The sequence below is a fragment of the Homalodisca vitripennis genome, chromosome X (assembly GCF_021130785.1).
Source record: "Homalodisca vitripennis isolate AUS2020 chromosome X, UT_GWSS_2.1, whole genome shotgun sequence".
NCBI lineage: Eukaryota > Metazoa > Arthropoda > Insecta > Hemiptera > Cicadellidae > Homalodisca > Homalodisca vitripennis.
The window spans coordinates 144,736,672-144,808,760 of NC_060215.1; the positions used below are offsets into that span (position 1 = coordinate 144,736,672).

Consider the following 72,089-nt stretch of genomic DNA (forward strand, 5'->3'; position numbering starts at 1 on the left):
ATGAAATTCAGTAATTAAAAAGAATAGTTTATTAGCCTACGTGGAAGATTTTGTATGTAGAATAATACTATAAGCGATTAGTTTGTTAATCCTCACAATTGCTAGTAATGTTACCATTATTACACGGATTATGTATTTATCTATTAATTTACACCACTGCAAAATCGTGCTAAACAAAGATCCATGCTACCAAGACGGCACGTGCAATAACAAATGTCTTACAATACAAATGATTTAGTGAATGTTGGATAATCTAGATTTGTTTAACAACGTTAAAACTGAGTAAAGATGAAGCAGTAAACTCTAGTGCCCTGATTACAATCAATACCGGAAAAAGTGGCTTAGAATTCAACTTATTGAACTCAGAAGTATCTAAGAAACATATTAGATGTTTATGCATCATTTGCGATTCACCTAATAATTACGTTATTATCGATCTATATATATATATTACATTACAATGTTTAATTATTACATCATTACTAAAAATAAATAACTCTAAAATTTTAGAGTGGCATTTGTTATAGATGAGTCTATTAAGAGTAACTGATTTGTAGTAATCAGTAAGGATTATATGTTTGACATTCACTTTGTACTGTAATCGTTGGTAACCAATTACAGTTTGAGTTTCAGTGTTTACAAACCTCTCAAGCGATCTCAAGCCGTGACGTACCGCCGCCTTGCAGATGTAACAGGTAAGTATTACATCAGACTAAGTGACAAGTATAATATAAACGAATATCTAATCAGTTTTAGCGTTCTGTTTACCATTCAGCCTCTGAAAAAGCAGAAAAGCGAACTATTCTTTTGTTTCCATTTTAATTAATATTCAGATTCCTCGGCTTTCAGAAGTGAAACTAAAACAACTGTAATTTGAGTTCTAAAAAGTATACAATTTCATTCTTTGTTTGTAGTTTATTTTTGACGATGGAAGGATTGTGAAGGAAACAAGATTTTTCCAGATATTTGCCATCGTTCAGTGAAACAAAAAATCAGTAACACTACGTTTCGAGATCTGCAATTTGATCTCTTCTTCATGTAAATAAATAACCTAACACGTGTGTTAGTTGGATTTGCAATAAAATAAAAATTTAAAAAATCCGGATATACTAAAGTCTGTCTCCCAAAAGTTAGCCACCAAGGGAGCTTTGTAATTTGCTTCCAAAGGTCTTTCGTGTTGCAAGGGTGGTCCAACCATGGGCAAACCAACAGATGAGTAGTGTCCTGGACAGCACCACACTCACACAGAGCGCTCTCATACGCCGAAAGGAGACCCAATCTCAAGTTTGTCTCGGAATTAGGTATTTATACCTTCATTCTATTTAGTGTCTTCCACACTATATAAGGTAGTACCCCGTCTGGTGCCAGCTGTCGCTATGCACAGTGTGACCTTTCGGCCTTTAGATGAATTATAAAATTAATGAAGCGGGATGTAAAAGTAAAGTAATGTAAAGATGTCTCATTTTAACAGGCAAAGTTAGGGCTAAGAAGCCTTAACCTGGGGACCAACTACTTAAAAGTGACCCGGCATCAATGGCCGGGCAGGCGGGTTGCTTACAAGGACAGTTTCGCTCAGCGGTCAGCCATCCAAGCAGCAGCCACGCTCGACGTTGCTTGATACGGTTATCTTGCGATAACCGATGTACCCGCTAAACTGCGCCATTGGCGTACAAAGATAAGTTACTCAACAACACATGTTTGAATAACAAGCAAGCATTTTACGTTTTTTGACTTATTTTTACCACGAGGCGGCTCGACTACAGGTGTGTGAAATACTAAAATACGTCAGAAGCTGTGTAATGATGATTTATAACATTATACTAGTCTGTACACGTCTCCTGCTTTTTCAAAGAGATAACAGATTTTGTTTTAGGACGTATTAATTTAAAAGTGAAAGTAATGGTTCTCAAAACACTAAGTAAAAAACCACACACAAAAAGAAATCTAAAATAAATGGAGGGATCATACTGTTTGAGGATAAAACCCTCGCTATAAAATAATACATAGAATTCAGAGTATAAAAGCAACCTTTTTGTAAATATTTTCCTCCAGGAAGACTATGAAGAAGTCTACTCTGCAGACCAGGAAATATGGGAAGGTACACTACGTCTTTCTACCGTACTCCTTCGTGTAGTTAATATCCTGCGACCAACTCCATCCTACGTTATAACAAAGATGAGTTTCACTGTATGTGCTTACTGCAAAATACAAAGAAAACATCTATATTGCATTTGAATCTTTTAAAAGGGGTTTTACTTTCCATTGGAAATCAGCAGTTGGAAATACTGTATTACTGATTTTTCGTTATTGTGCAAGTTACCTATTAAACTTTGAAAATGGAGTAAGATAGAAAGGTCTTTCCATTTCTGGAAGTCATTTTTAAATAATAGAGAGTAAAAAGAAATTTGTTTATACAAGATATAAAATATTATAAAGTGAAGTTGTCTATGCAGTTAGTAAATGCAAAATTGTGTAATGGAAGTATAAGTTTAGTTCCCAAATTCAACAATTCAATCTGTAGTAAACCCAAAGCATTCTATGAAATCTGTGAATACAATCTACATGGAACGGTTCAAATTATTTTACAATTGATTAAAGCAATTAAAGAGAAAGTAAAGCTCTTATTGTTCATATCTCTAATGGGGCATGAACCTTTAAAATCTATACAGTCTTTTGTTGCCTGGTAAACCTTTTGATAAACTTTTAACGAGGTTGTAAAAGTTTCAAAAGACTCTTTTGTTTTAAAGCATAAAAATAACCTATGAATTGTTTGTGTTTAACAAGCGTTTCCAAAGTGAAGGGCAATCAGTGTCATACATCGCAGTACAATCAACACAGTTATATTCCTCGTGTGCGTTTTCAAACTGTCGTAGACCATCTTTTACGAGACTAGATTTTGATACATAGTCGTGGTAAACAAAATACATAGAAGGTATTAGCTAAGGACGCTAACCCAACTTTAAAAAAGTAAGTAGCATATTTCAAACTTGTGAAAAATACCTAGTGAAGAGTCATAGTACTAAATAATACTTAATGTTAGGCATATTTTACGTTAGTAATATTAGCACAGTATTATTAGCATCTCAACTCTCTTACTCTAAGGATAAAAAATCCAGCTAAAAATTCTTTTCCAGTATGGTATGACATAGTTACATATAAAGGGAAATCATTGTATGAATATTGCACTATTGTACAAAAACGTCTATGAAAAAATGATGTACAGAAAAATAAACTTATGAGAAGATATCTGTTAATACAATTAACTAAAAATTATTTTTCAAGAGCCCATGTTTAAGTAAGACAAGTTTATTTTATTTTCAATAACAAAATCACTATATAAATTTCTTACACAGTTTTGAACTTTATCAATGTGCATTAATAATAATTATAGTAACAATTAATTAAATTACTACGATAGAAACATACACGATGTATTATTACTAAACAAAATACATAGGTGAGAAAAATAAACAGAGGTAGGTTGCTTAGATGTTAATGTTAAACATAAAAGTGTGAAATATAATGCCTTAAATAGTTCGTGGCTACTAAACAGAATAGATAGTTATAACAACTAAGATGGTACAGAAACAAAAATAACAATTGCCAAAAAATAATAACAGTTGAATAAGTAAAAATAAGATTACAAATTAATAATTAATAACATGCAAAAAGTGATAATAGGATTTCGGACATTTGCCATCGTTATATGTTAAAAATGTATAACACTAGGTTTCAATATAGGAGGGTTTAAATCTTTCAGTGACGCACTTTCGCGTGTGCGGGTGTGACACATTGTATGTGCTCTTGACTCCTGTGCAGTAACAATGTCTGAGTTAATTTTCTCCTGGATTTCAAGTTGATGTAAGGTATTACCAATGTTTTAGTGGTAGTCCATTACCACACGTTGTAAGCTTTAAACATGTTAATGTATTAAGCTTTTTACAACTGAGAAAGATGTTAGATGTCAATCATAGAAACGTAGTGCTGTATATTTTGTAATATATAACGATGGCAAATGTCCGAAATCATATTATACTTTCAAACCATCCGTCCTCAATAAGAAACTCTAAATAAATAATGCAAAAGAGCCATAACGTGAATTTTAAATCAGAAAATGTCTTCACAAATGTTTTCTAATTATAAAAAATTTAATGGAAAAAGTTATCTCTTAAATAACAGCGCTCTAGAACCTACCTAAAAGCCGTAGACTTGAAATAAGACTATGATATTCGTATGCCATTTACCGAACACATGGAAAAGTCTTATAAATAATATATGGAGAACATTTTGTGCAGAAGTTAAAACATCAACTACAAATGTCTTAATCGGGTACGTGAAGTAAAGTTTGTATCTCGTTGATGGGCAATTCTAGATATAAACGGCCTTGCCATACTCTAACAGTTCTCAGAAACTTCCGTGGCCGTCTTCCAATTTGCACAATTGGCTGGTCATATCTGGTGTCTAAGCCCTGGAGGGCTGGCGTATTCCAAAACCTGTCTGATCAGAGAGCAGGATAATGCTTTCATGGCATCCAGATTATCTGGATTATTTATAGTGGATCTGGAAACAAACCCCATTAGCTTATCGAATCAGTATGGGTGTGCAAATTGAGGCGGTTTTCAAATGTAACGCCTAGGTCCTTGAGAAAGAAAACTTGAAGGTTAGGCTGTCCATCCAAGTTTATGGGTATTTACAGAATATTTGCTGATGTTGGGATAATTGTTTTGGTCGCACCATTCGGCCATAGAATCTAGCTTGACGGAAGCTGAGTTCTGTTTTCGATCGGTTTATCACCAGTGAACATCTAGATGTCTGTTTATATGTCTTTCACGATTTCACTAACACAATTCTTAAATAAATACATGGCCAATCTTGCGGGACACCTGAGGTGTGGTCAAATTCCGTTTGGAGCAGGAGAAGAGTAGACTCACTTGATACAACGCCTAACAAGATAGCCAACCCAGCAGAGATCACTTCTGGCTGCTGTATACCTTCCTGTTGAGCCTACCACTGGGTACAGCAAAAAGCAATGTGTCACTTAAATCTGGGCAACCCTATGGATGTCCAGGAGCGGCGCACACCACTATCCGCAAATGTAGAGATTCTGGGGGACAAGGGCCAATTCGTTAGGTCTAGTCTACTGCGGGAGATGACTGTTGGAATTTGGTGGGGTTCGTTCCCTAAGTATCAGAGGTTGTTGCTAGCCTCAAAAAGGGTGTACCACCTCCTGCCTGCTAGGATTGACTTGGAGAGGCTGGTTCAAATCTGGCCTCCTCTTATTCCAGGGGAACATGACGGAAAATTACGTTTGTAAAATTACGGCGTCGCAGTACTCTAAAATTTACATTTGAATACCAGCTGGTTTAATAAAGATAACAACCGTAAATAGCTTTAAATACCACATTATTACAATTAAGATATCTCTATATGTGATTCTGACGGAAGTTTCATATGACATCATTCACTTAAGGATAAAAGAGACGTTTTAATATTGTAAGGGCAGAGTCTTAACTGACATCGTATACCAAGAGTGAGCAGCTTTATAATGTTGATTTTGTTTGCGCGAAGCAGAAGTAATATACAGTCTTTGCTCACTGCCTGTGTATATTTATGAAGTGACAAGGTATCGCAAACGTTTGACAAGTATACACTCTTGCTATTGTTTGCTTGTCACCGGTGATAATGGATTCTTTAAAATTGCGTTATTTATTGGTGAAATTATGAAATGTACGATATGAAATAAAATAAAAGATTGTAATTAAAAACATTTTGCAGGTTAATATAGGTTACAAATGTCGACTAATTGCTGTAAACAAATATTAAATAAAATTAGGAAAAAATCATCAAAAGTAGAAAATATTTAGCAGTTTTGCTATCTGTATATACTTTTATTTACGCGTTGGTGATTCATGTTTCGAAATTATACTGTGAGTTAATTTTCGTTAAGTTTTTCTTATACTCTAAGCTGATTGATGACCATTGCTGAAAGCAGTTACTACACACCAACTACAAATATAAATATATAAATTTTGAATAATTTTGAAAGGCAAATTATCTTTGGAGTCTTAGCTAACCAAGTTAATGTAGATGGCAGTAATTTAAGTTTATTATCAGCCATATTATTTCCACAGGAGGATTTACTTCTCATTAGTTTATTCCTTCCAGTTCAACCTACACTTGGTTACTTATACCTGGGATGTGTTACTTATATTTGGCCAACCCTATGGATGTCTATGAGCGGCACATCACTAACAGCAAATTTCGAGATATTTGTATAAAATGGTAAATTGATAGGTCGGTAACTGTGGACCTGCCTTAGTGTTCAAGGGCGTTGCTAGCCAGGGTATGAGAAAGGCTCTCCCCTGCTCGCTTTTACCGGAAGAGGCTGCAACAGAGTTGGCCTTCCTTTCTTCCAAGGTGACATTACTGAGATAAAGTACCTGCTATCCCTCCTCATTGAATCTCGACAGGAGACTACCCCTACGCCCAACCGTACCCATCCTGAATATCTTGTTACTCCGCAATCAAGCTCAAAAGTTTCTGACAGCATCTTGTCAAAAGTGAAAAATATATTATTTGTCCACAAAACGTAGCCATGGTGGGAAGGGTTGATTTAAAATGAATATAGAGTTTAGCTCTAGTTCACGTTCCTCATAATACAGTGTCTGAAATCTGATGCTGATACAGACTTGACTCCTGGAATCTGATGGCATGTACGTCTGAAGAGATTGGATAAAGTCGAGGTCGAAGAAGCTCAAAACGAACAATTTGGAGAACACTTAGATTACAAAATATAAAATATAGTGTAATCCAGTTGAATTGGCATTCACACTGTCTCATCAGGTGCACAAAAGACTGCACTACGGTGTCTCTGACACGGTTTCTAGCACCCAAGTTATCTAAATATAACATAGCCATGGAGGGAAGGGTTGAGTTCAGTTCCAGTTCACACTCCTCTTAAGAGTCCAGTCCTGCTGTCAGATTCCACACGGCATTAAGAGTAAAGTAAAGTAAAATAAAGATGTCTTATTGTACCAAGTGAAGTTAGGGCTAAGAATCCCTCTCTAACACTTAACCTGGGGACCAACGGCTTAAAGGTGACTTCCGAACCACCGTGAATGGCTGAGCAGGCGGGCTATTTTTAAAGACAGGATCACTCAGCGGTCAACCATCCCAAGCAGCAGCCACTCTTGACGTTGCTTGATCTGGTTATCTTGCAACAACCGTTGTGCCATTGGTATTATATTTATTTAACATTCATATTAAATCAACCCTTCCACAATGGCTGTAACAGTATATGAGAAGCAGCAGCAATATGAGCAGCAATATCAGTTTTTACCTTAATAGTACTATCGATCTCAGCAAGAAAGTGAATATTAGCAAGGAAGCGGACTTAAGCAGCAATTACAAATATAATCTTTGTTACACTATTGACTTCGGCAAATGAGTAATCCAAGCAAAGAAGTAAATATAGCCAGAACTTCAGCTTAATCTTAATAACAGTATAAATCTTAGCAGATTTATACGCAGAGGAGTGGTTGTAATTTTAACAATCAAGTAAACTTCGGAACTAACTTAAAAAAACAAGTAAATAAAAACAACCTAAACAGACAATATAAATTTTTCTTTAACATGCAAGAAAAATCAGCATGATTAAATAATACGTAAACTTAAAAATCGTCATTAAAATTACGTCGAGGCAGGCGGGCTGCTTGGATGGGTGACTGCTGAGGGATCCAAGCAGCCCGCCTGCCCGGCCATTGGTGGTGGTTCGGAAGTCAACTTAAGCCGTTGGTCGCCAGGTAAGTTTTAGAGAGGGCTTCTTAGCTCTAACTTCGCCTGTAAAGCAAGACATCTTTACTTTATTTTTACTTCACCTTTTTAATACGTAAACCAATTAATTAAATTCCCAATGTGTAAATCAATAATCACAGAAAATTAAAATCCAAATATAAATGATCCAACTGAATCAATAAACAAATTTCTGGTCGATCTTTGACCTGGCCGTTTTGATTACACAGTTGCTTTGTGTCCTTGTTGGTGTTTAACCGAAAATGACAAGTATTGGTAAAGTTCACTCTGCTACTTTAATACGCGATATCGGACCTCGGCGTATGAAAGTCAGTGCCTGTCCCGTGTCACTGTATTATAGCCCCGACACCAGCAGGTGCCGCACGCTCTCACAACTGCCATTGTTGCGGCTCGATTTCATTAACTACCTCTATTCATTCTGCTTGTCGGCTCATTTCATTTCAGTGAAAAGCCCTTTCTCTATTGCGGTCTAATACCGTGTTCACATTTCCCGAAACTTATGGTCAATTTTGTTTTTTATTGCACAACTTTATTGAAAGAGCCTCAAATATGTATGATACGAACATTGCCTTAACAGGAGCTTGGCACTATTAAGGCGTGTGTTGAGAAAAGGTGGAAATGTGAAATTTGCTTACTAATCCATAAAAAGTATCTAAATAAGAATCTCGACACCCGACCCCACCGAGTCTAACGCTTATTCCGCTCGCGCTTTGACTTATATCATACTCTTGAAAGTACAACTGTCAAAATTATTCCAAATATATCGTATCGTATTCTACAGAAACAGGATGGTGTGCATTATTTAAATTTTTCGATGAACTGTAGAGCAATTTTTGGGTTCATGAAAGTGGCTAGTCTCCTTACAAGAGTTATTTTATATCTTAGGACAAGAAACTTATAATTTGCACCTAGTAGTATAAGGACCTTTTAGGTGCTTCCGGAGTGACAGGATATTCAGGATGGGCAAGGTTGCGGGTAGGGGCTGCCTTCTATCGAAATCCATTAGGAAGAATTTAGGGCACTAATCTCAAGTCATGTTCTGCCGGAAGAAGGGGAGGCCAGCTCTGACCCAGCCTCTCCAGTCAAAGCAGGTAGAAGAACCTATGAGGTTAGGGAACGAACCACACCAACTCCAACAGTTATCTACCGCAGTAGTCTATACCTATCGAATTACCCTTGCACCCCAGAATCTCGACATTTGCGGTTAGTGATGTGCCGCTCCTGGACATCCATAAGGTTGCCCAGATTTAAGTGACACATCGGTTTGCTGTGCCAAGTGGTAGGTGCAACTGGAAGGTATAAACCAGCCAGAAGTGATCCCTGCTGGGTAACCCTACACGAGTTAGTGAATACGAAATATAAGGATACGGTAAAATATACTAATGCGGGACATAGTTACAAAACCAAACATGCAATGGAAATGAAAAAACACAAGTACTTTATATCGTACTATTATCCAAGGAAATATCAATAAATAAAACAATTGTAACATTGAAGACAGCATCAAATTGTCAATAAGCAGGCAGCCTGTGATAAAAAAGCTTACTATTGGTCATATTGGTCATTGGTTGATTGAGCTTTAGCTAATCACAATACATAATCGCACTTTTATCTAACCTGTACAGGCGGATGAATATCATTGGTAGTATTAGTTTAACATCTGTTGTCTGAAGAGAGCGAGCTCAAAATAGTTCAAGAATTTAATTGTGTGAGAAATGTTTCGGGTGTGAAATAGAAAATTACGCGTTACATGTTTAAAATGGATAGTGGTTATAAGCTGCCACAAATGTGCGAAAACTAATATTTTCGTCTGTTGATGTAGTTTTGAGTGATATCAATTATATATATATGATTACTGTATTATTTACAGGATAGTTCAATAATTACAATCTATACTAGCAGAACAGGAGAGTTGGCCACGATTTACTTAAAGCAATCCACACAACCATCTTTTCTGTTTCAGTTTGACTTTAAGTCAGCGATCCGGTTGACATAACCTAACATTATACATTATATTATATAGTTGATATTTCCTTTTTTATATAGATATCAATGGTCGTATGCCCCCCATTGGGATCTACTCTGGTGATGCAGTCCAGATGGCGATTACTGCCGACTGCCGTGAAAAGGTTCCTTCGATGGCTCCAAGTGAAGATGTATACAATGAAACATTGATAATCCGTTAACAAGACAGGATGGAGAGTCTTGCTGACGTTACAAAGGTTGGGCAGGAGTTTCCACCACACTGAGAAAAATTTTTACGTTTCTAAGAAAGTATCAGCCCACATCTCCTCTCAATTTACCTTGCCTGACCTTGGCTGTGCAAAGGATCTGCTCATTTAGACATATTGTCATACAATTTTATTCCAATGTAAGTGACCATGGTTGTTCACAATATTTTTACCTATAAAAATTCAAATACAGGCTGAAATGTGTCTTTCTTCCAATTTAGTTAGTTTAATTCAATTGCCTTATTAGTTTTATAAACGAAAACTTCCACAATTTTGTCAATGACAACTTGTGATAAATGAAAATATTTACATTTATCTGCTTATTATTATTTAGTATTTATGCTAAGTTTTATAAATGATTAAATAGTTAAAGTTGATCGTATTTTAGGGGAAGGCAATAATAAGTTTCTAATTTCATATTTCTGTACGTGTATACTAATAATTATGCTGATAGTATTTAGGTGCTTCAGAAATGAATAATCAATGATAAGAAGTTTAAAGAATTGCTCAAACCGTGATCATTCTTATCATTGGTAATCGCTGTGGGAACATGCCAGTGCAGCGAGGTATATTCTGTATGTGACGCTTGCAGGTGTAACCTGGTAATCGCTGTGGGAACATGCCAGTGCAGCGAGGTACATTCTGGATATGACGCCTGTAGGTGTGGCGTAGTAATCGCTGTGGGAACATGCCAGTGCAGCGAGGTACATTCTGTATATGACGCCTGTAGGTGTGGCCTGGTAATCGCTGTGGGAACATGCCAGTGCAGCGAGGTACATTCTGTATGTGAGGTTGTAGGTGTGGCCTAGTAATCGCTGTGGGAACATGCCAGTGCAGCGAGGTACATTCTGTATGTGACGGTTGCAGGTGTGACCTGGTAATCGCTGTGGGAACATGCCAGTGCAGCGAGGTACAGTCTGTATGTGACGGTTGCAGGTGTGACCTGGTAATCGCTGTGGGAACATGCCAGTGCAGCGAGGTACATTCTGTATGTGACAGTTGCAGGTGTGACCTGGTAATCGCTGTGGGAACATGCCAGTGCAGCGAGGTACATTCTGTATGTGACGGTTGCAGGTGTGACCTGGTAATCGCTGTGGGAACATGCCAGTGCAGCGAGGTACATTCTGTATGTGACGGTTGCAGGTGTGACCTGGTAATCGCTGTCGGAACATGCCAGTGCAGCGAGGTACATTCTGTATGTTACGGTTGCAGGTGTGACCTGGTAATCGCTGTGGGAACATGCCAGTGCAGCGAGGTACATTCTGTATGTGACGGTTGCAGGTGTGACCTGGTAATCGCTGTGGGAACATGCCAGTGCAGCGAGGTACATTCTGTATGTGACGGTTGCAGGTGTGACCTGGTAATCGCTGTGGGAACATGCCAGTGCAGCGAGGTACATTCTGTATGTGACGGTTGCAGGTGTGACCTGGTAATCGCTGTGAGAACATGCCAGTGCAGCGAGGTACATTCTGTATGTGACGGTTGCAGGTGTGACCTGGTAATCGCTGTGGGAACATGCCAGTGCAGCGAGGTACATTCTGTATGTGACGGTTGCAGGTGTGACCTGGTAATCGCTGTGGGAACATGCCAGTGCAGCGAGGTACATTCTGTATGTGACGGTTGCAGGTGTGACCTGGTAATCGCTGTGGGAACATGCCAGTGCAGCGAGGTACGGTCTGTATGTGACGGTTGCAGGTGTGACCTGGTAATCGCTGTGGGAACATGCCAGTGCAGCGAGGTACATTCTGTATGTGACGGTTGCAGGTGTGACCTGGTAATCGCTGTGGGAACATGCCAGTGCAGCGAGGTACAGTCTGTATGTGACGGTTGCAGGTGTGACCTGGTAATCGCTGTGGGAACATGCCAGTGCAGCGAGGTACATTCTGTATGTGACGGTTGCAGGTGTGACCTGGTAATCGCTGTGGGAACATGCCAGTGCAGCGAGGTACAGTCTGTATGTGACGGTTGCAGGTGTGACCTGGTAATCGCTGTGGGAACATGCCAGTGCAGCGAGGTACAGTCTGTATGTGACGGTTGCAGGTGTGACCTGGTAATCGCTGTGGGAACATGCCAGTGCAGCGAGGTACAGTCTGTATGTGACGGTTGCAGGTGTGACCTGGTAATCGCTGTGGGAACATGCCAGTGCAGCGAGGTACGGTCTGTATGTGACGGTTGCAGGTGTGACCTGGTAATCGCTGTGGGAACATGTCAGTGCAGCGAGGCACGGTTTGCATGTGACGCTTGCTGGTGTGGCTTTGTAATTATATGATTATAGACTTTAAGATTCGTAAAGTTCTGGAATACAAAATAAATCTAGAAACTTCCGTTAAACTAAGCAAACTAATATCTCACGATGAATAGTTATTTCTATATTTTCATGGTAATAATAGAGTAAAACTATGCTAAAAATTGAATAAATTGTAGATTAAAGGACGAAATTAAATTAGACTAGACTAAATAAATTACTAGTTCGCTGCCTGTGAATCTCACTGGCGGGTTTATAGTTTCTTTAAACACTAGACATTTTATCAAGAACCAGTGTTTAAAGAAAAGATTTGATTTTGTTCAACATCGACTGGGGGTGTGAGTCTGGGGCAGTAATATTTACTTAGGAAACTTCGCTAACAATGTAACAAGTCAACCTTTGTGGAAAATATGAGATTTACAAGAGTTGGGTGCTATTGAAGTGTCTTGCCATATTACTGCTCAGAACATGTTTGTATTCATATGAAAGGTATCAATTGGTTATTGGTAGTTAGCGGATATGACTGTGAGATCTTTTAATTGTAACAACCAATTAGTGTTTGTATAAAAAATATAAATTAACTTCGGATACACCTCCAAACCATGCTAACAAGGATACTCGGCCTTCGGCCTTGGAAATCTACGACTTTTAAATCCTCACTCATATTATGTGAAAAATGAACAGAGACTCTAAACTAAATTGTAAATAAAATCGCAGAGAAAAATTCCTCTGTAATCCATTAAATACTGAGAAAGTTGGAATATTTCTAGGTCGACAGCATAACCTTCCGTTTTCTGAAAGATATCTTACCAATCACATTGCCCGTATTCGTTACCATGTTTAATTTGTCTCTGCATTCTTCTTTTCCTTATATGTGGAAATATGATGTAGCCTGCACTCAAGGGTAAAGACATATTTCATCTCATTTCGTAATTTCAAGCGAGAATATTTCACATTTAAATGTAATAAATTTAAACCTATGATTTATAAAACATTTAAAGTGCAATATTAAAAGGAGGGATAGAAAATGTGATATATCGACGATTTTACCGGCAGCAAACGACATATTCTGAATGTGGAGTGGCTTTACTATTTTCATCATAAATGACTTTATGAAGAAATAAAGCAATAAGGAAAATCACTGGGAATAAAACCTTCACTATATGATTTATTAAAAATTTTAATAAATAGGGAAAAGTTCAAGGCTGAGTAAATGCTTAGTGTCATAGTAATATATCGATTTTGGGGTTGAAATAGTGTTATGGTATTATTATTAAAAATTATGAAATGTTTCCCCGCAAAACGTAAAAGTGCTCTTAAAGAATATTTCAAAATACCTGTAAAAATATTGGAATTTGTTTTATTTTACTCCGTAGCCTGTTTCCGCGTGTTTCCGACTGTTTGTTGGTATTTTTGCGTGCTCAATGTTTACTTGATGGTGCCGTTTGAACCTGTTTGGTTTGTTTAGTTGTTTTGCCCAGTGTTTAATCATTTATCATCTCATGTTGACGCCGCCGGCGAGATTTTACTGTTTCCCCCCTCACGGCTCTACGGCCGTACCGAGCTCAAGCTTGTAGTCAGACTAAATCTTGGGATTAAAAATTGTGATTCCTTACATAATTTTCTGTGTTAGTACGTAAAGATTAAAATTAACGATAACATAATTCACTACAAAGCATTGGACATCAATCGGAATGGAGTAAAATAAACGTATCCTGCTAATCCATACAATTTTACTCTTCGAAGATCCTATTAAGGTTCAAGGTTCCTATTACGTTGTTTGCTTCAGAAAGAACCTTACTCCTTAAGAGGAAAATGACCTTGAGTTTTCTCCCATAAGAGCAATGTTAATCCTCATGTAGTTTTACGCGCGTATTTTTGATCGTAGCTTTATGGGAGGTGCATCATTTTAAAAATATAATTCAAAAGCGTCCAAATGCTTTTTAGACTTTTGGATATTTTTTATTTCTATTTCAAAAAATTTCTAACTTTTTGCGAACTTTAAAAATTAATTACTCAAAAAGTATACACTTTAGAAGAAAAACTTAAAAGCGTTTGTACGCATATAAAATTCCATTTAAATATGATAAACCTCTCATAAAAACGCATAAACTCCATGAAGTTTAACATTGTTCTTATGGGGAGAAAACTCAAGGTCATTTTACTACGTCGCTTATTAAAATAAAAACTGAATTTTGAATTGAAAATTGAAACTAGTGAAAAATATAGTTCTTATTCGTGTTAAGAATTACGAGATGTAAAAATAAAATTTTCACTTATTCAACACCCAAGATAAAAAAGTTATTTCACGAGAACGGCATATATGTAAAAATTAACCCATGAATAATAATATAAATATTATATTAATATATGAGGTAGAAATAAAAATTTGATTTTACTGTTAAAAGTAGTTATTATTTTAAGAATCTTATTTTGCCCCATACTTCTCTATATGTTCCTCCCAATATATTGGATGAATACAAGATCTTTGCGGTATTTTATATTAAATCATTTAAATTCCTTCGTAGATTTTAGTATTATTTTCAACTTCCAAAACTGTTTAGATCGACTCAAAGTTACACATAATGTTATGATACACTATGGAATGAAAAATGTGAAGAAAGAAAAATCGTGCACACATTAAAAATTTAGTTGGCTAATTCTGACCAGCTCTACACTTTATAAGATGAGAAACGTTGTGTGGCAATCGGTTGAAGACGATTCTTAAATATATTGACGTCTGAAATCCAACTCTGTCACAGACTTGACTCCTGAAATCAGGAGTCTACTTCTGAAGAAATCGGAAAAAGGCCCTAACGAAGAAGTTCTAAAAAAACGCATTGTGTCGTTTTGACACGAGACTACAAAAGAGATCTGTCAGGTTTCCCAGCAGCCATCCAGTAATCCAGATAAAGCGGTTTTCTCGGTTATTTACCTGATATAACGTATGATATAATTTTTTTTTAAATCACGGCTGAGAATTATTCAGGTAAAGGACAGTCTACAGCCATCCCAGTACAACCTATTTCACAAACATGTAAAATTCAGTTTGAAAATCGTACTGTAAGATAATCTTGTCATGTACCTTGGTGTAATGTAACCTTTAGCTTGAAGAATAGGAAAGCAGTTGAGGTCATGAAAGAAGTTAAAATCCAACACTAAAACTTGAATTTAGTAAACTATTTTTAAAATATTCTTCAGTCTGACTGTTTCTTAAACAGGTGCACTAAAGAATTGCACTGGTAAACTCACCATAAGATAGTCTGTAGTCAAGCTTGCATGTATCTTGGCGCAAGGCAACATTTAACTTAGAGAATAGGAAAACAGTTGAGGTGATGCAAGGAGTTAAAATCCAACACTAACACTTGATTTAACAAAACATTTTAAAAAAATCTTCTCCAGTCTGACTGTTTCTTAAACAGGTGCACAAAGAATTGCACTGGTAAACTCACTGTAAGATAATCTGTGGTCGAGCTAGTATCTTGGTCCATGGCTTGGAGAATAAATATCCTATAACGTACTTGACTCCATTTAACGTCTTTCCCTCCGGGGGATATTTTGCCCTACTTATTTCCCTTCAGTATGGTAGCTCGTTTTATGGATGCGATACTATTTGTATATATACGACGTACTCGTAATTTAAATATCAACTTAAAATATTCAAATATATATAACTGACACTGCATATAAATAATCAATAAAATTTATTTTCCTAAGCTTAACCAATACTCACTTAAATCGGTTTAAAATTAATTACAATTTTTAAAATTTGCGTTAGTTAATTAATTAATAGTTTTGAAAAACTTAAAGATTGCAAAGTTATAAAAGGTTATTTCAAGAATGAGATTGTTTTTATATGTTGAAGTTAATTTCACAAGTAAAAAAAGCAGTTAAAATGAACTTTTAGTTCAAATTTTCACTACACAAAGAAATACATTGAGTAAATAACCCTTTTTTGCAATAACTTGGGTACTTCGGTTCATTCATATCCTGGACTCTTATCTGGAAACATTGTTGGGAAACATAGACATAACATACTTGTGATTGATGACTTAAATGCTCCGCGATATAACTGGTATGAGCGTTACTCTACCCTAGGGTACAGTTTTTGTACAAGGACAAGAATATCTCCTATTTTAAGGTTTATGTATTACGTAAATCTGTCAAGCTTTATGGAGGTCAAAATGTTTACGAACTACAATCGAGTCGGATTCTGTTCTTGCGTTGTTTAACTGGCCCGGAAATTTAGTTACCGTATATTCAAAGAATTTTAGTCTAGTTTATTAACAATATAATCTGTCAGAACATATACTAATTAATATTAAAAAACACTAATCTATCAGAATATATAACCAATATTAAAAATATTAAACCGGATGTACCTTATATATTTGTAAAGACGAGGTACGCTAAACCTCATGTCGTTAAAACATTGCTGAGGTTGCAAGCAAAATTTCAAATCTATGGATCATTTAATTCTAGGCATGTAGTGTAGACAGATAGACAGATACATAAAGAAAAAGTCTACAGCTCCCAGGCACACAGCAGGAAAACTTTGACATGCATATATTGACATGCGTCTTCATAGGTGAAATCATTCTTGTATATCTAGAAATAAAGTTGCTTCCAAAATCTAACGATAAAAATTTTCTCGAGATGTCTCACAGGCTGTATGAGTCACAAGTAAAAATGAAATATTTTCTAGTTGTCATCCTGGTTACGTATAAGACAAATGTAAAATGGTCGCCAACGCTAAGTTGGAGTGATATGCACCATCATCGAACTACATGTTGCTTGTATAGAAATGAATCGTCAGGAATAATTTCAATTATATAGGTCAGTTCGTGTTCGAGAAATCGTGCACATACAGACATACAGAATGCATTTTTCCAAGCCCTCGAGTGATTTTCCAAGCCCTCCGCTAACGCTGAGCCAATTGATGCAGTATTTGCAGCAGAGATTACAATCTTATCTCTGCAAATCAGCCAGAGAAAGAGGCCTCATAGGGCTTCCTGTGAAGTCTTAGTTCTTATACTTACATGGCTAGTGCTATAACCAAATTCAAGTTTTCTGGTGCACACGTTAATCAAATTTTCTGGTGAAAACGTTATTTACACGATTCAGTTTTTGGATTATTTCGGGTTTACTGACAGCCATCTTCAGTCAACTGAAACTACAGATACACATACAGATATCTGGATATCCAATTTTACTGCAATCCAGCTCAGAACTTCGGGTTTATCTGATATGTAGATTATGTTCAATGCATTAGTGAATCGTACAATATACATATCAGATGGCAAGATGGAACATTATTCAATAGATTACAGGAGAATATATACAATAACTCCCAGATTAATAAGGCTTTTACAGAGTAAATTACTGCAGTTAAAAACTAAAATTCTTCTTTTTGGGAGAATTTGTCTTAAAGAATATATCTTTATAATAAAACTAAATATCAACCAAAATGCATTTATACCACCTTAATCATCTATATATCTAAAGGGTTCTGAGTCATCACTTCTCTTCCTCCTTAAACGACTCCCATGTTTCACTTACAATCCTCAGGATTGTTATTTTATTGATTCTTCAATTGTTTCAACAGTATGCTTTATTGATACACGGGAATTACTTAGACATAATTTGATGACAAAATTATATTTTATAATGTGGTGGTTTCTTCATATAACATTTTAAATTGAACACAAAACCTTCCAATCGACTACTACAGAGTGTGTCTACAAAATATTGTCACATTTTAAAATAACTTTATTTACAAAAGTATATACAACACAAGGATGAGATTAACATAGGATTAAAGAGTACTTTAAAGAGTTTTACTTCAGTTTATCTGACCTCAACATGAGCACCATGAATCAACCTGCAGACGTCCAAGCGGACTTTAATCCTCTCCCATACTCTGGTCAGGAATTCTGGTGTAATTGATTCTATCGCAGCTCAGATTCGTTGCTTTAAGTGCACAATGTACGAATGCTATGATGACGCACATTTTCATGTAAGTGAAATGTAGCCTTATAAAAAAAAGTAAAGTAAAGAATCTCTTATTTTATTAGGCGAAGTTAGGCTAAGAAGTCCTCTATAACACTTAACCTGGGGACCAACGGCTTAAAGGTGACTTCCGAGCCACCACCAATGGCCGGGCAGGACGGCTGCTTGCAAGGACAGGATCGCTCAGCAGTCACCCATCAAAGCAGCAGCCACGCTCGACGTTGTTTGATCTGGTTATCTTGCGATAACCGCCGTACCCGCTACACTACGCCATTACCACTAAGCTTCTTGGTTGGACGCTTAGCCTTATCTCCAAGAAGAACGTGGTTTGCTAAATTTTAATCCAGTCCATTTTCACACAGAATAGCAACTGGAAGATCAACGTCTTTGTCATCAGGCCTCAAAGTATACAATAGCTGAAGTTTATAACCACTGAGAATAAGTATTTTCTTCAACACTATGTACCCTTTAGGCTTTCAACTGACGTCATTGTTTCCACACAGACCTTTATGGACTTCTTACAAAATTGTTTTAAATGTTTTCGACGGTGTCATCTCAAGTTTCCGGACCTATCTGTCCGCATCTTCTCCACTAACCTGCATGTTTCCTTAAACTTCTTAGCCTATCAATAAGTTTTCCGTCTGCCAGAAAGATTTTCATGAAACACTCGATGATACTCACATCGCACTGAAATCACAGAATTAAATTTTATAGCCACAAAACCCACTGACCTTTTCTGCAAAGTTGCACTGATTACTGTTTTCTTCAAAACGTTAGCCACATATTACTAAATGACAACAACGGATAATTCAAATAATGAAAACAAAACTATATAAACAGCTGTTCTAATTTACATACGTTTCATACACCTGCGACCAATAGTAGAGTAGCTATAACCAATAAAAGTGTGACATGATTTTGTGCACCCACCATATTAAGGTGTAAAAGTTACTTGTTTACTGTGTTATAAGTTTTGTGCGTAACAAATAAAGTTTCATCAAGAAATCACTTGCATGAACGAATAAAAGTACCAGCAGCTCGATTTGATAACGGGGATATAATTAATTTTCCTTCAGGCTATGTAAGCTTTTCAAATTGTACCAGCTAAGACCACACGTATCCTCTGACAGCGAGTGATGGATTGGAGTAAAATATTGAAAACTTAAAATCTCTACTCACAGTTTAAATTGCAGCTTCACGTACAATACTGTATAATCATAATATCGCTAGGAGATATTAGGATTTTATGTTGACAAGTTTATCAATTAATTGGCACAATTTGAAAACTACAATTAGAATGTAAGAAATTGTAAGTATTTATTTTTATTAACAGTCAAAGTAAAATACCTTACTTATCTTCGAAACAAGAGCACTAGTAAGAATTATGGCCTTGTAATAAGGTTTATATATGGCATGAAATTATTTGGTTTTTGCATTCCAAATTAACAGTTTTAGTACAGAAAGTTATAGGTGATTAATAAAATAAATTAACGGTAAACAAATGGTAACCACGATGATACATACATACAGTCATGTATAAATAAAGTACATACAAAAAGTTGAAATAAAGTACCAAAACCCACAGTAATATTTTTAATAATGAAAATGAAGAAAGGCCATTAGTATTTGAAGTTTGCTTTAATATTTTTATCCGTCCCTTTCCCCAAAGGTGGTGCGTAATTGCCATCTTAAATTATTCAAATGGCAATCCTCATCAATTAACAAAATGGAAATCCTACGTATTTACTGTTATTTTATGGATAAATTTGCCAGATTTGTGTATTTTGGAATTTTATATTCTGGTTTCTGTAATAAATTGCTTTCTTTGTAACCATAAACGTATAATTTGAAATAAAAGTTATAGAATTGACTATTAATAGTTATCTGATACGATAATAATATATTTGCACCCTTTTCAGAATTGGTAGTGTTTGTTTTTCTCGTAATACAGAATATAATAAACAAAATTAATGAAATATTTAATACCGGCTGTATTTACAAGGACCAGATATACCCTTTTTAAAGTGCATGTGGACTTGTGTAGTATTTTTCATGTACTAAGTTGCAAGATGAGGACTTATATTTAGAACATGTTGAGTGCATGTTGAGTATCAATATTAAAAATACTTCAAAATAAACTTTAAGTCGTGCATGAAACATCCTAAAAGAGTATTTTTTTTCCACTAAATCGTAGGTTGATACAAAAATGATTTGTTTCAAAATTATTTTTGATGATGGATGATTTAATAGGTTGACATTTATTATTGATGAGGGATGATTGGTTGATAGATGCCGGAATGAGATTGATTTTATTCGTTAGATTTGCAATACACAACAAACGTAGAAAACTGTGCTTCAAGAATTTGATCTATTATTTTCTGGTGAAAAACTATAAGCATACCGTTAAGCATGCACGTAAGTTTAAAGTTAAAGTTTAAAGTAATGAACGTATGACAAAACTGACATCAGAAGAGGTTGTGCGTCACCGAAATCAGGCATATACCTGAAGTTTTCAGAGGTTAGAATAAACACTAACCATGTCACAGCACAAACCTTGTAAAATTATTAATGTCGCTCTTCCTGTAGCGTCGCGACACGTCATCTGAAACAAAAGGACAGGATGGCGAGGGTTGGGTGCTTTTCAGACATATACTTTTCTCGTATTGCCCACATTATTTAAATCTCACATAGTGACTCTTAATGTTCATTTATTGGGGAGGCAAAAATACCACACAATGGGATCATGAAGTTAGCACAAAAAGGGATAATGGAAAAGTCTAGCATTATCAAAAAAATATTATTCTGAAAATTATGACAATAAATATGTTTTTGATATTGGTTTATCTATATATTTACACTAACACAAAATATATTCTTAAAGAAAAATATTGGTCCACGATCCAAAGTTTATCACCGATAAGCTTTACATCCTTCTTCAAGTCGAATCTATCCTTGGATAACAGATCATGTCTCGTGAACCCAAAAGTATCCATGGATAACATTTAAATCATTTTTAAAACTTATATATCCATGGATAATATAAAATGCCGCTTGATCCCAAATTATTCCGTTGATTATTTTATTAATTAATCTCTTTAAATTCAAAACGATCCAATCAACCTATAAAACCACCTTGGGGCTGAAGCTATCCTTAGATTACAAAACTACCTCTCAAGTTAAAAAATATCTACGAATTACTTATAAAAACTACCTAACCTTTATCAATGTAGCAGTTACAACGGTTATCGCAAGATAACCGAATCAAGCAACGTCGAGCGTGGCTACTGCTTGGATGGGTAAACCGCTGAGAGATCCTGTCCTTGCAAGCAGCCCGCCTGCCCGGTCGGTGGTGGTTCGTCGTGGGTTCTTTAAGCCGGTGGTCCTCAGGTTAAGTGTTAGAGAGGGCTTCTTATCCCTACCTTCGCCTGGTAAAACAAGACCAATTAACTATCTAGATGGCAAGGGGAATCGAAAACCAAGTTGAGAGATTGGATTATGAACAAAGAGAAACATAGTTTGAATTTGAGATACTTTACAAGCGATAACTTTGAGTGAATGATCTTCTCCTGGATTAATAACCTAAAGGTCTCATAGACAGTCACAGGTATAGCGCATAACTAATTCCAGATAATTGATCAACTCTTCCTTAGATAATGATATTTACCTTCTCCTTGGAGTAATATCAAGTGTACTATAGGGAGTTACAGGCAAGCTGCGACTAACCAAGTACTAACAATGCACCGCCTCTTCTTTAGATAACATTGTGTCTTTTCTCCTTGGAGTAATATCAAGGATACTACAGGAAGTTATAGGCATGCTGCGACTAGCTAAGTACTAACAATGCACCGCCTCTTCTAACCAAGTACAATGCACCGCCTCTTCTAACCAACTAACCAAGTACTAACAATGCACCGCCTCTTCTTTAGATAACATTGTGTCTTTTCTCCTTGGAGTAATATCAAGGATACTACAGGAAGTTATAGGCATGCTGCGACTAGCTAAGTACTAAAATGTACCGCCTCTTCTAACCAAGTACTAACAATGCACCGCCTCTTCTAACCAAGTACTAACAATGCACCGCCTCTTCTTGAGATAACATTGTGTCTTTTCTCCTTGGAGTAATATCAAGGATACTACAGGAAGTTATAGGCATGCTGCGACTAGCTAAGTACTAAAATGTACCGCCTCTTCTAACCAAGTACTAACAATGCACCGCCTCTTCTAACCAAGTACTAACAATGCACCGCCTCTTCTTGAGATAACATTGTGTCTTTTCTCCTTGGAGTAATATCAAGGATACTACAGGAAGTTATAGGCATGCTGCGACTAGCTAAGTACTAACAATGCACCGCCTCTTCTGTACCTAGCCTCTTCTAACCAAGTACTAACAATGCACCGCCTCTTCTAACCAAGTACTAACAATGCACCGCCTCTTCTTTAGATAACATTGTGTCTTTTCTCCTTGGAGTAATATCAAGGATACTACAGGAAGTTATAGGCATGCTGCGACTAACCAAGTACTAACAATGCACCGCCTCTTCTAACCAAGTACTAACAATGCACCGCCTCTTCTAACCAAGTACTAAAAATGCACCGCCTCTTCTAACCAAGTACTAACAATGCACCGCCTCTTCTAACCAAGTACTAACAATGCACCGCCTCTTCTTGAGATAACATTGTGTCTTTTCTCCTTGGAGTAATATCAAGGATACTACAGGAAGTTATAGGCATGCTGCGACTAGCTAAGTACTAACAATGTACCGCCTCTTCTAACCAAGTACTAACAATGCACCGCCTCTTCTAACCAAGTACTAACAATGCACCGCCTCTTCTTGAGATAACATTGTGTCTTTTCTCCTTGGAGTAATATCAAGGATACTACAGGAAGTTATAGGCATGCTGCGACTAGCTAAGTACTAAATGTACTGTACCGCCTCTTCTAACCAAGTACTAACAATGCACCGCCTCTTCTAACCAAGTACTAACAATGCACCGCCTCTTCTTGAGATAACATTGTGTCTTTTCTCCTTGGAGTAATATCAAGGATACTACAGGAAGTTATAGGCATGCTGCGACTAGCTAAGTACTAACAATGTACCGCCTCTTCTAACCAAGTACTAACAATGCACCGCCTCTTCTTGAGATAACATTGTGTCTTTTCTCCTTGGAGTAATATCAAGGATACTACAGGAAGTTATAGGCATGCTGCGACTAGCTAAGTACTAAAATGTACCGCCTCTTCTAACCAAGTACTAACAATGCACCGCCTCTTCTAACCAAGTACTAACAATGCACCGCCTCTTCTTGAGATAACATTGTGTCTTTTCTCCTTGGAGTAATATCAAGGATACTACAGGAAGTTATAGGCATGCTGCGACTAACCAAGTACTAACAATGCACCGCCTCTTCTAACCAAGTACTAACAATGCACCGCCTCTTCTAACCAAGTACTAACAATGCACCGCCTCTTCTAACCAAGTACTAACAATGCACCGCCTCTTCTTGAGATAACATTGTGTCTTTTCTCCTTGGAGTAATATCAAGGATACTACAGGAAGTTATAGGCATGCTGCGACTAGCTAAGTACTAACAATGCACCGCCTCTTCTAACCAAGTACTAACAATGCACCGCCTCTTCTAACCAAGTACTAACAATGCACCGCCTCTTCTTGAGATAACATTGTGTCTTTTCTCCTTGGAGTAATATCAAGGATACTACAGGAAGTTATAGGCATGCTGCGACTAGCTAAGTACTAACAATGCACCGCCTCTTCTAACCAAGTACTAACAATGCACCGCCTCTTCTAACCAAGTACTAACAATGCACCGCCTCTTCTTGAGATAACATTGTGTCTTTTCTCCTTGGAGTAATATCAAGGATACTACAGGAAGTTATAGGCATGCTGCGACTAGCTAAGTACTAACAATGCACCGCCTCTTCTAACCAAGTACTAACAATGCACCGCCTCTTCTAACCAAGTACTAACAATGCACCGCCTCTTCTAACCAAGTACTAACAATGCACCGCCTCTTCTAACCAAGTACTAACAATGCACCGCCTCTTCTAACCAAGTACTAACAATGCACCGCTCTCTTCTAACCAAGTACTAACAATGCACCGCCTCTTCTTGAGATAACATTGTGTCTTTTCTCCTTGGAGTAATATCAAGGATACTACAGGAAGTTATAGGCATGCTGCGACTAGCTAAGTACTAACAATGTACCGCCTCTTCTAACCAAGTACTAACAATGCACCGCCTCTTCTAACCAAGTACTAACAATGCACCGCCTCTTCTTGAGATAACATTGTGTCTTTTCTCCTTGGAGTAATATCAAGGATACTACAGGAAGTTATAGGCATGCTGCGACTAGCTAAGTACTAACAATGTACCGCCTCTTCTAACCAAGTACTAACAATGCACCGCCTCTTCTAACCAAGTACTAACAATGCACCGCCTCTTCTTGAGATAACATTGTGTCTTTTCTCCTTGGAGTAATATCAAGGATACTACAGGAAGTTATAGGCATGCTGCGACTAGCTAAGTACTAACAATGTACCGCCTCTTCTAACCAAGTACTAACAATGCACCGCCTCTTCTAACCAAGTACTAACAATGCACCGCCTCTTCTTGAGATAACATTGTGTCTTTTCTCCTTGGAGTAATATCAAGGATACTACAGGAAGTTATAGGCATGCTGCGACTAGCTAAGTACTAACAATGCACCGCCTCTTCTAACCAAGTACTAACAATGCACCGCCTCTTCTAACCAAGTACTAACAATGCACCGCCTCTTCTTGAGATAACATTGTGTCTTTTCTCCTTGGAGTAATATCAAGGATACTACAGGAAGTTATAGGCATGCTGCGACTAGCTAAGTACTAACAATGTACCGCCTCTTCTAACCAAGTACTAACAATGCACCGCCTCTTCTTGAGATAACATTGTGTCTTTTCTCCTTGGAGTAATATCAAGGATACTACAGGAAGTTATAGGCATGCTGCGACTAGCTAAGTACTAACAATGTACCGCCTCTTCTAACCAAGTACTAACAATGCACCGCCTCTTCTAACCAAGTACTAACAATGCACCGCCTCTTCTTGAGATAACATTGTGTCTTTTCTCCTTGGAGTAATATCAAGGATACTACAGGAAGTTATAGGCATGCTGCGACTAGCTAAGTACTAACAATGCACCGCCTCTTCTAACCAAGTACTAACAATGCACCGCCTCTTCTAACCAAGTACTAACAATGCACCGCCTCTTCTTGAGATAACATTGTGTCTTTTCTCCTTGGAGTAATATCAAGGATACTACAGGAAGTTATAGGCATGCTGCGACTAGCTAAGTACTAAAATGTACCGCCTCTTCTAACCAAGTACTAACAATGCACCGCCTCTTCTAACCAAGTACTAACAATGCACCGCCTCTTCTTGAGATAACATTGTGTCTTTTCTCCTTGGAGTAATATCAAGGATACTACAGGAAGTTATAGGCATGCTGCGACTAGCTAAGTACTAACAATGTACCGCCTCTTCTAACCAAGTACTAACAATGCACCGCCTCTTCTAACCAAGTACTAACAATGCACCGCCTCTTCTTGAGATAACATTGTGTCTTTTCTCCTTGGAGTAATATCAAGGATACTACAGGAAGTTATAGGCATGCTGCGACTAGCTAAGTACTAAACAATGCACCGCCTCTTCTAACCAAGTACTAACAATGCACCGCCTCTTCTAACCAAGTACTAACAATGCACCGCCTCTTCTAACCAAGTACTAACAATGCACCGCCTCTTCTAACCAAGTACTAACAATGCACCGCCTCTTCTTGAGATAACATTGTGTCTTTTCTCCTTGGAGTAATATCAAGGATACTACAGGAAGTTATAGGCATGCTGCGACTAGCTAAGTACTAACAATGTACCGCCTCTTCTAACCAAGTACTAACAATGCACCGCCTCTTCTTGAGATAACATTGTGTCTTTTCTCCTTGGAGTAATATCAAGGATACTACAGGAAGTTATAGGCATGCTGCGACTAACCAAGTACTAACAATGCACCGCCTCTTCTAACCAAGTACTAACAATGCACCGCCTCTTCTAACCAAGTACTAACAATGCACCGCCTCTTCTAACCAAGTACTAACAATGCACCGCCTCTTCTTGAGATAACATTGTGTCTTTTCTCCTTGGAGTAATATCAAGGATACTACAGGAAGTTATAGGCATGCTGCGACTAGCTAAGTACTAAAATGTACCGCCTCTTCTAACCAAGTACTAACAATGCACCGCCTCTTCTAACCAAGTACTAACAATGCACCGCCTCTTCTTGAGATAACATTGTGTCTTTTCTCCTTGGAGTAATATCAAGGATACTACAGGAAGTTATAGGCATGCTGCGACTAACCAAGTACTAACAATGCACCGCCTCTTCTAACCAAGTACTAACAATGCACCGCCTCTTCTAACCAAGTACTAACAATGCACCGCCTCTTCTTGAGATAACATTGTGTCTTTTCTCCTTGGAGTAATATCAAGGATACTACAGGAAGTTATAGGCATGCTGCGACTAACCAAGTACTAACAATGCACCGCCTCTTCTAACCAAGTACTAACAATGTACCGCCTCTTCTAACCAAGTACTAACAATGCACCGCCTCTTCTAACCAAGTACTAACAATGCACCGCCTCTTCTAACCAAGTACTAACAATGCACCGCCTCTTCTTGAGATAACATTGTGTCTTTTCTCCTTGGAGTAATATCAAGGATACTACAGGAAGTTATAGGCATGCTGCGACTAGCTAAGTACTAACAATGTACCGCCTCTTCTAACCAAGTACTAACAATGCACCGCCTCTTCTAACCAAGTACTAACAATGCACCGCCTCTTCTTGAGATAACATTGTGTCTTTTCTCCTTGGAGTAATATCAAGGATACTACAGGAAGTTATAGGCATGCTGCGACTAGCTAAGTACTAACAATGTACCGCCTCTTCTAACCAAGTACTAACAATGCACCGCCTCTTCTAACCAAGTACTAACAATGCACCGCCTCTTCTTGAGATAACATTGTGTCTTTTCTCCTTGGAGTAATATCAAGGATACTACAGGAAGTTATAGGCATGCTGCGACTAGCTAAGTACTAAAATGCACCGCCTCTTCTAACCAAGTACTAACAATGCACCGCCTCTTCTAACCAAGTACTAACAATGCACCGCCTCTTCTTGAGATAACATTGTGTCTTTTCTCCTTGGAGTAATATCAAGGATACTACAGGAAGTTATAGGCATGCTGCGACTAGCTAAGTACTAAAATGTACCGCCTCTTCTAACCAAGTACTAACAATGCACCGCCTCTTCTAACCAAGTACTAACAATGCACCGCCTCTTCTTGAGATAACATTGTGTCTTTTCTCCTTGGAGTAATATCAAGGATACTACAGGAAGTTATAGGCATGCTGCGACTAGCTAAGTACTAAAATGTACCGCCTCTTCTAACCAAGTACTAACAATGCACCGCCTCTTCTAACCAAGTACTAACAATGCACCGCCTCTTCTTGAGATAACATTGTGTCTTTTCTCCTTGGAGTAATATCAAGGATACTACAGGAAGTTATAGGCATGCTGCGACTAGCTAAGTACTAACAATGCACCGCCTCTTCTAACCAAGTACTAACAATGCACCGCCTCTTCTAACCAAGTACTAACAATGCACCGCCTCTTCTTGAGATAACATTGTGTCTTTTCTCCTTGGAGTAATATCAAGGATACTACAGGAAGTTATAGGCATGCTGCGACTAGCTAAGTACTAAAATGCACCGCCTCTTCTAACCAAGTACTAACAATGCACCGCCTCTTCTAACCAAGTACTAACAATGCACCGCCTCTTCTTGAGATAACATTGTGTCTTTTCTCCTTGGAGTAATATCAAGGATACTACAGGAAGTTATAGGCATGCTGCGACTAACCAAGTACTAACAATGCACCGCCTCTTCTAACCAAGTACTAACAATGCACCGCCTCTTCTAACCAAGTACTAACAATGCACCGCCTCTTCTTGAGATAACATTGTGTCTTTTCTCCTTGGAGTAATATCAAGGATACTACAGGAAGTTATAGGCATGCTGCGACTAGCTAAGTACTAAAATGTACCGCCTCTTCTAACCAAGTACTAACAATGCACCGCCTCTTCTAACCAAGTACTAACAATGCACCGCCTCTTCTTGAGATAACATTGTGTCTTTTCTCCTTGGAGTAATATCAAGGATACTACAGGAAGTTATAGGCATGCTGCGACTAGCTAAGTACTAACAATGCACCGCCTCTTCTAACCAAGTACTAACAATGCACCGCCTCTTCTAACCAAGTACTAACAATGCACCGCCTCTTCTAACCAAGTACTAACAATGCACCGCCTCTTCTTGAGATAACATTGTGTCTTTTCTCCTTGGAGTAATATCAAGGATACTACAGGAAGTTATAGGCATGCTGCGACTAGCTAAGTACTAACAATGTACCGCCTCTTCTAACCAAGTACTAACAATGCACCGCCTCTTCTAACCAAGTACTAACAATGCACCGCCTCTTCTTGAGATAACATTGTGTCTTTTCTCCTTGGAGTAATATCAAGGATACTACAGGAAGTTATAGGCATGCTGCGACTAGCTAAGTACTAACAATGTACCGCCTCTTCTAACCAAGTACTAACAATGCACCGCCTCTTCTAACCAAGTACTAACATTGCACCGCCTTCTTCTAACATTGTGTCTCCTTGGAGTAATATCAAGGATACTACAGGAAGTTATAGGCATGCTGCGACTAACCAAGTACTAACAATGCACCGCCTCTTCTAACCAAGTACTAACAATGCACCGCCTCTTCTAACCAAGTACTAACAATGCACCGCCTCTTCTTGAGATAACATTGTGTCTTTTCTCCTTGGAGTAATATCAAGGATACTACAGGAAGTTATAGGCATGCTGCGACTAGCTAAGTACTAACAATGTACCGCCTCTTCTAACCAAGTACTAACAATGCACCGCCTCTTCTAACCAAGTACTAACAATGCACCGCCTCTTCTAACCAAGTACTAACAATGCACCGCCTCTTCTTGAGATAACATTGTGTCTTTTCTCCTTGGAGTAATATCAAGGATACTACAGGAAGTTATAGGCATGCTGCGACTAGCTAAGTACTAAAATGTACCGCCTCTTCTAACCAAGTACTAACAATGCACCGCCTCTTCTAACCAAGTACTAACAATGCACCGCCTCTTCTTGAGATAACATTGTGTCTTTTCTCCTTGGAGTAATATCAAGGATACTACAGGAAGTTATAGGCATGCTGCGACTAGCTAAGTACTAACAATGTACCGCCTCTTCTAACCAAGTACTAACAATGCACCGCCTCTTCTTTGAGATAACATTGTGTCTTTTCTCCTTGGAGTAATATCAAGGATACTACAGGAAGTTATAGGCATGCTGCGACTAGCTAAGTACTAAAATGTACCGCCTCTTCTAACCAAGTACTAACAATGCACCGCCTCTTCTAACCAAGTACTAACAATGCACCGCCTCTTCTAACCAAGTACTAACAATGCACCGCCTCTTCTTTAGATAACATTGTGTCTTTTCTCCTTGGAGTAATATCAAGGGATACTACAGGGAGTTATAGGCATGCTGCGACTAACCAAGTACTAACAATGCACCGCCTCTTCTAACCAAGTACTAACAATGCACCGCCTCTTCTTCAGATAACATTGTGTCTCTTCTCCTTGGAGTAATATCAAGGGTATTGCAGGGAGTTAGAGACATGCTGCGACTCACTAAGTCAAAGTAATTTATCACCTGTACTTTAGATAACGATATGTCTCTTCTCATTAACCTGACGAACAAGCGAACTGCCATATATCTACATGTGCGAGAGCGTGTATATGAATAATAGATGCATTAGTGTCTGTCTAGAAATTGCTTTAGTTTATTGCCTGTAGTATGATAACTTTCACACTTCTGTGAGCGATGGGTTGGAAACTCTGCCGGTGTCTGTTATACGGTTGCAGAGAAGTTACTTCACGTCAGAACAGTACTTGCTGTCTAAACGGTGGTAGAACGTCAAGTTACACAATCGTTCTCTGAGAGTGCGCAGAAGACAACTGCGACTGTAATTCATTTATTCTATAAATGCTTCACTTTGATTGCTAAGTGAATTTCAACATGACACCGTTATTGCCATTTCAACAATGCACCTTTAAAACGCTAGGTTAATGACATTGAATAGATTTAATAATAATTTAATTTATTCTCAGTAGCATAATTAGGAATTTAAAATTTTATTTACTTTTTGGTCATAAACAACATAATCTAAGTTATCAATATATTAACTAAATCTTCATGAAACGTTCTTTTGTTTAACACACGATATTTTATTAAATTATAAATTAATTTTTAAAAGATGATATATTTAGCAGTTTTTGTTACAATTGGCAGTTAAAATATTCTTTGATAGGAAAAGAACACCTTCACACTAAAACAGTACACGTTCATTATATCTAACATTAACAGTATTACATCTAAATGTAATATTCATTTCTGGATCTTGTATTTTAACAGTATACACACATCACAAGTTATTTAAATATGAATCAATCATATATCTAACTCTTACAAAATTAAAAGACCATTATATAAACTTTATTTCCATCTATATTTGAATTTTTATAATATATATTATCAAAAAAATAGATTAAATTCAGCTATTTTATATATGAAAAGAAAATTCCGGAAGGAATTTCTATGTACGTTACGTTTGTGATTCATTCATCTATCGCTTGTAATTTTCTGTCAATACAACAAAACCCGGTGATTTCAATACTTAAAAAAAATCCGGCAATCCCAGCTCCTATAATATTTCGTGCCTAAATCTCAACATTTATTACGGGTGATTTGTAATTATTACAGGATTTCGGGCATTTTCCATTGATACGCGTAAAAATTTGAAATAATAAGTTTCGAATTCTCGTATCTGTCCTCTTCTTCAGGTCAGTAAAACACAAGGCATAAAGTTAAGCATATCAGTATAAATTAACAGATAAAAGATTTGTGACGAATGCGTCAAAGTCATAACTGGCAACAAAAATGTTCGTCCAAATACGAAACATGTGCCTGGCAATAAGCACAAAATAATAAAGGAGCACAAACTGATCTCTACTACAAAGCACAGATATACATGTGACAGCACATGACGAACCCAATAAAGTAGTGAATGAAAATGAATTTAAAAAATGTAAAAACTAAATAAAAATAAACATAAAAGTAGGTATTTTTAATATAAAACAAATCATAAATTTAATAGCCACCCTAAAGAAAAATAGCGTTCATCACTCTATATGGTAATAGGCTACTTTCAAATACAGCTGAGATCTGCGAAAGTCACAGTTTCTCTCGTAGCTAAGTAAGCTGATTTCCCTCCCCCAAACATTACTTTCCACATTTAAACAATTCTTTCCCTATATAAACATCTCTTTCATTGTATAAACAAATCAGTGTGATTCCGTTATTTGCATGACAGTCATATGTTAAGTTCATCATGATAAAAAGTACTGTTCATTACTAGTCTCAAAAGTTCTATCGCGGGGTTTGGTAACATTTAAGCAAATGCAAACCCGCCACGCAATAGGTTATTTTCGAAACTAGTAATGAAATGCACTAGTTGCAATTGGCCATTCTCATTGAAAAATCACAACAATAAATTGATTACTGTTAACAAAATATGTGCTAGTAATCTTATTAAATGACGGCTCTTTAATGTTCCAGCATATAAAACAGCAAACAGACGAATGACGTAATTATTTAAATTTGACGATGAGTTTGGTTTTATCAAAAAGTATTATCGCACTTATATTGTAATATTAATAAGACATCCATCGAAGCAAGATAAAATTACTATCAAGATTGAGATACTTACTTTTACTTCCAGTCCCTCCTCATTACTAATTTTTCTGAAAATACAGAGTTAATATTTTATTACCTTATTAATATTTTTGTATTTATTGATTGTAAGTAATTATTAATTACGGAGAATTAATACATAATTAATTATGTAATATTTGGAAGTTTCACCATTCAAAATCGATGTTGTTCCCTCTCAACTTAAACAGAGGACAGGGGGTGTCGGAAACCCCTCAAAAGTGGCACAAACGTTCTCTGTTTCCCACATACATTTTTCATCCCAGAAATTTAGAAAGATGGAAAAAAGGGATTATAGGGCACTTGTACTAGTCCGATTGAAATAAAAACGTTCACATATTTAACAAAGAACTAACAATGCCATTGTTCTTTATACATATGTTGTTTTCTAATGTAAATCCTTCCCGGGAAAAAATTACCAAACTTCTCGTAATCAGTTAGCACATATTAGGTAACAAGAATTGCATTTGTGTTCAGTAATTTCTATTATTGAAGGAGCATAAATGGTTTCACAATATTTTCAAGTTTTAGTACGTATACTGGACAAGTAATTCCATGGAAACAATTTTGACCTAATAGTAACCGAATCCCAAAGTTTCAAACTGTGCTAATTATTTCCATAGGGAGGAACAATCATAAAATGTCAACCAGTGATCAAATGATTATTTAAGGAATTGTTACTAAAGAACCGACTTGGAATGAGAAGCACGACGACGCCCACAACGCCCCCTCGTTACGCCAGGTGACTCCACGGGGCGTTACTAGCGTCGAGTTACTCTCACACTTGGAACCATCTATGGCTTGGCAAACTTACCTGTAAATATGACGATAATAGAACTGCTGGAGCCTGCCGGACTCGGTATAAAATATGAGTAAGGAGAATTACGACCGGTTTCTCGCTCTTACTCAATATCAATTTCGAGACCCCTAAAGAGCGGCTATTTGCAGTCTCCATTTGCAGTTTACTGCATGATTTATTGAGGTCCTGAGAATAATCTGGAAGTGTATCGGTGACCTAGCACCTGCGCCATTTCACTGCTACAATCGCCAACCGCGACACCGGTAATTCACGATCCGTCTTAAGTGTGATGTTGTTTACAACTGGATAGGTGTAAAATCCAAAATGGATTTTTATGGAGCAAAGAACAATATTTTACAGTTTATTAGAGAGGTCGTAATGTAAGTAACAAAAATATTCTTAGACACTACAAACCTGAACATTGTCATGCCCGTGTTTAATTAATGTTTTGGAGGGTTACTTATAATATATCGACCAATCAGAATTAAAGAGGTTATGGATAATTAGAAATAATAATTGGATTCCGGAATTTTCCATCGTTATATGTTACTAAAGATGTTTCTAGTACCAAAATCTGCCCTCTTCTTCAGGCAAACGTAATACATAGGATGAAAACTAATGCCGTTCATTACCATATTCTTTAATTAATCTTCTTGCATACTTAACCCTACATCTTTGAATCTTCCTGGGAAAAACAGAAGTTTAAAGCGAATACCAATATTCTTATATATACTTTCACAATGTACACGTAACTGTATTCATAAATTTTTAATACGAGGCCGAATTGTAGCTAAATAAAAATAGGTTATAACTAAAGAGTGCTACTAACATAATGGAATTAGTATTATGTTATATTTTCATTAATAAAATTTAAACAAATAAAAATTGAAACGCTTTCGTTAATTATTTTTTGAAAATAAATACCCCACGGGATTAAATTTTGTATAGATACACACGTTTTCAAATGTTATGTGTGTCACTAATAATGTGGCAGCTGAATGTATAAATGTTTCGTAACTGTATGTTTTAATTTGTTTCTTACTTCGGTTTTGTATTTGTTGTTAGTTTTATTTATACACTTTTATGATTCCTGAACTTTAAACACCCAAAATCTCAGGCGAAAAAATCTGTTTTCATAGTTTGTAATGTAGATTATTTCATAAAATTATTAAATTTTCAAAAAGATGTCAATTGAATTGTACAAAGTAAGGGCTATGTGGTGTAGTGGTATCATTCTCGCCCGGCAAGTGAGAGATCCGGGTTCGAGTCCTTCATGGAACTTCATGGAAAATACTGTCATGTGGTGGAATAACTTTTCGCAGTAATTTTCCGTCAAAAATAAAATTTGCAAAAATAAATGCTGGTACGTTTCTAGCCTGGTAAACAATGAATCTACTCCAATGCTTCCAGAATACAGGGAGTTTTATCGATGTTGTCAGTATTGTTTTTAATTCAAGGGCTTGGGAATTCAAGCAAATCCAATATTGAAATTAAATTATATATGATGAAATAAAAATATGGATACTCAATACTGACAAATAAACTCGGTACACCCTTATAGGGTGTAAAACTGCTTTTTGTTGTTAATATAACAATGTTGTTACAGCCCCAATACCCCCAAGAAATTTTGGGGTTTGAAGAAAGTCGTAATAGAGTGACGTCGTGGGTATTAACCATAGTTTGAGCAAGAAGGACGAATACTCGGCGTTGAATAACTTATTCATTCCTTATTCACCCTCTCATTAACCCCTATCCATATCCATCCTTATTTATTCATGATCTGGCGCCTAAATCGAGGCTCATTAAACTGCGGGTGAGGTAATTGCCCGCAGATGCTGGGATTAATTCGGTGTAAGCCGAAGATTACCCACAGACGCTAGGGATTAATCTGTTGTAAGCCGGGGTTTGGCCGCAGATGCTAGGGATTAATCCGGTGTAGGCCAGGGATTACCCGCAGACGATAGGGATTAATCCAGTGTAAGCCGGAGACTACCCGCAGACGATATGGATTGATCCGCTGTAACCCGAAGTTTGCTCGCAGACGCTATAGATTATGAAGGAACGATATTATGAAACATGACCAGGATAATAAACTGCAGTAATCTAATACATTAAAATTTTATCTACAATAAGGAAAACTAAACACATACAATGAGCTGGGATTATCCGGCAGCTAGATGAGGTGAGCCTGCAGCAAGATGATTAGTGGAGATTTGTACACATCATTACATAACATATTACTATTTAAAATTTAAAACCTAAATGGTAAGTTTTTTCTCGACCATGTTTTATTTATCTTAAGAATATTTAAAACATTCGAAGAAAGGTTATTAATTAAATTTTATAATAGTGCTCTTATCAATGATAATTAGTTCTCAAATATATTAATTGAAAATTTTTCGACAAGAAATAAGTCAAACATAAAGTTTCAATTTCCGTGACCTAATTTAGTGACAATAGTACTTTGAACAGAGTGAGCAGGCATGTGTGTGTGTGAGTGTATGTGACTTGAAGCCTGCGCATTTGTGTGTTTTAACACTCCCACCTCCCACTGCTTACTTGACGGCGGACGCATTTCACTTCGCGCTTTACCGAAGCTCAGGTAGGACTTCAAACCTTATCTAACTTAGCATACGTCTTCAATAGCACTAACATGTTTCTATGATTAAGCGAAAATTTCAGTAATAGTTTGATCACAATGATCTATAACTCTTTTTCATATTAAAAGATTTTCATGAATTTTCAAAAACGTATTTAAAGAAAAACACGAATTTTAAGATTTATGTGATTAAACTTTAGAAACATAGAAATTAATATCCATGAAATACATCATAAGAGTTAATTGATTATTTAGAGCTTTGCTATTCAAAATTATTTGTTCTCACACCCAGGGAAATTAATGATGTACCTAATTGAAGACATATTTTGAGTCAAAACTGTAGGCGTAATCTGTTTGCTTTAGAGTTCAAGACTTAATCAAGTATTATCTGAGTAGCGCATACAATATGCTTGAATTTGATGAGGGCGTCGTTCGAACTGAAGTTATCTTGTTATCGCTTCACAATTTAATGAAGGGCTTAACTCGGAGTTTTGATGAATTTGTGTTCGTATGCTTACATAAATTAATTGAACAGTCAAGTTTAGATGTCTTAGATTGAAAATTACAACATTTTAACTCGTAGAGACCAGCGATTCCAATTGTTTATTTTACTTATAAAAGTTTTGAAAATGTTATAAAATAGTAATAAATTTAATAAGTGGAATCCTGGGAATATGAATGAACAAATTATTAAAATTCAGATTAAAATTTGCGTAATAAATAAAGTAAGTGATATATTATGGATTAATAATTTTAAAATGTTTTGTGAATTCTCCCAGAAGAGTTCTTTCGGTTGTTAAAAAGGTATTAAGCCAAAAACACCGCCTATATGAATAGGGTCTAAAAAACTACTGCTTTATCATAAATTATTCATATACTTCTCAGTGCGATGGCTAATAAGAATCGGCAAAAAATTGTACGCACACGTTAAATTCTAACAAGAAATATATGAGAAAATCGAAATTTGAACGACTCTAACATTCCAAGAAAATGGGACACTTTTTAATCCTCGAGTCTTATTGTAGTACATAAACGTTAACAATTATATTGTAATAACTTAATCACTAAAATAAACTCTATACAAAGTTGCCAAAAACTGTACAAAACATATTTTATACGCTAAAAGTTCCGTTCAACTCGGGGAAAATTAATTACAATAAAAATCTCCAACGGCTAAAAGATTGTTTTAACTCTAACGAAAATGGATTTTTCAATGTTTATAAATGAATTCAGTACCAAAAGATTTCAAGAGTTCCATAAGCAATGTTTCATAGTGTTTTCTCGATTAAAACTTTGAATTTTATACAACTTGATCTTTTCTTTTTGATATTTGACACGAATTTTAGAGGGTGAACTTTCTGGGTGGGACAAAATTCATTATTAGTGTAAAATCTTAGTTTTTAATTTTCTCTGTTGAAGTATGATGCAAAAATTTTATTTATTAACCATGAGCCTGTGTATTTCATTGTTTTTCTAATATTTATTTAAATAAATGTTTAATAAATTTATTTGTAAATATGTTGTATATGTAACATTGTATTTGTATATATGTTTATAAATTTATTTTAATACATATTTATTTAAATAATATTTACATATTTATTAATATCGCCATGGGCATAGTCTACCGTGATCGTGCCTTGAATGAATAGCAGAATTTTTGGGAATTATTGAGGATATCATTCTACCTTATTTTCAACTATGTTACTTTAGGTTTTATGGGACGTAATTTAATTTATACATACGCTACTTCAGGATTAAAAAAGTGTTGCTAGTAATTTATTAAAAATTGAAAACTAGTGAAAAAATACTGCTTATAGCCATTTTTAGAGAGACATTAAATACCTTCAGAACTATCTGCTTGTGAATAAGGTGAATTGCTTTCATTTATTTTTGCAGCCAATATAAATTTCATCAAGCTTTATAAAACTATTTTGAACCATTATATAAACAATAATGTACTAATATAGGATCTTTATTTATCCTGAAGCAAGTGTCAATTATGTCACTGATAGGCACTACATAGGTACTGGGTGTGAGAATCAATCATACAGTCGTAGCAAGATTACGAGTCACAGCACGATTGGCATAATTACGTAGATTGATTACGTGTAGTTAGTAGTGTAGTGTTTTCTCATTGTAATTTGTCAGTTGTGAAGATATTGAATTTTATTCCAAGGAACGTATTAGAGGTCTATAACTGTATGTTATGGTCCATTAAACTTATTCATGGTCATGTTCTGTGCCTTAAAAACTCAATTTATTATTTTGTCCTATGCATTTATTACGTAATAATTTTGGACTTTATCATGCAAAAACTCTATACGCAGAGATACTAGTGTTTTTATATTATAATAATTTTTGAGTTCATCTGAAAATCATGCATTACTTGTTTTTTTGTGTTCCAATTGTTTTGATCAAAGGATAATTTCTTAGGTAAATGTTTTTCTCTTGTTGCACAACCAAATATACTCACTATATTGTGTTGAAATTTACATGCAACTTTTTACCAATATATTTTGTTATAAAAGGTGTATATACTGTATAACATATGTTTATGTATGTTTTATATATATATATATGTTTATATATGTTTTGTACATATAAACATTAATGTATTATATGGATTTAAAATATTCCATTTAATTTTCATAAAATAATTGTTTTGTGATTTGATATATAGTGTTTATTGTGTATGTTAGTAGTTTCCTGTGTGATGTGTGTTGTAACCTCCTGTACATGTTGCTTATTTAATGGTTTTTGCAACTAAGAGACATCAAGAAGCTGCTGGTATTTAAACTACTGAATAAGCATTTTATATAAAAAAAAATAATAATTTCTATTCATAATTATCCGCATGTGGGTATTTGGCTATTGCATATTGTGTATAATAATACTTAAAATGTGAAATTGTTATTAAGAGAAAAGATTTTTACATTTTTTCGACAACTCAGTCACATATAAATGTTATGTAAAACTCGTTACGGAGGGTAGATCAAGATATTGAAAGCAAATGTAGTTAGTGGAGAATATATACCGTTGCCTGGTAATCCTGTACCAATATTCATTTGAAATTGAATCCACGAATTGCGCTTTTGAATGTAATACGCATAGATACACCTATCCTGTCTATTCCCCATACCTTACGCTCTCTGACATATTTTTTGGACAGAGAACGAAGGAGGAAACATTAGTGTAGAGAAGAAAATAGTAATTGTAGATGTGGGATTGGGAGTGCTTCTGAAACAATAGTTCGTAATGTGTTAGCGTTACTCAATCTCTTGGAGAATCCATGCTTCGTAAGGAATTATTTATAGCGGTTGGGCTTTGGTGCGAGAATATGAGAGGTTGAAATTACCTTTGTGAGTTTTTCATGTTACTGTTTTGGGATAAGATTAGTGTCAGGAAACAATAGGTTTAAAATCTGTAGAGAATGGTGATTTCTTCAATGAATTATAGGACTTGTATAAAATATATGCTTGAACGTCTCAAACCTTATCTGTGCGTGTGACAGCAGGGGGTTTATATTTTGTTTGTCCATTTAGGATTTACAACCAATTTTTGAGCTGTTCAACTATAGTAAGGCTCCGTTGTACTTAGAAACATTTCTGAATTAAAGTACGTAAAATAGATATCCAAACGATTGGAAAAGCCTAATTTCAGTCAATCTCGAAAAAAATTCAAAAAATAAAATAGATTTAAAAGTTAGTAAATCGTTACAATTTTACATTAATTACACATATACACTGGTATCATGGATTTTTCTTCAAAATGATACGAATTAATACACGATAACGTTGTATGGGAATTTAATAAAATAACGTATTTATCAACCAATCAACACAAATTTAACAACATGTTTGGATTGCGAATATTAAAAGAAGGAATTTCAGAGGAAGGTATACTTACAAATAGAATTAACCAGAACAACTATGGTGAGAAACAAAAGTATGCTAACACACTTGCAACTGGTACTTTCATTGCCAATATTTCAATCTTGAATTCCGTAGTGTGTTGCGTTTGGATACTATTACACATAGAACACCTTACTTCGTTCGTCATTAATTAAATACAGCACTATTTCATATTACATGAAAATAAGAAAATAGAACACAAAACTTAGTTACAACACGTTTTCTTGTAAAACGAGAACACCTTTCTATCTTATATATTATGCATATGAACTGTTTTTTAGTTACGTCCTATTACCCCTAAGTCCCCAATGGGGGCGTATGTATATTTATAATGGGATGTTATATATTATAAGTTAATTAATATATAAATACAAATATATATATATATATATATATATATATATATATAATTTTATAAATGTAAAGCTGTTTGATGCACTGTATTTTTGACTTCTAAATTATGCTGTTGATACAATTCAGGACAACTTACCAGCATAAAATATAGTGAACAAAAAACACCAATAATTGTAAAATGAGTATTAAATACGAAGCTAAAAAACAATTTGCATGCTTATCATATAAAATAGAAAGGTGTTCTCGTTTTCTTGTAAAACGAGAACGACTGGTCATTTGGTATTATACGTAACTATATAAGGCTCTTATTATATTGTAATAATATATTTTATATATAATATACTCTAGTAACTGCGTTAAGTAGAGAAAAGCAAATAATATTTTTCACTTCTATATTTCGGGGGATTTACTTATATACATACTAATAACACAGTGAGTAAGTACACACGCGCGCACGCACACACACACACACACACACACACACACACACACACATAAAAAAAAGATCAGACGTTCATTTACATTGATTATGTCCAACCACGTTGTTGTCTATCGTACAAAAATACTGTTGCTGTCACCTATATTCGATATTTAATATATTTACAATATTACATGATTTTGGCATAGGGACCAGTATTTCTTAAGGAAATCAAGTTCGTTAAAAAATCTTATTTAAAACAACCTTACACCTAATATGAATAGTAACCAAACTGACTTTAATTAGGGATTTTATGAACGTATACGCAATAATATTCATATTTGTAAATGGTGTAGGGTAAACTAAATCTCGTTTAAAATTTAAATACAACAACTCAATTACTATCACTACTGCTGAGCGGACCTGTCCTTGCAAGCAGCCCGCCTGCCCGGCCATTGGTGGTGGTTCGGAAGTCTCCTTTAAGCCGTTGGTCCCCAAGTTAAGTGTTAGAGTGGGCGTCTTTGCTCTAACTTCTCCTGGTAAAATTAGACACTACTTTACTTTATTTTACTATCTACCTACTTAACCCCATGCAGGTGCATGAGTAAACCTGCAATGACGAATTAAACCTACATCTGTTTTGATTGAACAAAATATCTTGACACGAGTCTTACTATACAATATTATACTTATTTAAAGTTCAATTTAATGTCGATTTGGCTATATGAAAATATGCTAACAGGTTCTGTTGCTTACAAATTTAAAAATTAATAAGCCGTGGAGAAGACTCATGTACTAGGAAAATTTCGAGAATTCGTAGAAAATACGTATCTTAATCAGTTATATAGTCAATAAAAATGGTCACAATTAAAGTAATTCAAATTAAAGCTTTCATGATCATACACATAAGAATACTGTGACATTAGTTGCTCAAAGATGTAGTAAAAAGTAATAAAACCTATACAGACCATTTCAGGTGATAAAATTCGGAGTACTCGATTCTAAAGTAATGGGATGTAATATATATATAATTTCAATTTCAATAATTTAAAAAAAAAATATATATATATATATATATAATAAAGTTTAAAATTATATCCAAGTGAATATTATACAATATAATTATACAATTACATAATTAATCTTATCCAGTAAAAATAAAAATAAAAATTGTCTCCAACGACTAATTTGGATGTTTATTGATTCCCCATACAAATTTCTTAAGGATAAATAAAACAAATCTTATATTAACTAGTGAGCAATTTTTAAATCCGATGTTGGAAGTTTTTTGCTTGGTCTTATAGGGAGGGCCTAGAACAATTTTTGTTTTACAATTTCAATAATATATTGACTGGCATTGAATAATTTTGCAACATAAAGACTGAACAAAAGCTTCTGTTTACTAAAAATCATTCAGTATTAACAGTACAGCAATCAACAATCATAACAGACAAAAGGACAAATTAAAATCTGATCACTGATTGCCAACGCTCTTCTCTCACAAACTAATCAAAACACCAACACACTGAGGTGGGTATCGGGGTCGTGATTACATACGAACTCGAGTTCTCTACTTTATTAATTGAAGGTAAGATTCTAACCTATCACTGATTATACCGTGTTATATAAAAATCTTCCCACTCCTTTATTACTGACCTGACTTAGTGGTGGAATGGTTTTTGATTAAGTTAATTTATAAACATTTACAGTCATAAAAATAATAAAAATATTTTTCCAAGTGGAATGATAAAAAGTATTTAAGTATTTAAAGCAGGAAATTTTTCCACCAGATCCAAATAAAAACAGCTGTTTATCTACGGCTCTGTTTCCAGAAAAGGGTATAACTTTTTGCAGATATTACTTGAGCTTAAAGAGTGAAATAATTTTAACAATATATGACTCAAGAAAATTAAATTTCTGGATAAAATATATATTTTTTAAATGATATGTTTTAATACCAATTTCCTAAGTAATTTATTTTGTTATACTGTATATCAAACAAGTCAAACCCGCCAGTCATCTTTCATGTACATACTGCATAGTATAAGAATAAAAACATATAATTTATTTATATATCTGCAACCATATTTTTGGGCCCGAAGACTCTTAAAAAATTACTTATAACGAAGTATAACCAAATTTTTGAAAATAAGTTTAAATATTATCTTAACGAAAATAGTGTGCACCACTTTATATGGTGCAAGTCAAGATATAGGAGATGAGTGGAAACTAAAATATAAATGAGATTAGTAGGAAGTCTAAGAATCCAGAATTGATAAGCCAGGAATAGCAGTCTGTGGTAGATGTAAGATTTATTTACTTTACTGAATGGTAATAAAGCCCTTTAAAAATTTTAATAGAATTTATTAAATCATCTTTACTTCTGATAATAAAAACTAATTGAAGGGGTCAGAAGCCAAGGGGTACAAGTGACTCTTTTTGAGTTTTGAGAAAACAAGGTTTAAAGTTTTAAGTTATATAATCAAATCCAGGTACAAATATGTTCAGTAAATTTAGCACATTTATTTTTTACTGGTATTTCAAAATGCTAAAATACCTTTTTTTATATTGGTTTGAATTTTCCTCTTTATGATATGGGCTACTATCTGATAAGAGGTGCCACTTGTATCCTTGGCTTCCAAGTGGAGTTAGGAAAAAATTAAGAACACAGGCTTTTATGTCAAATAAAAACCACATTTTATTACAAAGAGTAAGCTCCTATCTTAAATATTTAGTCAGAATCACTGTCAAAAAAGTTTTCCAATTCAATGTTGACTTCTTCATGATGAGGGTGTTCATCACAAGGTTTGATCTTCTCTTGATTGGCCCTGTCTTGTTAAAGTATTCCCTTGATAGTCTAGAGATCTGTAAAATCTGTGGTGAAACCGGAGGTACAAATTGCAGCAGATTAAGAAGATTCTTTTACTTAGATGCCTTTATTTTCTTTTTGTTTGTTTTTGGAGGCAAAGGTGGCAGTTGGGTCAGAATCCTTCCTGGGTTCTTAGCGATCATGCTTATATTCTGAAAACGGTAAACGGTCTTTATTGAAAGTAGTTTTGTAGAAAACAAAGTCCAAGGATGTTTTTTCTAAACTGTAACCACTGCATCTTACTGATACCCTTCACAGATTTAACATAGAACCTTGTGAATGGCTTCCAGGGAAACAAAATCTTCATCTGACATCTTTTTTACCATGAAATTTTTACTTGCTCCGGCAATAAATCTCCATCCAATCGTCAGGAACATAAACGCCCCTCTTCGTGTTCCTCTTCATATTTTCAATCTTCTCAAAGTCCCTGTCACAGTGGTTGTAAGAGTACCCAGTAAGCAGAAACTTCAAATCAATGGTCTCAATGTTAGTTGTATTAACAACGTGAAAACCAGAACTTTACTGTGATATGACTCTTGTTCTGGCCCCCAAAATTGTCGCTAAAAGCTGTCAAGTGGGTTACAGTTGGAGGAAATGATTTTTATATACTGCAACAAACAAGAGACAATTTCTTCGCACCCTCTAGAAGCTTGTGCTTCATGCCACATGAACATGAACGCATTACCTGTACAGATATCATGGACGTTGAAATTATAGGTCCAAAGTTGACGAGATTATTAAATTCTAGTACAAGTTTAGTATTGGGGTTGGCAACATTTTTTTGGAGGTCAAAAACATATCGCAACATGGGGTTGGGTCATCTTTTATCTCCTTTTTCGCATGTTCCATTTTCAGTTTTAGCACTCTCAGCTTGACGGAGGTGAAATTCTTTACCTGTAGTAGCAGCTACCTTTGCTTCTTCATCTCCGTGTTCGATGGTGTTTTGCAACTTATCACACGTATTGCAAGTGTCTGTGTGTGGTCGATGGAAAGTAAGGTATGAAACAGGTGTTAAAAATATGTCTGTAATAAAATACAGTAGTAGGTTCCACGCCCCGATCTTCACAGAAAAGCTTGTAACATTCATACATCTTTTTTATGTTAAGGTTACTGTCAAGATATTTTCCTGTTTGGATTTTGATGTCGAGAATAGTGACTGGAGTATCTTGGAAACATTGCAATATGCTCCTTGACCAAGTCAAGTGTTTTCCTGCACAATTTTGTTGGTAGGAACTTTACGCCCTCTTTTGTCTCGAGGTGGAATACCTGTTTCAGATATGTGTTTCTTAGAAGCAACATTAGTAATTCGCTTGTTGAACAATGCAGTAAACAGAACACATTCCAGAACAAAATGTCTGTAGCTGTTAGAGGCCAAGGGATACAAGTGCTTGTACCCCTTGGCCTCTAACTAAAACAGCTGATGCTGAAAGTAGTTTTTTCATTTTGCCGCTAGATCTCAGCATTTAACAGAGTTTTACTTATACCTGTTGGGGCCACAAACATTTTTAATACACTCAGGATATGGCTTCTGCAGTTAACTCAGAAAAAACCATAAAGTCACTTGTACCCTTGGCTTCTGACCCCTTCAATTACAAAATTAAAATTCAGGACATATCTAAGGAAATAATGTTTTGCACTTATTTAAGTAACTTATTCAAAGAGAGATCAAATTATAGGGTTTATAAATAAAACTTTGGGGACAGTTTGTGGGAATGAAACCACCCCCACAGCACCCACCGGCAATTGATACTTAGTTTGGAAAATATATTTGACTTTGAATCCCGTTTGAGATAATTTTCCTGAATACAGGAAAAGTAGAAACCATTTTGTTGCTCCACGTAAAATTAGATTATATTAAAATACAAAATTTAGGACATTTTTATTCAAGCCCAAATAAAGATAGTTGAAGATAAAAATGTAATACTTGTATTGTATGCACATACGTTCTAGCTTCAGCGAGTTATATTTTTTTCTTATTTATACAAAAATTTATTCATAAAAAAATATTCACAACCAAGTAATTTTTTGAATTATAATCAAATAAAATGAAATTGTCTTACGTAATAAATGAATAAAAACATGTACTGTTTTGTGTTGTTGGATCATGCCAGCAATGATGACAGTGTGTGATTACCGGTTGTGAGAGAACCGATCGCCGAGAGGTCTAAGACTTCGGACTTTTTATCTGAGTTAGAGATAGCGCAAGTCAAATCCTGTCCGTTAACCAGTACTTTTTATCAGTACCATTGCCCTTGTACTGTATCGACTCTCCCCCTTATCTGTTTGATAACATCCTCTCAGGCCAGTGGCTGAAGAGGCCAGGACTTGCAGAATAAGGCGAGAATAAAGGAAATGAATTATACTCTGTGCTAGAACGGGTCTTGAGTGTATTTTATATGCACATAAGCTATTCATCGGTGATGTGTGTGTACACACGAACATATCTGATTATGTGTTACCGCGATGAGAGACATCATTTGTGTATGACTTGTCGGTTGACATGTGTCAAAGATTGTCACCCTGTGATACAGGGATGCCACAGAATAGTCGTGGTTACATCAAATGTGAAGCTGTATGTGACACTGTAGTTTCGAATTCTGAATTATTACAGTGGATTGTAATATAATTCAGGACAACTTATTAACATAATATATATTGAATAAAACAAACTAATAATTGTAAAATGTGAGTATCAAGTACTAACTTATACAATATAAATAACTAAACACAATCGCGTGTAGCAAAGTTAACCTATTATCGACTTACGTTGTCTTTTGAAGCCAGTGCACGTCAACTGTTTTAGGCTAGGAGGAGGGTCGTTAAACAATGTAGGTCCAAAGTAATTGAGCCCTCTCTGGCCAAGTTCGAGACAAGCTCTCGGAAATTGGAGCATGCTGTCTTGGCCAGAAGAGAGCTCCTTAACCCCATCCGGGAACACAAGCCGTTTATACAGGTACAAGATCTATTTGATGTTTTGTAAATCATGCAGCATGTCACAGCCTTACACTCAGGTAAAAGATTGGCCACGATAAATGGATACATGGTCGTGTATTCTCCAAATTGGCAAATTGGAAATAAAATGTACGATTGTATTTAAGTTTTTATTGCTCACTCGCCGTCTTCTTGCCATAGACCAGAAAACGGAACTAAGACTGAAAAATATTAGATTTCACCAGCTGCAGCTTAGCCGCCTTTGAAAATAAGGTTCTCTATCAGTACAGTTCTCTAAACTTGCTGATAATCATATCCAAATCAGTAAATGACAGATTGTATTCTCAGAAATACTGAAAGCGTCTTTAGAGTATCAGACCCGACTATTTCCTCAAATCCGAGCATCACCTACATTGTATCAACTAAGGTAGTTAGCATATATATATATATATAAATTTACCGGAAGTCCGACGGGGTGTGTTAATCAGGCGACGACAATTATGCCATGGACAAAAGCTTGTCATGTTGGCTTTTGTAAGAAGACTTTCTTTTTTTAAATAGTATGTGCTCGAAGATGGCCAAGTATCGAGATACATGAGACTGATTACTTGAGTAACTACAATGTTCAGGCCAATAATATCGTGTTCAAAACGTGTTCTATGACTTGGTATATGATTTGGGCGTCTTAGGGTTTAGAGTGCTCGGTGGTTTTATGCGTACCTCCTCGATCGTTTTGGGGAATCTCGATGAACAGAACGCTGCAAGAACTTGTTTATGTAAAATGAGATGACCACATGAACTGTTTTAGTGGCTGAATTAAACAGGATACAGTATTCAGGCCATCACCAGCTCTTTTCATACTGTCTTCCTTTCTTGTTTACTTCCTTAAAAAAGCAAACTTAAAAAAAAAGATGACTAAAGTTTCCTCTACAAGTGGTACATGAAGCCCGTAGACTAGAGTTCGCCCTAATAACCTGAACTGGCTCAGAATAATACAAGCTTTAATATAATTTTAGGAAATTGATTAAAAGTTATGTATTAAAAAGTGTAAAATTTGAAATAATTAGTAAATTTGCAGAGGGCTTTTAAAATATATAGCTAATATATTGCATGGTGCGAATATAATTGGTGTATTATATTTTACAGATTTAGCTATTCGGTTCAACAGCATTAATAATATATAAAAATATTATAATAACAGAATATTTTAAGCTAAATTTATCAACAGTGCAGTGATCGGGGAAAACTAATTTTATAGAGATCTTTTATAGAGCCCTCACTTTATAGCCTAGTCCGGGTCACGAAGGCTTGACCTGATTACTCCTCCATCGCCCCTTTCTACCTACCAGCAGAGTATCGTATAACAAGTCATGATTGCTTGTTATCCTTCATAATACCTGTGTTGTAGTATAAATACTCCAAACACTCAATGTGTCTAATACTAAAATATTCCTTGCAATACAGTAAGTTTAATAAAAATATATTGCTCATTATTACGAAAATATAAATTAAAGTTTTATTTATTTACATGGCGTTCCAACAGTAAGTCGAAAAAAATATATTCCTCATACACTCATAGCTGTTTAACAATCCCAAGGCCATAATTACACACTCACACCTGTATCTTGATACTCTTACAGCCCTCCACATTCACATTCAAATATTGCTTAACAATCCCAAGGTCATAATTAACTGCTGACATAAATCAGTTTTAGCGTTTGCACTCCACACACTCACACCTATATCTTGATACTCTTACAGCCCTCCACATTCACATTCAAATATTGCTTAACAATCCCAAGGTCATAATTAACTGCTGACATAAATCAGTTTTAGCGTTTGCACTCCACACACTCACACCTATATCTTGATACTCTTACAGCCCTCCACATTCACATTCAAATATTGCTTAACAATCCCAAGGTCATAATTAACTGCTGACATAAATCAGTTTTAGCGTTTGCACTCCACACACTCACACCTATATCTTGATACTCTTACAGCCCTCCACATTCACATTCAAATATTGCTTAACAATCCCAAGGTCATAATTAACTGCTGACATAAATCAGTTTTAGCGTTTGCACTCCACACACTCACACCTATATCTTGATACTCTTACAGCCCTCCACATTCACATTCAAATATTGCTTAACAATCCCAAGGTCATAATTAACTGCTGACATAAATCAGTTTTAGCGTTTGCACTCCACACACTCACACCTATATCTTGATACTCTTACAGCCCTCCACATTCACATTCAAATATTGCTTAACAATCCCAAGGTCATAATTAACTGCTGACATAAATCAGTTTTAGCGTTTGCACTCCACACACTCACACCTATATCTTGATACTCTTACAGCCCTCCACATTCACATTCAAATATTGCTTAACAATCCCAAGGTCATAATTAACTGCTGACATAAATCAGTTTTAGCGTTTGCACTCCACACACTCACACCTATATCTTGATACTCTTACAGCCCTCCACATTCACATTCAAATATTGCTTAACAATCCCAAGGTCATAATTAACTGCTGACATAAATCAGTTTTAGCGTTTGCACTCCACACACTCACACCTATATCTTGATACTCTTACAGCCCTCCACATTCACATTCAAATATTGCTTAACAATCCCAAGGTCATAATTAACTGCTGACATAAATCAGTTTTAGCGTTTGCACTCCACACACTCACACCTATATCTTGATACTCTTACAGCCCTCCACATTCACATTCAAATATTGCTTAACAATCCCAAGGTCATAATTAACTGCTGACATAAATCAGTTTTAGCGTTTGCACTCCACACACTCACACCTATATCTTGATACTCTTACAGCCCTCCACATTCACATTCAAATATTGCTTAACAATCCCAAGGTCATAATTAACTGCTGACATAAATCAGTTTTAGCGTTTGCACTCCACACACACTCACACCTATATCTTGATACTCTTACAGCCCTCCACATTCACATTCAAATATTGCTTAACAATCCCAAGGTCATAATTAACTGCTGACATAAATCAGTTTTAGCGTTTGCACTCCACACACTCACACCTATATCTTGATACTCTTACAGCCCTCCACATTCACATTCAAATATTGCTTAACAATCCCAAGGTCATAATTAACTGCTGACATAAATCAGTTTTAGCGTTTGCACTCCACACACTCACACCTATATCTTGATAATCTTACAGCCCTCCACATTCTCATTCAAATATTGTTTAAAAATCCCAAGGTCATAATTAATTGCTGACATAAAACAGTTTTAGTGTTTGCACTCCACACACTCACACCTATATCTTTATAATCTTACAGCCCTCCACATTCTCATTCAAATATTGTTTAACAATCCCAAGGTCATAATTAATTGCTGCCATAAATCAGTTTTAGCGTTTGCACTCCACACACTCACACCAATATCTTGATAATCTTACAGCCCTCCACATTCTCATTCAAATATTGTTTAACAATCCCAAGGTCATAATTAATTGCTGACATAAATCAGTTTTAGCGTTAGCACTCCATACACTCGCACCAATATCTTGATAATCTTACAGCCCTCCACATTCTCATTCAAATATTGTTTAACAATCCCAAGGTCATAATTAACTGCTGACATAAATCAGTTTTACCGCTTGCACTCCACACACTCACACCTATATCTTGATACGCTTACAGCCCTCCACATTCTCATTCAAATATTACTTAACAATCCCAAGGCCATAATTAATTGCTGATATAAAACAGTTTTACCGCTTGCACTCCACATATTCACACTGACATAACGCAGTTTACCGATTCTACTCCACGAAAAAAGCAAACTATATGTTCAAAGTTATACAATTTTGTGAAAGCCTTGCATTTTAGAATATTGGTATGAATAATATGACCTCACCTCATTGTAATTTAATTACTGAATAGCTATGATATTTAAATTTTAATTGAATTCAGCCTCTTATTATATAATATTTTTATCAACATAATCTTAACCAAGAAATATAGACTTATATAAGTGGAATTCAAAATAAAGAGATGAAATTCATACAGGGTGTTTTAAATTTACGTTAACCTATTAAAAGAAATTAAGCTACAAATCATGCTAAAACAAAGTGATAAAGTTCACATAAACATATGTTCTAAAATGCTTCGTTTTCGGTCTGTATGCATGTTTGGTGTTTTTTACGGAAAAAATGTATAACTCAAGTCATGAAAAATTACAAAACTGGAGCTTAAGGAACTTTGATTTTGGGTTTTTACATAAAAAAACACAAACATACACATAGACTGAAAACGAAGCATTTTAGGACATGTGTTTATAGGAACATTATTATTTGTTTTAGCAAGATTAATAACTTCATAAAATGGTTTAACGTAATTTTTAAACTCCCTGTATATAATTCAAATATATACATATAATTAAGAAAAGTCAGTTAAAGTGAAGAGTTTTGTTCGATTTTTGTGGGGAAGTCACAGGCCGGATATTAAATCACTTTTATACAAGCCTCTATTATGCAAATGTGAGTTTACATTCTAAAAGTGTCAATAACAGATATCTTTAATCTATAGACGCTTCTCACTAATTATAAGGCGGAGTTGGGAGTTCAAAGCACCAATAAACTAAGGCTTAAGGAGTCATCTTCCTCTTCCACTCTCAATCCAGCTCCTAACTTTAAATTTTATTTCACCATATCCATTTTTGTGCTCCCATTTAGAGACAATAAGGGAATATTATTCAAATATTTTTAATTTGGTTATAACATTAGTCATATAATGTACATTAATTAATGTTTATAACATTTATTGGGTTTTTATTTCGGACTAAGAAAAATAGGCTTACAAAAATATTTTTAGAAGGAGAAAATATGGTTTTTAATCGTAAAATATTTTTCTACTAAAACTTTTATGTTTTGAGATAAACCAATTTAAATTATGAAAAGATGTACTGTTGATAAATAAAAATAACATTTTTCAGAAAAATACGATTTTCAAATTCTTTAAAAATTTTACTTTACAAGAATAGAACAGCCATATACAATATGACAAAGGCCTTTTCACTTCATCAAACAACAATATCAAATTACTTTTTAGACAAACAAAATACGATTATAATCTAATAGCATGTAAATTATATATAATACGATAAGATTTATTTGGAACTTAATGCTGTTTCATATGTTTTATAAAAATCGACTGCATGTTGACCGGCTCTTCGTATACTGAAGTTCTTTGTGCCCAATGAGTTCACTAACTAGTGTACACAATAAACGATTTGTTTCCCCAGTGTGGACTAACCCACAACTGGTACTCCTGAACTTGTTGCAATTCCAAACAAATAAATGAGGATAAATTAAAGTAACAGGAGAACTCTGTTAATTAATGATCTCGGAACTCTACACTATATGATATAAGAATTGAGATGTTTGTTGTTAACCCAAACAAATCAGTCAGGGTTAACATGAATTAACAGAAGGACCATCTTGGAGGGTAGCCACAGAACTGTAATCGATATAGTTTAAGTATTACAAACCTGGGGAGCTTATTGCAATCCCAAACTAATAAATTAGGATTGACATTAATTGAAAGCAGGGCCCTCTTGTAGGATAGTCACATAACTGTAATCGATAACCTTTAAGTATTGTAATGCAGAGGAGCTTGGTGTAATAATAAACTAATAAATTACAGTTAACAACTAAATTAAAGCAGGACCCTCTTGTAGGATAGTCACAAAACTGTAATCGATAACGTTTAAGTATTGCAATGCAGAGGAGCTTGGTGTAATACTAAACTAATAAATTACAATTAAAAATTAATTAAACCAGGACCCTCTTGTAGGATAGTCACACAACTGTAATCAATAACGTTTAAGTATTGAAATGCAGAGGAGCTTGGTGTAATACTAAACTAATAAATTACATTTAACAATTAATTAAAAGCAGGACCCTCTTGTAGGATAGTCACATAACTGTAATCGATAACGCTTAAACATTGTAATGCAGAGGAGCTTGGTGTAATACCAAACTAATGAATTACAGTTAACAACTAATTAAAAGCAGGACCCTCTTGTAGAATAGTCACACAACTGTAATCGATAACGTTTAAGTATTGCAATGCAGAGGAGCTTGGTGTAATACTAAACTAATAAATTAGATTTAACAATTAATTAAAAGCAGGACCCTCTTGTAGGATAGTCACAGAACTGTAATCGATATAGTTTAAGTATTATAAACCTGAGGAGCCTATTGTAATCCCAAAAAAATAAATGAGGGTTAAAATAAATTAACAGTAGTACACTCTTGAAGGATAGCCACCGAACTGTAATCGATATCGTTTAAGTATTGCTATACTGAGGAGCTTGTTCCAATCCAATAAAATAAATGAGGGTTTAAATTAATTAACAGCAGGACCCTCTTGAAGGATGGCCACTGGACTCTGTGTTGAGATTGCTTAAGAGTTCTGAAGAGTTTATTGTAATTCTACGGTAAATAAGAGCTCGACACTATTGGTCAACGTAATCTGTACGTTAATAGAACAGCAATCGATATTGTTTAGGGATTGCAGATCCAGACGTTACTTGTAATTCCAAGCAATGACGACTGAAAATAGCTTAAGAGCTGTACTCTAATGGAGGATGTAATCTGTTTATCGACCAAACTGTCATCGATACTGTTTAGATATTGCAGTTTATTGTAATCCCAATATAAAGCCTGCGAATAAAGTAAGAGCTGTTAAGAGATGTAATCTGTTACCAACCATACTGTAAAACATATGGTATACGTATTGCAGTACTGAGTTTATCGTAACTACAAGGCAATATATATATATATATATATATATATATATATATATATATATATATATGTAGTAAGAATAATTACTTGTTGGTTCCAAAATGATATGATCTTTTGTAATAAAACCAAAAATATTTCTTATTCTAAGATTAAACAAATACAATTATTTGTTTTAACGCTAATTTAATTTTAAACGGGTAACAGTTATCTTTTGAAATTACTTTTGAATGATCATAAGTGCTCGAAGACATGCCTAATCTGGGATCAAAATCCAGGGGTGATAAACTAAACGCCAACCTCTCATCTACTAGGCACGCCAGCCTTTTAAGGTTAATGGCTATTGACGAACCGATTAATGATACATACAAAATCTACGTGTAAAATTTCAAACTGCAACTCACTAATTAATCTAATGATACATAAAAAGACTTTGCTTATGAATCTTAAATTTTACATGGTGGTTAGCCCTTTGATGCGGATTTCAATAAGGCTTGATTTAAAGAAATTAACAAATTTCACGTTTTGGTTTTAAAATTTTGGACTAATGATTGGTCCTCTTCGCATACAAAAGATTTCATAGTTAGTGCTCGAAGATTTTCGGTTCTTATGTTGATGTTTGGGAAGATTTAGTGCGAGTTAATCTTATTTTTTTTTAAAAATATAATCAGTTTGTTTGAAAACCTGGTTTAGTTTACCGGAGTAGAGAATATTTAACGGAAACGATTTAGGTTTTTAGTTGAGCCAACTCGAGCAGTGTGTTCCCTACATTTAAAAATGAAATAGCACGTGTTAAAATATGGTTTAAAATATCCATAAAACCAACGCATGTGCCTTCATATACCATATCATGTCTGTGTGTGTTTACTAAAAAATTCATTATATGCAGTTCATCTACGTTTTTTACAGTTTAAGTTTTTATTATAAAATTTCGAATTTTGATAAAATAATATTCCGCTATGGATGTTTGCGTGTTTGCAGTTACACGAATAAGAACAATGGTCGACTACCTTTTGGATTAGTGAAAAAGGTTTATGAAGTTCAGGAGACTCAGAATAAAAGCCTCCTTTATAAAGGAGGCTTTTACATGAGTAGGTCCGAGGCGGTAGGTGTATATTTTGCTTTCTAATCCATTAAATGTGCCCTCTCATAATTAATATAGAAATATAACTTAAAATGACGAAAAATTACAGATGTTTTGAAAAATTCTAAAGTCCAAGCTAAGGCTAGTGGCAATATTTGAACTATGCAAACATAATGTTTCCAACATATTTATATGTGGTTTTGTCACTTGCATTGGACTAAAAAAATATTTTGTGCCGAATAACAACAAAACTGCTCTCGAACATTCAGGAGTGAGAAAAAGTCAAGTTATGTTTATATTGAACACCTCCATACGTGCTAATATCCACACATTTACATGTATAGATTTTAGATTTCATCCAATAATTTCAGTATCTGCAATATTTCATTGCAAAATAAGTCTGCCTGCAGGGCGTGAAAACTCACGCGTTGCAATACTGTAGATTATTGCAGGCTGATAACGATATTTGTGCAGTACCTTAATGGAAGCTGCTGAGTCTGAATGCTATGTCAGAGGACTTCAAGAGTAGACGGTGATTATTTGGCCTAAAATTTTGGAATGTTCTACAACATCATTTAAAATTTGGTACTATCACAAGCTTACGTCTTGCCTGCTCTATTCGCGATTACCAGAAATATTAATATTAAAACATAGTGTAATTATCAAAAATTTTAAAAAAGTGTCTAAAATTCCTGTAGGACGGAAAAATATCTAAGATTTAGTCAATATGAATGAATATAAATCTGAACACGTATTCTTTATAAACGACTTATACGTTATATTATATCGAGATGAATGGACAATATCATAACCACAAACTACGTATGTAACTTATTAATGTGTTTTGTTAGACATTTAGTCTCCGTGTTGTACACTGATCATTATCAAGCACTACATAATGTGACTCGTTAACGTGAATGGGCTGATGTAAACTTCCCTGATGTTCCGTGATGAGTAGACAATGGAATAATCACGCGCTGCATATGTAACTCATTCATTTTACGAGACTGGCATAAACTCTTCTGTTCTATCGTGCGATATATATAACCTTTTGATGTAACCAGATTGACATATATAATATTCTGTTATGGCGTGCTACATATATAAGAGTAAAATTCTTTAATGTGATCAGATTAGAATACATAATATTATGTTGTGTAGTGCTACATATAAAACTCTTTAATGCAACCAGATTGGCATATATAATATTCTGTTGCATCTTGCGACATATATAACTCTTTAATATACTAGATTGGCATATATAATATTCTGTTGTATCTTGCGACATATATAACTCTTTAATATACTAGATTGGCATATATAATATTCTGTTGTATCTTGCGACATATAAAACTCTTTAATATACTAGATTGGCATATATAATATTCTGTTGTATCTTGCGACATATATAACTCTTTAATATACTAGATTGGCATATATAATATTCTGTTGTATCTTGCGACATATATAACTCTTTAATATACTAGATTGGCATATATAATATGCTGTTGTATCTTGCGACATATATAACTCTTTAATATACTAGATTGGCATATATAATATTCTGTTGTATCTTGCGACATATATAACTCTTTAATATACTAGATTGGCATATATAATATTCTGTTGTATCTTGCGACATATATAACTCTTTAATATACTAGATTGGCATATATAATATTCTGTTGTATCTTGCGACATATATAACTCTTTAATATACTAGATTGGCATATATAATATTCTGTTGTATCTTGCGACATATATAACTCTTTAATATACTAGATTGGCATATATAATATTCTGTTGTATCTTGCGACATATATAACTCTTTAATATACTAGATTGGCGTATATAATATTCTGTTGTATCTTGCGACATACATAACTCTTTAATATACTAGAATGGCATATATAATATTCTGTTGTATCTTGCGACATATATAACTCTTTAATATACTAGATTGACATATATAATATTCTGCTATGTCGTGTTATATATAACATTACCACGTTATTCATGATTTAGACGAATTTACGTAAGGCTAAATATGACGGATTAGTTCCAAACTGTGCCACCAAGGAGCAGCAGCAAAATGAAGCAATTTAGTTTATAAAAGATTTCCCTTACTTATTTTAGTTTGGAAAACTAATTTGTAAGCTAGGTGATCATATAATTGGATGTATGGAAGCAGAACAAATATTTTATTTGTAATAAAAATTCGCTCTACGGAACTTTTATTTAAATCTGAAAATGAAATAAGCAATAATTTTGGATGGAATTAGAATTTTTTTCATTATTTCCGGTCTTTATCTTTTAAGTGTACGTCATCGCTGGCCGATGATTCAACAGACGTGTCTGTCGTTTCGTTTTATTTTCGAACGTTACGTGACGTTACGGTACGTGATGATTGCCTATTTTTATTACAAAAAAAAAAAAAAACTATCTGGGAGCCAATGCCATGCAGTAAGGATTCAGAATGTTTGCAATGGTACCAGTTAAAATATTCATATCACTTGTAATTATAATAAAAATAAGTAAACTTTAGATTGCCAATATGTGTGGTCCAGTAGGGCCCCGTGTGCAGAAACAGATCTATGCCACATACCAACGCTCCCAATGCTCCCAACGCTCATGTCGGGAGTCAGTTCGATCCGGTCACCAACGCTCCATAAATAACTATTTTATTGACTGATCCAAACAAGCCACAAACAGCGGTTAAGTTGTGTTTGTTGCCCTCTCTTAGAGGCTCCCCCCTTAGCAGTTCTCGTTCAGTTTTCTCCCAGATGAAGTTAAAAATAGAGGACAAATAGAGTGAATACACTGCCGTAATGGTTCTAGGTTAATTATTAACACAGCATAACATCAAATATAAGATTTTTAAATCTGACGTCACTCGGCCTTTAATAACAATTAAAGACCAATTACTTAAATGGTCAAAGACAATATTTGGGATTTTTTTAACATAATTAACAGCACTCATATTTTTTTATTATAAATCGATTTCTATGGAATTTCGTTGTTGAACATAATATATTCCACATATATATTACGTTTTATTCATAAAACTGATTTGGTGTGTATGATAAAAAACCCATATTAATTAATTGTTTTAACCTCTGAAGCAAATCTGACATTGAAATGTATTAAGCGCTAACTTAATTTACTGGCATTACTTAAAAATATAATTATATAAAACAATAATAACGATATAATCGGTAGGTCAGTTTATATGATTTTAAGTCAGCTACCATTTAAAATTTCATCTTCGTAGGCTTTGCCAATGCTAGATCAGTCGGTGATTGGTAATCTGCAAATATAGATATAAATAACAGAGTACACTGTAACTAAGACAACTAACCTTACTTTAATCTGTGGTGAATGATTGTCGTTTTCTATACATTGTCGAAGTATCATACATTGTCAATCATAGGTCTGGATGTTATACTAATGAACTAAATTTAGGCTCATTTGTGATAATAAATAACTATTTAACGTTTAACTGTCTTTGAAATCTTACAAACCTGAACTGAAAAATTTCACAACAATAGTCGTATTTAGATCATCTGCTATTCGGAACTATGATCAAACCTTACACTAGTTGCGAAAGTACGAGTTTCAGCTTAGACTATTAACGGGAGTATTGAACTGATTTAGGTATGACGAATGTCAGCTGTGATGCAGACCTTGAACAACGCTGTTCATAACTTGTGCAATTTATTTCATGATGCACATAGGCAAAGATCTTTGATAGGTCGATAACCACAGTCATTGACAGCAAGTAACATTGACTCGTGACTACATAGATGGTTGATTTGCTTTTTCCACGTCGCAATCGTTCCTGAGAAATAATTTCAAATGGATCTAAAAAATATTTACAACGTCAGAAGGAGGCTCTTAATAATAACGTATCTTAACAGCACATTATTAGAGAAATTCTTTATACAGTGCAGTACATATATATACATATATATATATATATATATACATATATATATATATATATATATATATATATATATATATATATATATATATATATATATAAAATATGAGGTGGTATAAATTAATTCGACCCTAATTTTATTTTAGTGAAAATTGAAATTAACTGAAAATGTACTCGATGACCAGTAAATGTATTATTTTTATTTTAGGCATTACAAATACACGCATGCATAATATAAATTCATAAAATATTATAAAGTAAGGAAAAAACTGCATTGATATAACTGAAATAGTTATTGAGTTATTATTTATTTTTTTGTAAGAGCCCTTAGGACGGATGCTAAGCGAAGCGAATATACAGTAAGAAATTCTGTTCGACTAATTTCCATCTGCAGAAACTCATCCTAAAGGTTTAATCGATTAGTTTTTACAAGAGCCATATTTTCTCCTGTCTTACTCAATCCAACCCCTCCCTAACTCACGATTTAGGCTGTTTCATTATTCCTGCATTTATTACAGTTTCTCGTGAGGTCTGCAAAGTTCGTCGGATAAGTTCCGAGAAAGCAAAACGTATACGTTTATCAAAATTATGTTCCAAGATTTACGGAATCGAAATAGACTGTCAAGACGGGCTTATCTTAAAATTCTCACACTAATTTTCACGCATAAAGACATCCATAATAAACGTGATTTGATATTATTAGGAATAATTTATTCATCCAATCTGACAGGTGCAGCTATCATTTATATTTTTAATCCATAAGACTCTCGAGGAAATGTTTCGCTTGGGAAAAAACTAGTGTTAATCGGAAATATTCTGTAAGATGAAATCATGTCTGGAACGTGGAATTTTCAACCCGTTGGGGGCGTGAGTAAGGCTCAGACCAAACCCTGAGTAATATTTAAAAAGTACAGATGTAATTTAAACTAATGATACCACAAGCTCTTCAATAAATTAGTGCACGGCATAGCTCACAGATAATGTATTCCTATGAAAACTATTTTCCATTCTCCAAATTATTCGCGGTATAGAGACAGAAATAAATCAAATCTATTAAATATTTTGAATTTAGCTTAGTATGATTTACGATTCAGCCAAAATTTTCATTTATGTAATAACAAAATGATGTAGTACGATAATAACTATTATACAATGAACTGCATTTGTTTTAATTCCGTTTTTTAAATTCCTAGCTAAAATTTAAGATTACTAACGTTACATTCAAATCATACTTGTGCAACCGTAGTTTTATTTCCAAAATTACATTTATATTTACTATTAAATTTCAAGCTCGGGTGAACTATTACGGAAATCAACCATTGCGTTGGTTTTAGTAATGTACTAAGTAAATACTCCTATACTATTGAACTCTCGACTCGAAATCCCATCTCGTTCTCTCAATCACAGTTTTATTGGCAATTGGTAAACCGAATTATTTTGTAACTCTTTATCCTCCCAGTGTTTGTATAAGAGATCGTATGATCAAGGTATAAGATATAAGATATACTCTGATCAGGTTTTAAGAGACCCTGTGATCAAAATATGAGAGACCCTCTGATTTAGGTACAAGAGACACTCTAATCAAGCTATAATATCTCCTCTGATCAAGGTGGAAGAAACACTCTGTCAAGGTATAAGAGACCCCCTGATATAGGTATAATAGACTCTGATCAAGGTATAAGAAACTCAGATTAAGGTATAAGAAACACCCTAATTTAGGTATAAGAGACTGTGATCAAGGTATAAGAAACTCAGATTAAGGTGTAAGAGACCCCCTGATTTAGGCATAAGACACGATGAATAAGGTATAATAGACGCTGATCAAGGTATAAGAAACACTCTGATCAAAGTATAAGAGACCCCCTGATATAGATGTAAGCGACTCTGATCAACTTATCAAGGTATAAGAAACTCAGTTTAAGATATAAGAGGCACCCTAATTTAGGTATAAGAGACTCTGATTAAGGTATAAGAGACACTTTGATGAAGACCTGACGAAAATTATTCTGAGATCATACATAGCTGAGCCTCTCGCGAAATAGGTCACGGTGAAATACGGAAAAGCCGTTGGTAAGTGTTATTTGGCGCTCGCCACGTTGCATTTGTCACCACTAATGGAAATGTTGCCGTTAATTTTAGAGACAACCAGTCAATTAAAATCAATTTGACTTAATCGACTAATATTAAGAGTTTTATTTTTCTAAAAATTGCATAGTGTGGAATCAATTTTACATTGAATTTTGCATTGTATATTTAACAGTGATTTTTGAGAAACTGTGAGTTTATTCTGTACGATATTTCCAAAAGAATAACAATTAAAATACGAGTATGTAATGCAAAGTAGTTAAAGAGAAAAGTTTTAGGTATGTTCATATATAATTCGCTAAAACTTTGCAGATTCGTGATCCAATCGTTAATAGCAGCTTGCGCATTTAAATGCAAATGTGAAGCAATCACCACACTCTTACCTTTAATGTGATTCTATAAAATCTAATATCTTTTAAAAGGAGCATTCAATTTGGGTTAGTTGTGTAGAACATTATATTAGCTATGCATTTCCTACTTTCTTTATAAGTCTTTAAACTGACACCGTCCTTATGAACATCTGCAATTTTAATGAATCTTAAGCAAACAAGAGAACCACATTTCACCGCACCATTTATTACGTACACGTGAAAATAAAATCGAACCTCCAAGACCTAATCATAAATTAAAATTTCACACTGGCTTATAATAAAGTTTAACTCCCCTAGGTCACTGAGCGAACAAGGTCAAGTTAAGCAAACAGGAGGATCATATTTCATCGCACCATTTATCAATCGGTTATAACTAGAATAAAATATTGGCACATTTAGTACACGTGACAATAAATCAAGGCTCCAAGACCTAAACATAAATTACAACTTCACGCGGATTATAATAGAATTTAACACTCTTAGGTTGCTGAGTCACTCTATTGTTATTTGTTTGAACAATCGAACTGTATAAAACATTTCGTTGAAAGTATGAAAGGCAAATATTGGAAACACCTCCGACATCTTCGTCTGGGTGAAAAGTATACGTGAAGATGTCTTTTCGATCCATCATCCATATTAAATTGTAACAAGCCACTTCTCCCTCCTGCAGCGGAACAACACAGCCATCACACACGAACAGTGCCATCAATCATCGCTTATTCCATTCTAGGGTGATAAGGCCTTTGTCTTTGCTCTTGTTTGTTTGCTAGACTTAGCCGGAAACTGGACCGGTGAGCTAATACTTGTAGGACCTCGGCTACAATTAATGAGTCTTGTTGTTTGTACTTTATATCAGATTGCATTACATTAAAATAGGATATAAAGATCTTCTGGTTCTCAACGCGTTAATGTAACTTATTGCGAACCCCAAATTCTGCTAATAGTGCCTGCCTACCCCTGCACCTTTAACAAGATCCAATAGCCCAATAATATTGATAACCTAGTTCTGTGGTTCTAAATCTATCTCTTTTCTCACCGCAAGCCAAAGTGTTTCCGTGCTCAGTAATAAAGGAAATGGCTTTTGTCAATAGGCATTTCTCTAGCTTCATCAGCCAGTTCGCGAACTCTATGTTAGTTTATATAATAACTTTCTCAACAAATGGTTCCCCAAAACTCTGCCACCGATGACAGTGCTTATCTCTGAACCATTTTCTAGTGGCATGGGAAGCAGTTGACACGCTGGCATCTCAATTCCCATAATGATTGTTTTCGTTTTATATGCTAGGCTCAAAACAGTTTCTAAAGCGGAAACTGACCGGTGAGCTATTACTTCGGTTGGAGTATTCATTTTTTCCGTTTTCTATGCTAGACTTCACACAGTTTCTAAAGCAGAAACTGACCGGTGAGCTATTATTTCGGTTGGAGTATTCATTGTTTCCGTTTTCTATGCTAGACTTCACACAGTTTCTAAAGTAGAAACTGACCGGTGAGCTATTACTTCGGTTGGAGTATTCATTGTTTCCGTTTTCTATGCTAGACTTCACACAGTTTCTAAAGCAGAAACTGACCGGTGAGCTATTATTTCGGTTGGAGTATTCATTGTTTCCGTTTTCTATGCTAGACTTCACACAGTTTCTAAAGCAGAAACTGACCGGTGAGCTATTATTTCGGTTGGAGTATTCATTGTTTCCGTTTTCTATGCTAGACTTCACACAGTTTCTAAAGTAGAAACTGACCGGTGAGCTATTACTTCGGTTGGAGTATTCATTGTTTCCGTTTTCTATGCTAGACTTCACACAGTTTCTAAAGCAGAAACTGACCGGTGAGCTATTATTTCGGTTGGAGTATTCATTGTTTCCGTTTTCTATGCTAGACTTCACACAGTTTCTAAAGTAGAAACTGACCGGTGAGCTATTACTTTGGTTGGAGTATTGATTGTTTCTGTTTCATATGCTAGACTCAAAACAGTTTCTAAACCGGAAACTGACCGGTGAGCTATTATTTCGGTTGGAGTATTCATTGTTTCCGTTTTCTATGCTAGACTTCACACAGTTTCTAAAGCAGAAACTGGTGAGCTATTATTTCGGTTGGAGTATTCATTGTTTCCGTTTTCTATGCTAGACTTCACACAGTTTCTAAAGTAGAAACTGACCGGTGAGCTATTACTTTGGTTGGAGTATTGATTGTTTCTGTTTCATATGCTAGACTCAAAACAGTTTCTAAACCGGAAACTGACCGGTGAGCTATTATTTCGGTTGGAGTATTCATTGTTTCCGTTTTCTATGCTAGACTTCACACAGTTTCTAAAGTAGAAACTGACCGGTGAGCTATTACTTTGGTTGGAGTATTGATTGTTTCTGTTTCCTATGCTAGACTCAAAACAGTTTCTAAACCGGAAACTGACCGGTGAGCTATTACTTCGGTTGGAGTATTGATTGTTTCTGTTTCCTATGCTAGACTCAAAACAGTTTCTAAACCGGAAACTGACCGGTGAGCTAGTACTTCGGTTCGAGTAATGATTGTTTCCGTTTCCTACTAATAAGTATATCCAAACATTTAATAACATTTATCTTCCTACTTTACAATCATATATTTAATATGATTTATAAGTTAGAGGTTATTTATTTAAATTAGAGTTTAAAATTGAACGTAATAAGTCGGTCCCTTGTTTTCTAGTTTTTCAAATACTTGTTTAATTAACTTTAGCGCACCATTTGGGATGAGGGTAGGACTCTATGGTACAATAACAATATTTCAATTATAGTACACTCTACGTTAAATTTTGTTTCAGAGCAAAATTAATCTACTTAACTGTTAAGCTAAACGTTTTCAAATAGGACCGACCTAGTTTAAATTTGTAAACGTAGAAGAATTTATTTCGTTCTTAATTTGAAAAGATAAAATTTAACATTAACACATCTTTAATTTTCATGTTTAACTAGTATTTTTTTCTTTCTATAATTAATAATTAAGTCTGTGCTTTGCCATTGAGGAAATAGTGTAGTGGCAAATGAAATAAGTCGACAGTGTCATCTAATGCTGGGAGCCAGAGAGGATAAAAGTTTCAGGGAGCTTCGATTGCAGGCCGCTGATTGTCTTAGTTTCCGCCGACAGTTTGTAAATGATACATCAGCCTCCGCCTCCCGACCACCCCAGAGCCCTCTTGTGAGCAAACTGCCCTTCCTGATTAAATGGAGAGGGATGTAGACAGAAATGTGTTTCTGTAAATGGTAACAATGAATAGCTTTTATATTCTAGTACGAGTGAATACGTTCTCACTGCAATATACGTACTACTTATACGCATGCCCCAAAAATATCTATACTTTTTATAAATTACAGGATAAATTTTAAGAGCACAATAGAGCTGTACCTGTAGTTTGTTACCTTGACAGACTACGGTGTGGAACATTTCTCTTTTGTTAAATTACATACATGAGTATTCCGATACACCTTCTCCCCCTCTATTGATTATTATTTCTATATTGTGTATTAAAACTACTTAAGATAAAATTAGTTCACATTTTATAATCTGATTCGAGAAAATAAAATGTTTACTGCATAAATTGAAGGAGGAAATGTCATTGTTAAAGAATGCATTCAATTTAGCAACCTACTTGAGGATGCTCCAAAATATATCTAATAAATTGAAAACTTAACATTTATTTTTCGGCTATAGTATGTCTTTAATTTCATGTCTTCGAATGTGCTATTAATGTTTTAGGTCTTTAAAATATATATTTTTTTCTAGATGTACCGGTACTAAAATTTGTATTTAGGAAGCCACAATGTAGGGCCCAGGTACTATTTTAAAAGAAATACAATGATTTCTGTTGTGTGCGTTACAAACCAGAAAGTATATTGAATACTTTGAGAGTACAAATACCAAGCCATTGTGAGTGTATATGCAGGTGTTCTGTATCGACTAAGTGCACTCAAACAACTCATGCTCACTGCAGTACTGCGACCGTTCAAGACGCAACGTCCTTACTATTGTGAGTGTATTTGTGCGGTCGTGCAGGTGTTCTGTATCGACTAAGTGCACTCAACAACTTAAGCTCACTGAAGTACTGCAACCGTTCAAGACGCTACTTCCTTACTATTGTGAGTGAATTTGTGCGGTCGTGCAGGTGTTCTGTATCGACTAAGTGCCCTCAAACAACTCAAGCTCACTGCAGTACTGCGACCGTTCAAGACGCTACTTCCTTACTATTATGAGTGTATTTGTGCAGTCGTGCAGCTGTTATGTATCGACTAAGTGCCCACAAACAACTCAAGCTCACTGCAGTACTGCGACCGTTCAAGACGCTACTTCATTACTATTGTGAGTGTATTTGTGCAGCTGTTCTTATCGACTAAGTGTCCTCAAACAACTCAAGCTCACTGCAGTACTGCGACCGTTCAAGACGCTACTTCCTTACTATTGTGAGTGTATTTGTGCAGCTGTTCTTATCGACTAAGTGCCCTCAAACAACTCAAGCTCACTGCAGTACTGCGACCGTTCAAGACGCTACTTCCTTACTATTGTGAGTGTATTTGTGCAGCTGTTCTTATCGACTAAGTGCCCTCAAACAACTCAAGCTCACTGCAGTACTGCGACCGTTCAAGACGCTACTTCCTTACTATTGTGAGTGTATTTGTGCAGTCGTGCAGCTGTTCTGTATCGACTAAGTGCCCTCAAACAACTCAAGCTCACTGTAGTACTGCGACCGTTCAAGACGCTACTTCCTTACTATTGTGAGTGTATTTGTGCAGCTGTTCTTATCGACTAAGTGCACTCAAACAACTCAAGCTCACTGTAGTACTGCGACCGTTCAAGACGCTATTTCCTTACTATTGTGAGTGTATTTGTGCAGCTGTTCTGTATCGACTAAGTGTACTCAAACAACTTAAGCTCACTGTAGTACTGCGACCGTTCAAGACGCTACTTCCTTACTATTGTGAGTGTATTTGTGCAGTTGTTCTGTATCGACTAAGTGCACTCAAACAACTCAAGCTCACTGCAGTACTGCGACCGTTCAGCTGCAATGGGCGTGATCTGTGCGAATGCACTTAGTTGATACCGGCCAGCTGCACTATCACACATATACTCTCACAACGGATGTGATTTACAAGACTTTGTATTGAGTCGTAAGGCAATATCGCAATATCCATAAACCATATGGTGATATAATTGATGACGATAAACCTCACCGAGTACCCCAGAGTAATTTTTTATGCTTAAGCTTCTTATCGATATTTCCCCGCGTTCTTATGTCTCCTTTTTACATGTTTAACCTTAAGTAAACAACGAGTACATGTTAATGTAGTGCTACACATATACACATGTACTCCCGTTCTTCAGTGAGAAGGGCGTAGTTATTATTTATAGTTTTATTTCGACTGGGAAAATTAGTTTGTGGTTGTATAACACGCTGAAAGTTGATCATTGTTATATAATGTTAACTCCATTGTTGAAGAAATACAGTGTTATTGTTTAGATGGTCGTTTAGGCTGTTTACTAATATTAGTGTTGCATTATACCGAGCGCCCCATGGTGACCCATGTTATACAATTACAGCAAAATTAGTAATTTGATGACTTAGGTATTATTTATACAGTCATTTAATCTGTATCAAATAATACAGCATATGGTATTCCATGTCATAAAATGACACCCGTATTAAATTTCTGAGGACTGCTATTTATTTAGTATACAATCAATCCAGCAATACACTATTTGAAGCAATATCACGAACTATATGATATATTACATCATGAAATGACAACAATATTTAGCAAAGGGAGATAAAGCTATTATTATTTACTCAATGTATGAATATAATTGTACGGTTGCGTTACAGGAAACAAGGTGCTGCATTTTATACGACTTTGTATGGTTCTACTATGTGCCACAGTATATTCAATGTTATGATATAATAACTGCATTAAACGATGTTGTTTATTACACGATAATTCTGTCTGAATATTTGTTTAGGGTTTATATCACGTGCCTCGAGATAACCCGTGACAGATTTGTGTGCGGGTTATATTACGGTAAAAAAAATAAAAAAATAAAAACATACCTGGACGAAGTATAAAAGGACTTGGTATTACATTTATACCGTATATTACTCGCTGTCCGTAGAAATGAGTCCCTTGGAAGGTTCCATAGTCGCCGACCCGAGCGCCGCCTCAGATACTTACATCCCTTGTCGGGCTGCCATTTTAGTAGCCAGCTGGATTATAGATGTGGGATTACAGTTTTGTTAATTCTCATTTAGTTTTATTGTATACGTAATGTTTATAACAAATAATGAAAATTAGCATAATTTCAAATACTTTTAAAAAGTGAATCTTACATTTGAATAAATAGTGCTTTATTAAAATCGTCAGCCTACCACTTTTAACATGCCGCAGTTACGCCGTTTTAAGAATGTCATGCAGATAAATAAATAATAATATACATTTTATACATAATATAATAAATTATACACAGGGTTATTTGGGTAGTGCTACCGGCACTTTCTGAGTCTATTGTACTATAAAAATAAAATATAATTTAAAGGTTCATATAAAAATAGGTCTGGAAATACTTTGTTACTGAGTAACGGCCAACAAAAGATTTCACCCACAATTTAGTATCCGAGGTTAAATGAACATTTTCTGGGAGTTTAGGTAAAGGGATTTCGAGGCGAATGCAGTTTTTTCTAATTGCTTTTGACTTGATAAATTAAATAAAGTTTTTTCCGTAACTGTATCTCTTATTGTTTAAGATGTACTATGTAAAACACAAAAAAGAGCATTCGAAAAACGATTTTTCATGTTTAAAATACAATTAGTTATTTGTTAAATAGGTAATAAAAACATACATTTGTAGAGAAAATTGTTGAAAATTTAATACTGAAGAAAATTATGTACAATAAGGCAATTACAAAGAAATAAAATATTTTTTAAAATCAAATTCTACTACAAACACTTTACCGTGAAAGAAATACAAATTTTGGTGTGAAAGAAACGTTCAGTTAATTCCGCAATTTAATAAGAAACGCTACTGGTAAGTTAAATTAAGTTTGAATTAAACTAAATTTTAACATTTAAAACCTAATAGCACTACTGCTGTTCAAGATCATCCTAACAGTTACAACATGTACCTACCAATCTTTGTCACTTGACCTTCAAACAAGGTAAATTTATGATTTGGTAAGTCGGTATTTCAAATCAGCTGATCAACAATATAATGTTGTGAGAAGTGGATATTATTTGTTACATAGTCTGTAATATCTCCAAAGAGTGCAGTGAAATACAATACAAATCACTGGCTATTTGTTTAGTGTAGTTTAAAGCAGATTATAGGAATTTCTTAAATATATACTTCAAAATATCTTTCGAAGGGATAAGTTATATTTGCCTGTGTTCTTATGGTGTACGAATGCCTTTTTTGAGTTAATGATAAGCAATTGCAAAGCTACTTTATACGTTTGCTCTGTAAGTTAAAGAAACATTGTGTTCTGAATGACTCGTCGGTGATGACGGGATAGAGTTGTCACAATGACACTCGTGTTGGGCACTCGAAGTTTCAACGCGAACTAACAGAAAAAGATTACAAAAGTAACGAGTCCGGGTAAAAGAGGGAAGAAATAAATATCTGTTATGGAAACATTGGTTTGGTGGTCCCTTGAGTAAATGAAGCGGATTTCACAACACAGCAAGCCCATCTATCTTGAGTTATCGGATTGTGAGGGAACTGGGACCTGTGCTTTGAGTACGCTTCATGTTATTTAAATTAAACCAGAAACGCCCTGTCATTTACATCTAACTTCAATTTGCTACCGGATGTTTTTGAAATGTTTGCAAGTGACTAATGACTATCACCTAAGTTCTCCGGTTCTCATCGCGTCTAAACATTGTTGACATAATTAAAATCTTGGAACGTTTCCGCCTCTCTGTGGAGAACCTTCAGTAAACAGATTTTTAACCAGACTGATAGATTTTCACTAATACTTCGCAGGTAGATTAATGTGGCTGGTACGTTCGACGTACATTTGAAAAGAGTTCTGTAAATTTATAAGCTATACTCTTCATCAGATTCTCGTCATCATTTCACAAATTGATATGAATAGGTGCTACGAATTACTGAAATATGATTGATGTTAAAGGATTCGGATCGATTAACCCTTCGCATGCCACTAAAACATTAATTAACTTTCCTATAATGCCAAGGCCATAAAAATGCTTATTTATTTAAATTCAAAGCTAATTTTCATTATAACTAAATTATAATAGGTCAAAGCAAAAAATAAGTATAAAACAGGGCATTTTACTTAAAATTTGCATATTTATTGATAAAAATAAAACATATTTATTTACAAAACTATTTAACTGAAATAAATTTCAATTTCATTGTAAAATCTAACTAAACTGAAAGTTTAATTGCATTTTACTATAAAACGAGATAAATATTTCAAACTAATCGCAACAATGCCAAACACTGAACGCAATAAGCAATAATACACGTCACGGATATGTTTGGTTACGGCTCTGTAGGACACGCAGATCTGACGAGCAGGCGGTCTGAGTTAGACAAAGGGCGCTCCCGTCCCCCTGCCGCAGAGTGAAGGTGCTTTATAAATACTTCCTTAGCCCGCAGGATAAGCACGAAGCGTACACCGGGCATTTTGAACTAAAAAACTCTCAAAGAGACATAATCTATAATATCGGATATAATTGTATTTGGCGTTTTGGTCAGTCTCCCATTCTGATATATCCGTCTATGGCGTGGGAAGGGTTAAACCTAACGTATGCATAGAAAAAGATTTTTAAAAGAACCATAACGTTAAATCTAATTCGATGAAAGAAGTTTTTTCTTTAAAATGTTACCTTTTACGAGAGTGCACAGCGCTTTGTTAACAATGTATGTTTTATCTTCGTGGATAAAGTTACTCACTCAACACACTGGTGATAGGGTGCGGTATAAAGTTAACCACACTGTGTCGACTACTCATGGTGTGAAAAGGATACTCAACTAAAGTTCTTAGTTATAGAGTTATCTACATACATATGCTCCGTACGTAATACACAACGATAACTCCTGATTCTGAGATAGGTTTAGGAATAACTTGCTATTATAACGATCATAGTTTTTCATAGGTCGGTAAAATTGTACTTCTAACGTAAAAATTGGATTTTGCACTGCAGCAAAAACCATGCAATAACTATTACTTAATGAATTGCATTGTACAGGGTTTATATATTTCTAATATGGGATTAATGTAGTCTCGTATATAGTACATCTTCTCTAGGATTGGCATTTTTAATAAATAATGGAAATTTTCAAAAATAATTGTTTTCACAATACGATTTTTTAATATACTCAAACTTTAAAAATATTCACACCACTCAAAGTTTTTGTCCTGGCAATTTGTTTTTTTTTTTTTTTTTGAACACTATGCTTTATGGTGTCGGTATTTATGATTATCTCTCATATTTTTAGAGTATTAACGTACGTAAAACTTAATTTTTTTATGGTTTTTCAACAATACTTAAACAGGTTTGTTTTGTGTTTTGTGAAAAAGCAATACACTAACTTTCATCGTTCTTATTTGTAAATCTGTACTACCTTTTTTCATCAGTAATTTATTGATTTACTTAACACGATGACGTCTTATCAATGAAGCACACCCAATTAATGGGTATATGTTGTCGTACTCTTCTTAGCGGTACATAGTATTAAAAGTACGAGTATACAGTTATATCAAAGTTCTTCATATCTTGTTCTTCCTGTTATCGTGGAATACTTTGCCCCACTGGAGGGAATATTTTCATAATAATTATTAAATAAAGACGTGTTTTAAAATTGAATAAAAGTTTATGTACGCAATTCGACTTCATTATGACCACACAGTTTTAGAATTCAACAAAATGTTAAAATATTATGTTTATCTATTAATAATTTTATATATTGAGTGTTATCCATATTGAGTGGTATTAAATTGTCCAATGAGAGATAGAAGCGATCGTGAAGTGTATTGTAAGTGTATCCCACATCTTGCAAGAAGCTTGCGTTACGTAGCCTTTACAACATGCAACATCGTGCCATAACCATCGACTGCTGAAAAATGTGAAACGTATATTGTTTGTGGCTGAGAGGAGATTAAGCTAGGAGGTATTGGCATACCGTTGTAACATCGTGTCATAGCTCTCGACTACTGAAAATGTGAAACGTATATTGTTTGTGGCTGAGAGGAGATTAAGCTAGGAGGTATTGTGGCATAACGTCTAACATCGTGTCATAGCTCTCGACTACTGAAAAATGTGAAACGTATATTGTTTGTGGCTGAGAGGAGATTAAGCTAGGAGGTATTGGCATAACGTTGTAACATCGTGTCATAGCTCTCGACCGCTGAAAATGTGAAACGTATATTGTTTGTGGCTGATAAGAGATTAAGTGAGGAGGTATTGGCATTACGTGTAACATCGTGTCATAGCTCTCGACCGCTGAAAAATGTGAAACGTATATTGTTTGTGGCTGAGAGGAGATTAAGCGAGGAGGTATTGGCATATTGATGGCGTATCAGTCTCAAGATAAATCGAGACAGGAAAAGGCCCGCCCTCCACAGACGAGAAAAGCTGTTACTCTCGATTGATAAATAATGCTTCTTCTACCCATACTGCTAAAGAATATTTAGTAGCGAATTTATTACGTAAAGGGATCGGGCCAAAGTCACAAGTCAACGGTGTCCGTCAATCCGTTAATGTAGTACGAGACATGCATTGTTTTCAAAGTTGTGTCGGAACGCTGGTATCGTTTCAGGTCCTCTGTTCCTGCAACACATCATTGTTATTTATTCGGGGTCTCCTTCATTATAAACTACACAGTTTTTAATGGACTTAATGACAACAACAGTTACTACAGTAAAACGGACCGTACTAGTCAGATCCAAGATGTGGATTCTGCGAATCATGTATTAAAATAGGCGAATTCACCCACTGGCCTATAAACGCGTTCTTATAGTAACCTAAGTAACAGTACTTCCTTAGTAAACATTTTATTAAGAACAGTGTATTGCGTACAACGCGTTGTGGGCAGTCAGTTCTATTTGCTTGCACCCTTATGGACATTAACCTGCCATACACATATCACCTCGTTGTAGGTACTTGTACTTTAATTTTTTACCTTGTCACACAATTTAATAATCAAAAATTTAAAAAACGACACGGGTAGGGAAATTTGGTAGAATTTTGAATAGATGACTCAATATCTATAGAACTATAGCCGGGTATTTCAATGACACCGAGATGTAACTTACCTAATATTATTAATTTCAACCAAATTATCAAAAGAGAAATAGCCTATTCTATCTTTACATTTAACTAACTTCATTCCGTATCCTGTTTGCTACTTATTTAAGGTTCTCCTCCTAATAGCCTAGCACAGCTACGCAGAACATTCTTTCCTCCTTGGAGACAAAGGCAAGATCGTTCCTAGTTGTCTTCCTTTGACACAAAGCCCCAAACTAATTCGGTACGATGTAATATGCTTTAAACATTACTCACTACATATAATTCTTTAATAAAAACAAATATTGGTTTTATATTACACTGTTTTAGAACAACTTTATCTAAATTTGTACCTCAATAAAACGAGGTTGACGTCTATCTTCCTTGGACAGCTCAA

The 72,089-nt window shown here is 35.1% G+C and overlaps 1 long non-coding RNA gene across 1 annotated transcript; it reads left to right on the forward strand.

Moving 5' to 3' along the window:
* The first annotated feature begins 2,823 nt into the window (after positions 1 to 2,823).
* Positions 2,824 to 10,243, forward strand: LOC124368615. Its single transcript, XR_006922971.1, has 2 exons — positions 2,824 to 2,967; positions 9,859 to 10,243. It is a non-coding gene; the product is annotated as an uncharacterized LOC124368615 (long non-coding RNA).
* The last annotated feature ends 61,846 nt before the right edge of the window (positions 10,244 to 72,089 follow it).